A 72,089-nucleotide genomic window follows, 5' to 3' on the forward strand; every position below is an offset into this window, starting at 1 on the left:
GCCCCGGCCTGCCGCAGGGATGTGCGCGTGGCCTCACGGCGTGGCTGCGCGGCCTCTACTCCGCCGTGACGCAGTGAGGCCCACTGGCGGCTGCTGCTCCGCCGCGACGCTGTCGGCCCGAGACCACCGCCACGAGCTCCAGGGCCGCCGAGAGGGAGGCCACCGCGGAGGGAGGGAGTCGTGAAGGGAGGCCGCTGTGGCGGGAGGGAACTGCGGAGGGAGGCCGCTGGGGAGGGAGGAAGAGCTCCACCGCGCGCAGGGGAGGTGGGAGAGAGCAGGGGAGGGGCCGTGCACGGGTGGGAGATGGGAGAGAGATAGAGGAGAGAGAGGGGGGAATAGTGTATGGCGTATGGACCCCACTGGGTGGTAGTTGATATAGAGAATAAGATGTAGAGTATGACGGGTGCGGAAGAACTGAATATAGAGGAGTGACTAGGCAGGAATATTCCTTATAGAGGATAATTGTTTAGTATCACCAGTGCGAGCAGCCTTAGTGCCTTCTTCTCTTCTGCCTTGAGCCCATCCACCGCAGTTGAACATTGTTTGTGTGTCTGCCTTCTGGTTCTGTTTCTGAAGAAAACGATGTCCGTCAATCAAACGCATTTCTCAGAAAATCTCCTCAGCCATGTGAGACTGAAATCAAACCTATAAACTCACAGCAGATGGTTGATTATATTGAACGCACTGGGAGGTGTGGTAGAGCAAAGTGGAGTTGGGAAACTTCGACAATTGCTATGTAAGGCCGCACCAGTGATTCAGTGATTTGACATCTTGAATTCCTGATTGTACATGGAGCAATAGTCGTTGGTGTTGGCTAAAGGACTGCCTGCTGCCATCAGAGACTGGAAACCAACGACAAAAGATTGCCTCGGATATCCGGGGCTCATTTTGTTATTATTAAAAACAATAAATACTATTTTGATGCTCAGAAAAAGAAATTATTCAGAGTTATCTCCAAGACACAGTGTCAGACCCGGGGCAGCGGGACTGCTCATAGGCATAGAATGTTCTAAAGTAAGGGATAGCTCATGGATGTACATTACTTCTATTGTAACTACCCAGATAGGCGTAGAACTAGCCGCAGTACAAAGGAAACTACCCGATCGTGATGTAGTAGGACTCCAACTGTATTCGGCTAGGACTTTCCATGAAAACATGTCCCCCGGATATATAAGAGCGGGCAGGTACCCTCTCGAAACACATCAACACCTAAGGCAATACAAACAACCACACAGGACGTAGGGTATTACGCAACTCGCGGCCCGAACCTGTTTAAATCTTTGTGTTCCTTGTACCATCGAGTTCCAGAGCAGTCGATCCCTACCTACAAAACTTACTTTCAGCACCATGGCAATAAACACCGACAGCTGGCGCACCAGGTAGGGGACTCGGCGAGTTCGATGGCCACCTTTGCTTTCAGCACCATGGCGCCTCCTCAAGGCGACACCTTCATCTTCGGCTCGTGGGTCTGCGTCACCAATGGTTCGAGCGGCTTTGACAGCCACCTAACCAACTCTCCCACACTGAAGATCACCACATCGGAAGACTCCAACAAACTCGCCGGATCAGACGATCACAACATCATGTTGCTTCCCGACCTCACCAAGGAGATCGAGGCGAAACTCGAAGACAACTCGAGTTTCACTCGGACTCAGATCAATCTCAAACCGAAACTTACTCAGGTTGGGACTTCTCTTGCTCAACCCGTCTTCGGATTGCGCAATTCGTCATCTGCTTACAAACAGATGATCAGATCCATCTATCAAAATAGTTTGGATCATCTTCTTTGCGTCGAAAACCACTCAGTCGCCGCTAGCCGAGAGGCACTCGTTTTCGATGTATACCCAGATCCAGTCGAATCATCTCAAGGCAGCCTGGATTTCATCACCAATGCCTTGGCAAAACTCCAATTCGAGTCATGCCAAAGCCATACTCTTGCAGAACTACTCGATAACCTCCGGGAAGTTGCCAGCATTGACGATTTTCCGTTTCAACACGGTACTCCCCTCGTAACCGAGAGGGAAACCGGGTCTGGAGAAACTGTCCTTGCTGATTACGACTCAGACCAGGAAAGTTTCTCCGCCGAACGTTTGGTTCCGGTGATCATCCAACAACCTGAAGCTAGTCAGCATGATCCAAACGAAGCCTTGGATTAGATTTCAGCAGACAATCTGACCCAAGACGCTCCACAAGATGAAGATGAAGCTACTCGCATAGCTCGCTGGGCAAGAAATCAACGTAAAGGGGAGCGCAGGGCTCAAGCTGTCGAATGCGCCATTCTTCCTCCGCGCAACCTCAACAACGAATTCAACAATGTCGCGGACCCTGTCTTCATAACACCAATCGCCGCGATGATAGAAGCAACACTGCAACTCAAGCAAATGCCTCGAAACCCAGAGATAGAGCGAGTCATAAATCTTACCAAGAACGCTGTTGATCAACTCGAGAGACAAAACCCGTTGTCCTCACTTTATGGTACACGGTCAAGGGCCACCGCAACAGTCATACCTCAGGCAAGCCGTACTCCTGGAGGCCACCATCGTCAACAACAGCCGGAGCAGCAAAATCAAAAGAATCAAGAGGATCAGAAAGCCGCGAGAAGCCATCGCCTCAGGGGTGGCCAACAGCCAGCAAACCAAGCTCCGGGGCCCCAGCCAAATCGCAACAACAACTATCGCGGGAACAACAGAGAAGAGGTAGCCGATTCCATAATGGACGCACGGGACATTATCAACGCAAGACGCAGATCGCAGCTTGCAGACAATTCCGATCGCTTCCAAGCTCTCAGCAAGGTCTTCGACAACAACGAGTACCCAAAGGATTTCAAGCCCACGAACATCCAAAAGTACGACGGTAAGCAAGACCCCGCTCAATGGTTACGTTTATACTCAACCGTTGTTAGTGTTGCAGGGGGAGGGGAGACACCAACACCAAGGTCCTCTACTTCCCGATGGCTCTGGAGCCCGCACCACTCACATGGCTCGAAAGCCTGGCGCGCGAGTCCATACACTCGTGGGGTGACCTCAAGAAGGCCTTCATCCACAACTTCCAAGGGTCGCTACACCGAGTAGCTACTAGACACACCCTGTCCATGTGCCAGCAGGAGCAAGGCGAGTTGATCAGGTCCTACGTCAAGCGCTTCTTCGACACAAGAACCACCATCCCCAACGTCGCCGATGACGACATCATCGACTACTTCCAGAGCGGCATCACCGTCCAGTCTCTATACCGTGACTTTAGGCGTAATCGCCCCAAAACGGTAGTGGAGCTGCGAGATATGATGCAGCGCTAGGCGGATGAAGAAGAGCAAGAAAGCAGTCGCTCCCCACGCCGTAACAATGACAACAATGGGAAGCGTCACAACGATCGTGGAGGGCCCAACAACCAGCGGGATCGTGCACATAAACGCAAGCCTGATGACACTGTCGGCACTATGGATCACACCTCGCGTGGTAAGAAGGACGACAAGCCACATGACCAGTTTGACAAGATTCTTCACAATAAGGGATGTCCAATCCACCCCAAGAGCAACCACTCGATGTGGGAGTGCACGATCCTGCGCAAATCCTTCCAGTCGGCACCTGCAGATGCTCCTAAGAAAAAATAGGACAAAGATGATGAAGACGACAAGAAAGACCCTGATGGTTTCCAACAGCAACAAAATGTCATCAACGTCATATTTGGAGGAGATCCCAACTTCTCCAAGTGAGCCCAGAAGCTCCTACTCAAAGAGATCCTTTCAGTCGAGCCAGCCATTTAGAGGCCACTGAAATACAGCGAGATCCCCATTACCTTCTCCAGGGAAGATCAATGGACCAGCTTCTCTGAACCTGGAAAGTTCCCGCTAGTACTCGACCAGTCGTCCAAGGCTCCAAGCTCACTCGAGTACTCATCGACGGCGGAAGTGGGCTCAACCTGATCTTCGCAAGTACATTAGCCAAGATGGGCCTCAACTATATGAGTCTACTCACTCCGAGCAAGGCTCCATTCTACGTCATCGTCCCCGTGAATTCCTCTACACCAATTGGCTCGGTTACTCTTCTGGTCACATTCGGTACAGAACAGAACTTCCGGACAGAATACATCAAATTCGAAGTAGCCGACTTCGAATTTTCTTACCATGCTATCCTGGTACCTGCTCCTCAAGATGCCAGGCAACACAGGAGTACTTTCCTTATGTGGAGACCTCCTCAAATCCTTCGAGTACGGCAAGGAAGCAATAGATCATGCTGCCACAATCTGGGTCCCTAGCTCTGTCAGCGAAATACTTGCTGCTGCTATGGAACTTTCACTCAAGGAGTCAATGCCTTCCAAGAAGCTAAGCCAGTCATCGGTTAAACCAACTGGTGACGTGGGCACCAAGACTATCCAGCTACAAGAGGGAGACGACTCCAAAACCGCCATCATCGGAGCAGGCTTGGGCGACAAATAGGAACTCGAGCTCGTCAACTTCCTTAGGGCCAACCGAGACGTATTCGCGTGGAAACTAGCGGATATGCCAGGTGCCCAAGGAGTTGATCGAGCATGCCTTGAAGGTTGACCCTAAAGCCACACCGAAAAAGCAATGGTTACGGCATTTTTCACCAGACAAGCGAGAAGCCATCAAGAAAGAGCTGGCGAAACTACTCGCAGCAGGGTTCATCAAGGAAGTCTACCATCCCGAGTGGTTGGCTAACCCTGTACTCGTCCAGAAGAAGAACAACAACGAGTGGAGGATGCGCGTCGACTACACCGATCTAAACAAGCATTGCCCAAAGGATCCTTTCGGGCTACCACGAATTGATCAAGTAATCGACTCTACAGCAGGATGTGTCATGTTATCCTTCCTCGACTGCTATTCAGGGTATCATCAGATCGTCTTGAAAGAAGAAGACCAAATCAAGACGGCCTTCATCACCCCTTACGGGGCATACGCCTACAAGACCATGTCTTTCGGGTTGAAGAATGCTGGTGCCACCTACCAGCGTGCGATACAATTGTGCTTTGCCGACCAGTTACATCGCAATGTTGAAGCCTATGTAGGCAACATTGTCGTTAAGGCCAAGACCCAGGATCAATTCATTACTGACCTGGAAGAGACCTTCAACAGCCTCCAAAAATTTCGCTGGAACCTCAACCCAACCAGGTGCGTCTTTGGCGCACCCTCTGGAAAACTACTTGGATTCGTCATCAGCAACCGAGGAATCAAAGCCAATCCAGAAAAGATTAACGCCATCATGACCATGGACGCTCCAGCTACTATCAAGGACGTCCAAAAGCTTACAGGCTGCATGGCAGCTTTGAACCGGTTCTTGTCCAGGCTTGGCGAACGGGGCTTACCCTTCTTCAAGCTCCTAAAGCGACAAGACAAATTTGAGTAGACTACAGAAGCCGTGGAAGCACTCGAGAACCTCAAGCATCATCTCTAGTCACCGCCGACTCCAACAGCTCCACTACCTGGCGAGGAACTGCTCCTCTACATCACTGCGACTGCTCATGTAGTCAGTACGGCGATAGTAGTCGAACGCCCTGAGGAAGGCCACGCCTATGGCGTTCAGAGACCAGTTTACTTCATCAGGGAAGTACTCTCTGAATCAAAGATTAGATATCCATCAATTCAGAAACTTCTGTATGGAATTCTAATCACCTCCAGGATGCTTCGACATTACTTCGACGAGTACAAGATCTTAGTAATAACTGACTTCCCATTGGGGGATATACTCCACAATTGGGATGCCACTGGACGAATCTCAAAGTGGGCAGTTGAACTGGAAGCCTTGGAAATCAACTTCAAGCCAAGAACAGCAATCAAGTCATAGGCACTAGTCGACTTCTTAGCTGACTAGTAGGAAAATCAAATACCAGCACCTCATAACATTCCAGAGCATTGGGTAATGTACTTTTACGGCTCACTCAAGCTCGACGGAGGCGGCGCGGGAGTTCTGTTCATCTCTCCCAAAGGAGAGCAATTGAAGTATGTATTTCAAATCTTGTTCAAGGTCTCCAACAATGAAGCTGAATATGAGGCACTGCTACATGGTCTTCGACTAGCAGTTTCTCTCGGCATCAAGCGACTACTTGTTTACGGCGATTCTCTACTCGTCGTCCAGCAAGTGAATAAAGAATGTGACATCAACAAGGATATAATGGATGCATACGTCGAAGAAATCAGAAAGCTCAAAAATAAGTTCTCAGGATTGGAAATCCACCACATAGACCGCGACAACAATGTGGGAGCCGATGTCCTTTTCAAACTTGGATCTACTCGAGCAGTCGTTCCACCAAGAGTTTTTGTCCATGAACTTCCTCATCCATCAGTCAAGGTACAAAGCCAACAAGCCACTGACACGGAGGCCCCGGCCACAACCAGGGAAGTACTGATGATCGAAGAAGATTGGTGGTTCTAGTTTATCGACTTCATCAAGGAATTCAAGCTTCCACCACATATCGATCCTAAAAGCGCTGAAGCTGCCCGTATCATCAGGCGTAGCAAAGGTTTCGCCCTTGTTGGCGACAACCTATACAAGCGCTCTGCTTCTGGCATTCTCATGAAGTGTGTTACCCTTGAAGAAGGCAAATACATCCTTAGAGAGATACACGAAGGAGTTTGCGGCAACCACGCCGCGTCAAGGACACTAGTCGGCAAGGCTTACAGGTCAGGCTTCTTCTGGCCAACAGTTGTTTCAGACACAGAAGACCTTGTCAGATGGTGCCCTGGTTGCCAATTCTTCGGCAAAAAGACTCACGTCCCAGCACATAACCTGATAACAATCCCTCCATCATGGTCGTTCGCCTGTTGGAGTTTGGACATGATCGGACCATTAACCATAGCTCTAGGAGGATTCAATCATGAGCTGGTAGCAGTCGATAAGTTCACCAAGTGGATCGAGTACAAGCCCATTGTCAAGATCTCATCCGACAGAGCAGTGGATTTCATCGCTGACATCATTCAGTGGTTCGGATGTCCTCACACCATCATTACGGATCTTGGCTCTAACTTCACGTCATAATCTTTTTGGGATTTCTGTGACAATTCCTGCATTGAGGTCAAATATGCTTCAGTAGCTCGCCCTCGAGCAAATGGTCAAGTAGAGCACATCAATGGCTTAGTACTCGACGGATTGAAGAAAAGACTCTATGACGCTGACACCAAAAAAGGTGGCAAGTGGATTCAAGAACTACCCCATGTGGTCTGGGGGCTACGAACGCAGCCCAACAAAGCAATTGGACAGTCTCCTTTCTTCCTCACTTATGGGTCAGAGGCTATACTACCCGCTGATATCATGTGGAAATCTCCAAGAGTATAAGCCTATCAAGAAGGAGAAGCAGATGAAGATCGACAACTTGAGTTAGATTTAGTCGAAGAAGCCTGAATCAATGCTTTAACTCAATCGGCTAGATATCTTCAAGGAGTCAGACGCTATCATGATCGCAATGTCCAGCAAAGATCTTTCAATATTGGAGATATGGTATTATGAAGGATTCAAGATGAAATAGGATTGCACAAGTTAAATTCCAGATGGGAGGGTCCTTTCATCGTAACTAAGGTTACAAGACCCGGATCATACAGAATCTCTGATGTAGATGGCAACGAAGTACCCAATTCCTGGAATATTGAGCACTTGCGCAGATTTCATCCTTGATCAAAGTAACATGGTGATGTCAGTTGATCTCTTTAATAAAGAAAAGGTTTTCATTAGCTTTTCGACTACATTAAAGGCAGCTTTCAATCTGGTAGCATCATTACTACCCTACAAAAAGGTTCATCCAACCAGGGTAATCTCTATAGATTCATACTGACCTGGATAACCTATTCAGGATAGCTTACATAGTTTTCCATCAGGATAACTACACAAGCCACATCCTTGTCCTTGACATAAAGGCACAACCTACTCGCCTAGCTCGAGAAGATATATGGATACCTTTACTAGTTGTCCATCTTGGGTAACTCGACGGAGTTCATCCTAACAGGTCAACTATAAGGAACTCCAGCCTTGCTTTAAAGGCAAAACTACTCACCTGCTCAAGTATGTTATGGATACTACTACATTTTGTCCATCTTGGGTAACCCGACGGGGTTCACCCTAACCGGTCAATCATAGTAGTTACTCCAGTCTACAAGTTAGACACCCTATTCACAAGCTTGAATAGGTATTAGATATTTTTAAGATGGTTTCATCTTGGATAATTCGACGGGGCTCATCCTAACATATCTATCTTAGAAGTTACTCCAGTCCTTGGTCAGGACACCCTACTCACTTGCTCGAGTAGTTTATGGGTATCTTTGCAGTCTTTTTATCTAGGTAATCCGACGGGATTCACCCTAACTGATCAACTATAAAGATTACACCATGTAAGCATTCTACTCGACTACTCGAGTAGTTTGTACATATCCTACGCTATCAGATCATACTTCTGAAGACACACCAACAGGATAAGAGCAATGTTTACAAAGACAATGAGTTGTTTCAAGCAAGTTACTCTGCCAAGTTCTTAAGAATTTCCTCAGCGATCACTTCTGATTCCTTACAATAGTCCCGGAATTTCTCTTCAAAACAATCGGGAGCTATTCCTTTAGCTATGGGAGCTAAATTAAACTGAGGCAAGTAAGACTTGACAACTCCTATCATGTGGGTCAGATAATTCTTGGAGGTAGCCGTCATGACATCAAAGATATTCTTGGGAGCCTCTTCTAAACGCTCTACCAAGGAATTGCTATTCGACGACCCTTCTTCAGAATCGACCATGTCTACAATGACCTGAGCTGCTGCAACCAGTCGAGTATTGTCACCTGGAGAACGTGATGAAAGGAAAATTTAGTGATTATTATTGACAAAGCAATATCAGGACAAAAGATCGAATACTCACAAGCTTGAGCAATCTGCAACTATTCTTGAGGCTTTGAATTTTCTTCCTGGAGTTTTGATCTTTCTTCTTCAAGGCTCTTGATCTGCCGCTTCATGTCACAAACTTCTAGATGATGCTTTCGGTTTGCTTCATACAGCTTGTTACGAGCAGCAAGGGATTCATCTAGTCGTTTGGCAATCAAGGCATTTTGCTGCTCCAAGGTTTTTCGGTTGTCAACAGTCATATAAAGCATGAGACTTCAAGAAAGACCGATTGGCAACATCTTGTATCATACAAGGCAAGATTGGTTAGATGTCACCAAACTACTCGACGCATGCAAGTAGCAGCAGAGGAAGGCTCACCTTGGTATATTTTAAACACCATTGCATGGAATCTGCGAGCTTCTTCATATTTTCCATAGATAACAATGGATCATCAAAGAGATCATTTCCCAATTCTTCCTGGATAGATTGTGGCATAGACTGAAAGGGTACTAGTTGCACAGTTGGGTTCTTTGACCCTTCAGCTTTGTCACTGCCACATCCAGCAGCGTTTGAAGTACCTTCACCAGCAGCAGCAGGAGTAGATGCGGGTACCTCAAGAGGTGGCTACATTGGCGGCATGTCCACACTCGGGGAGGGAGTAATCAAGTTCTCGATTAACCCAATTACTGGAGAATTAGGGGTGGATCGAGTACTTGCTTCTGGACTACTCTCCATCCAGTTACGGAAGTCCTGGATCTGGTTTTTCTCTTGTGCTGGAAGATATTGGATCCTAGCCAACAGGATACAATTAAAGAATATTAGATTCTTACTGGCCAGCATCAACACGAGGTATTTTTCTCCGTAGTAAAGCTCTAGGAGCGGCTTTCCGTTTCTTGCTATCATCGGAAGCAGCATCTACTGAAGTTGGAGGCATACAAAGCCATGTCTTATAATTTTTCTACAAAAGAAGCAAGGGTCCGTCAGAAGATAAAAACTTTAATTACAAGTACTCGGCGGTGTTTTTCAACACTTACCCATGCATTTTCGGGAGGATTCCTGGCCCAGAAGAGTGTTGGAAGCTTCAAAGATTTGTCAAAATTATCAAGTACTTTACAACATCTTCTGATTACATCAGAATGCGCCATTGGTTCTGGAGACATTCTGGTAGCATCTTCTATCCCTTCATATCTAAAGGATGGATGTTGTCGATGTTGTAGAGGCTGGATCCGACGGCTCACAAAGGAGAAAACCACGTGATCTCTGGTAACTCCCTTGTTTTTCACCTGTGCAATGACTCTAAGGAGGCACTCGACTTGTTGGCCACCAGGTCCTATACTTGTCCAGTTTTCTTGGATTTGGGGGGCACCAGGAACTCTTTCTGGAAGAGGAGATTCAAAGTTCCCAACATGAAACCAGAATTTCTTCCACTCGAGTCCTTTACCCGCTGGATCATATGCTAAGTACTCATCCCGAGTTTCACGGTGGAGTATTAGTTCAGATCCGCCAACAACGGCAGGTTTGCTAGCATTTGGGATGGGAACAAGGATGAAGAAAAGTTGAAAAAGGTGAAAATGGGGAAGAATGCCAAGGAATGCTTCGCAGAAATGAGTGAAAATAGAAAGATGCAAAATGCATTGGGGAGTCAGATGATGCAATTGGATTCCCCAGAATTGCAGAAGAGCATAGAAAAATTCCGACACGGGAAGTGCAAGGCCACGTTCCACGAAATCACGGAACACAATGGTTTCAAGGGTATCTTCCATAGGGTAATCTTCTCCTTCCCCTGCACGCCATTGATCACGCCCTGAGTTTGGAGGAGACCCAAATTCTCCAGTTCTTGCACCGCTGATTCAGACATTTTGCTTTTCTGCCAACCCGTTGAAAGATTGACAAATGCTTCCTCTTCAACCTTGAATTTGTCCTTCTTGGGGGCCATCTCAATGTCACGAGTTTAGGCTTGGGGGCTACGAGAGGGGCTATGGATGACACTGGGAACGGGCAAGTGTGGATCTAAATTTGACGGCGGCTAGGAGTTCAAAGGGTAAAACCCTCACAAGTTATCAGACGGATTTATATGGTTTCTGGTGGCAATTTTGTGAATATTTGGGAGATCAACGGATTCTTTTCTTTTTAGGGAAGTTTTCATTACTTATTCTACCACGAGTTTTCTTTGATTCTTAAATCTAAATGGAGAGATTTAAATTCAAGACTCGGGGGTTGCGGGATATATGTATCAGAGATTTATTTTACAAATTTCTTGAAAAATAAGGAAGCAAAAAAACTAAAGTGACCCTCAGCCTGATTCTGCGATTCAACCTAAGGCTCGGGAGCTACTCCATATGGAGCGCGAGTACTTCGCGCACCATATATTATCAAGATTTCGGGGCTTGAGCACCTCACAGCCTCGAAGCAACCAGAAGTACTTGGAGGACTACTCGATGTATCTGAAGGAAGGACCAGAAGCAACTAGAAAGATGTCCTGGCTACTTGAAGTACTCGAAGACACCCGGCCAAGTACTCGACGCCTGCAGGACTCGGCTACGAAGGGCTCGGGGGCTTGTCAGACCCGGGGCAGCGAGACTGCTCATAGGCATAGAATGTTCTAGAGTAAGAGATAGCTCATGGATGTACCTTGCTTCTCTTGTAACTACCCAGATAGACGTAGAACTAGCCACAGTACAAAGAAAACTACCCGATCATGATGTAGTAGGACTCCAACTGTATTCGGTTAGGACTTTCCATGTAAATCTGTCCCCCCAGATATATAAGGGCGGGCAGGTACCCCCTCGAAACACATCAACACCTAAGACAATACAAACAACCACACAGGACGTAGGGTATTACGCAACTCGCGGCCCGAACATGTCTAAATTTTTGTGTTCCTTGTACCATCGAGTTCCAGAGCAGTCGATCCCTACCTACAAATCTTACTGCTAAAGATATTTCTGAGCAGGCTTGGCGGTAAACACCGACACAAAGGACATCCAAATGAAATGAATGTCTATAAGCAACTAATGATGTGCCTACGTAATGCATATCTCATATTAGATGTAGTATCTGCTAGGTGCTTTTCCTAACCAAGATCAAACACGCTCGAGCTGTGGAAGACCATTATATGTCTTGTGTTTGGTTAATGCAGGAGTGCGGGCCGAATTTTACTAAATCAAGTTAAGCGCGTGTGATTTGGCTCAGTATATGCCAAAGTGCAGCACAAGGCTAGTCGAACTTGATTGCCTGCTGTCTCGATGCTTCAACTCAGTGCCTTAAAACCTTTGAACCACTGGCTACAATGATCCATCCTTTTTTTTCTTTTTTTTTCCTGAACAATTTGTATTGTATTAAAAAAATTAGACCGTGCACTATGCCTACTTGGTGCATGCAGCAGTCTCTGTGGCTACAATGATTAGCAAGAACTAGACTAAGTATGGAGATTAACAAATATCAGCAACAACAAAAGCTAATAAATTAAGACATGAATTAAGTGCTCGTGAGAAAAACAAAACAAAGACAAAAAGAACAGCATGCTCATCTTGGGCTCGAGGGGCACGCAGGTTCCTTGGGCTTGAGTGGCGCGCAGGCTGCTCCACCTGGTGCTGGGCTGCCTCGCTTGCGTCCCTGCAAGCCCCTTGCGAGCTGGACCAGGTGCCCCAGCTTGGGCCGCTCGAGCCAGACCGCGCGTGGGCCGTGGGCGCTGAATCAGCCCACCAGCCTTCCCACGTGCCACGTCTGCTGCACATCGGGATCGGTCGGGATAAAACATTTTCACTTTTATATTTTAATATGAAAACAATATCAAAAATAAAATAGTCGAACACGAAAATAAATACAAACTTACGGGATATCGAAAACGAACCAATTCGAACGGATATGTGTCAAAAACGAACAGTCTACGGAAAACAAAACAGAAACACACCGACTCGTACGATACCCAATCAAACCGGATATTAGTACATGAAGACATAGACCTAGTAATTGTATTATAATAATTCACAACCTCACAAACAAATTCGTAGCCACACACATAGTAATGCAATATATAGTCGCAACTCACAAACATGCACTCAGATAGAAGATTTAACAAATTCATAGCGACATACATAGTAGTAAAAAGGTATATACCGAATTAGTAAAAACATGATATTCCGATAAAATATAAGAAATATGAAAATAATTGGGTACAAGCCATATCGTTTCCATCCCGTTTTCAAATTTAACATCCCGTATTTCGTAATTCTGTGTTTGTCCGAAAATATGAAAATGAGCAGGTAAAATATAGAAATCGTGATGAAATGGAACGAGATTTATCCAGACCATTTTCCATCTTAGCTGCTTACACTCGAGCCTGGGCACGGACGCGCGCCGCCGCTCGCCTGATGCGCCGCTGCTTCGCAGGCTCGCTGCCGGGGCTGCGCGCATGCACAACTCGCAGCGCTGCGGCGCCGCAAAGGAACTGCACTCCGCCCTGCGCACGCACAGAAACAAACAGGACCGAGCCCAAAGAACAAAGCCACTAACAGAGGAACCAAAATGGCAAGAACAAAGAGTATCCGAGATTTCAAACTCGAAGAACTCACTCAAATCACAACGGATTGAAACGAAACAGAGCCATAGGTCCGCAACTCCAAGGACTAACAGATCCATCAAGAATTTCGCGAAGCTATGGAGTAAAACTTGCGAATCGAAAATCAGAAAATACCCCCAACAATACGTGGAGGACACAAGAAAGTTAGGATCTCCATTCCAATCAGAATCTTCACAATCCCTAATCCGAAAATCTCAAAGAAAATAGAGAGAGAAAAAAAGAGAGTAGTGTTGGTTTTACAATCGCCCGCTCGGAAGCCATCTCGCGGTCGACCGACCGACCGTCCACCACATGCGGCTTGTTTCCATTTTCCCGTGTTTGTTTCATTTCTCATTTTCTTTTCCTCCTCTCTCGCGTTCTCCATTCCCATTCCTTCCCTCCTCCCGATCTAGAGCAGTGCAGCCGGAAGGTCGCTCGGGGCTGCGCCGACGGCGCGCGCCACCGGATCTCGGCCGACGCGTTCGAGCGGCTGCGGGCCGGCGCGCTCGAGCAGCTCATCCACACAGTAGTAGCAGCAGGCTACCCACGCGTCCGATCCGCCGCTCCCTCGCCGTCCGGAGGTGGCTTCCGCCGCCTTCGCCCTCACCTCGCCGGCGGCCTCCGCCGTCGCCGCCCGGTCCAAGGCACGACCTGCCCCTAACCCTCAGTCCCTACCAATTTGCTGCTCTACTGGTCCAGGGTCTGAATGTCTTCTGTGATGGCTTGTTGATGGGCGCAGGTGCTTGGAGGGGGAAAGAATCAGGGGAGAAATTAAATGGCTGCCGCGTGGGGATCACGAGGAAGGTGACCGCCTGCTGGCTTTTCTAATTGCTCATACTCGTAGCCTCGTACTGCTTATTTGGATCATGGAGTTGATTTGGCGAATTACTTGGGTGCTGTAGCATGAGTTCTTTACCCAGAAAAAAAGAACCACTTAGAATAGCCAAACAGATTATATTTGTTGAGAAATGTAAAATGCTATGGAGATGATCGGTTATCGTCGTGTATGGTCTGTTAATTGTTAGCCAGCAGTTCCTTAATTAGCAATTCATGAATTGAGACAACTTATAGCTTTTTTGCCGAATTCTAGTCTATGTGATCTGCTATGTTATCAGTTACTGCAGGTTTCTAGGACATTATCTGCCTTCCCATATAAGCATGTAGGTTACTGTTGAGTAAGCAGCAGGATTGTCCTGCTAACCATTGATCTATAAGCATGTCACAGGATCATCAACTTTGAATGGAGGACTACTTGCATTAATTACTTCTGCAAGAAAAGATATGCTCCATATTATGTTTCTGCATGCAGAAAATGTCATAAGTTCACTTATGAACACATCTGTTGGAGCTTAAGTGCTTTCAGAGCATAAGCAAATAATTGTCTTAGAGTTCTGAATTGAACCGAGAACCTCATTTCATGATAAATAAAATGACGCACCAAGTGCAGTATAGGAATGATTATTATTTTGATTGGTACACACTTTAAATTTCCTATGCTGAAGCTAAGACACATCACTATTGACAGGCTAGCTAGTTATGAGAATTTTCTTCTTCATTGAGGGTGATGTTTTGTATTTTTGTTGCCTTTTATTTATTGTGCACTCCTGTGTGAAGCTTTGACATCTCTTTGTGCAATGATGTGATTTATGCTTTGAGTTATGATTGCTCCTTTCTTGAACGCAGAACTTTGGCCATGTTATGATGGCCCTTGCAGTGGATGTTGCTCGTTTTGTGGGAGTGCCAATGGCTCCACCAGACCCAATTCTTTCAGAAGCCTTTTAAAGCAGATAAAAATGACCTGAAGCTCAATCTTGGTGTTGGTACCTATAGAACGGAAGAGTTGTAGCCCTATGTCCTCAATGTAGTCAAGAAGGTGAGCCTAATGAGCATCAGCATTCTGTTAATAATAGAGGTTCCTGTCTTCATGTTCTCTTTTGCTTGCTGTAGGCTGAAAATCTTATGTTGGAGAAAGGAGAAAACAAAGAGGTACGGTGGAAGTTCGGAATTCAAGTTGCATGGTCATAAGAATTCATTTCTCCTTAGTTTATTTTTGTTTTATGTATCTGAAACTGAAGGAAAGTTCTGGATTGTGGTGCAGTATCTTCCTATTGAAGGCTTAACAGCATTTACCAAAGCAACTGCAGAGCTACTCCTTGGAGCTGACAGCCCCGTCATCAAGCAAGGACTGGTATGTACTATGCTGCACTTGCTGCCGGTATTATACCTGTAGTGTTTCATGTAATGCAGATAGTGTTTCACAAGCTGGGCTTGAGTCTACTTGAGCTTTGACTGACAAGTTCTAGCTCTTAATCAACTTATGCTTGTCTCGGGTTGAAATTCATATTAATGACTGAGCCATCACCATCGAAACATTATTTTCTATGGCTCATTGTTGACTAAGTTGGAACACCCTGCATTAGTTAACTATAGCTACCTAATGCAAAAGGAGGTAGGGGATAGTTATCAATTCTTTGTAGGCCACTGAACCATTTCATTTATGGCATATCAACAGACCTTTTACAGAAATGCATTTCAAGTGGGAAAATATTGTTAACAAAAGCTTTGTGGTGTGCCCCTGTATACAGCTACTTAATCTGGCTCTTTTCTTTGTTATTTCAGTTTCAGTAGCAAGTCATCAACAATATGGAGTAGAGGAAGAGGACATGGATCTGGAGTTCTAGACAGTTTATAAATCAAATGTCACAAGTATGTGCTCAACTGACTACCGTTGCTGTCTTGATGCTCGGTTTTACACTTTTATACCAAGTAGTATGTATTGTATAATATTTTTTCTAAGGAAAGTTATACAAATGATTTTTTTCCTAAGCAAAGTTATGTATAAAAAGTCTTAAAAGTTTATACAAAACAGATATTGATGAAGTTTTGGTACAAAAGTTATATAGAAAAATATACAAATAAGGTATACGGTAAAATATTTATATGAAATCATATAAAAAAGTTTAAACCAAAATTTCACAATAAATTGTTAGGAGAGTTTGCTAGAAAAAGTTCTACCCTTGAATGACCTTCATATTTTTAGTTGAAAAAGTTTTCCTACAAGAAATTTCCAAAAATATTCCAAAGGAATAAGTTTTTGGTTTTTTAGTTGGGCCTGGTATGAATAACTTATTAATAAATTTCCATGAAAAAACTTATTCCTCCAGAATTTTGGTTTTTTAGTTGATAAAAGATATTTGCAAATATCTTTTATGTAAGTTTAGTTAAAAGTTATTAACAAAAGTTTGGTTGGTAAGTCATTTTTCAAAGTTCTTCCGGTCAATCATTTTCAACCAGCCATACTCATTCCTACTGATTAGGGCTAGTCACGTCATCCAACCATACTCGGCCCAACCAGTTAGGGTTGTCTGGGTTTTTAGGGTTCAACTCCGTCACCATATGTCTGGATTTTAGTATATATCAAGGTTGACTTGCCATACTTTTTCTAACTGATTAGGGTCAGTCACGTCCACCTGCCATACTCGGTCCAATTGATTAGGGCCAGTCACATCAACTTACCATACTTGTCCCAACTAAATAGGGCCAGTCACGCCAATCTGCCATACTTGGCCCAACTGATTAGAGCCAGTCACGTCATCCTGTCATACTCGGCCCAACTGATTAGGGCCAGTCACGTCATCCTGTCATACTCGGCCCAACTGATTAGGGCACTCATGTCATCCTGCCATACTCAACCCAACTAGTTATGGTGATCTGGGTTTTAGTGTTCGACTCCATTACCATATGTTTGAAATTTTAGTATATATCAAGATTGACTTGTCATACCAGGCCCAACTGATTAGGGTCAATCACGTCCACCTACCATACTCGGCTCAATTGATTAGGGTCGGTCACGTCATCCTGCCATACTTGAACTAACTGATTAGGGCCATCCATTATTTTTTTTGTCTCTAATTACGTGTAGTTTTCCTTGAACTTTTTTCTCTTCATCTTTGCATCAAAACTTTAAGCTTCATATTTTGTATTATTTTATACAAAAATTATACAAAAATAATTTTGGTTCAAAAATTTGCGCAATCAATTTTTTAAAAAATTTGCACATTATTTTTTGTTTCTTTTTTTCTCTTCGGTATTTGTTTGAGAGATTGTTTTTTCAGTCAAAATTTGCTTCTAACATAATTCTAACATATTTTTAGCAAAAATTTTCTTTCTAATTTGCTCAAAATTTTATCATCATTTTTTCTACTAAATTACTTTTTGTTTGATAAGATATGTATGTTTAAAAGTGTATCTTCGAAATTACTTTTTCTCATAAAAAATTTTCCTGCAAAGTTTTCCACAAATTTTATAACTTGTTTTTTTTCACCCATATTTTTCTCATTACTTTATTTTTGCAACTATGTACATTTTTTAAATCTTATATGACTACAAATTTGTTATCTGAAGTTATATAATGTATCTACAGTAGTTCTCTACAAAACGTTTTGCACAAAAAGTTTGGATATGTCATCAATTAACTTCTAAAAAAGTTTTTTCAACATAGCATTTTATAGAAAAGTTTTCTGGATAAATCATCTAAAAAGATCACTTGAAATATTTTCAGGAAATGTAGGCTTTTTTATATAAGTTTTCGCAATTAAATTTTTGTCTACATAAGTTTTCTGGATGAAATAAAATGCTTTTTGCTACAAATTATTTCAAAACAATTAATTTTTTCTATAAAATTTTTTTTCTTATATTCCTCATGCCTTGTTCGGCATCAATTGATCCCCCCACCTCTGAGATCACTTGAAATATTTTCAGGAAATGTAGGCTTTTTTATATAAGTTTTCGCAATTAAATTTTTGTCTACATAAGTTTTCTGGATGAAATAAAATGCTTTTTGCTACAAATTATTTCAAAACAATTAATTTTTTCTATAAAAAAGTTTTTCTCATATCCCTCCTGCCTTGTTCGGCATCAATTGATCCCCCCCCCCCCCACCTCTGAGATCACTTGAAATATTTTCAGGAAATGTAGGCTTTTTTATATAAGTTTTCGCAATTAAATTTTTGTCTACATAAGTTTTTTGGATGAAATAAAATGCTTTTTGCTACAAATTATTTCAAAACAATTAATTTTTTCTATAAAATTTTTTCTCATATCCCTCCTGCCTTGTTCGGCATCAATTGATCCCCCCCCCACCTCTGTTTTGTGTTTTTTTTTCAGGAACAAATCTACAACTATAGTGTTAAAGCAGCAGTGTACATCCTTTTAGACAGTGAAAAAGGTACGCCACCGTAACATCATGTTTTTACATTGTATACTTAGGAAAATAGGAAATAAAAATGATGTAGTATCCATCTTTTTTGTAGCTGCTGTTGTACTTTAGTATCATAATCCCCCTAGGATAGAACCCCCCCCCCCCCCCCCCCCCCCCCCCACACACACACACAACGTACTGTCCGCAGTCTTTGTATCATGTTCTTATGTTTGCACCACGGGCAAAATTTCATATTTATTTTAATATTCGAAACTTTTTGTACAAGTGTACAGATGTGTGTGGTGCTTTCAGGCCATGTTGCAAACATGATGATGATGATCCTTTCAGGAGATGGATGGTATAAGTAGAACTGAAACTCTACATTGTATAAGTAGTTAATCTTAGCTATGTATTTGACAGTATGGAGATGCCCACGCCAAGAGAAACATGCACTGCATGAAGACCTCTTCCTTATCCATTGCTAAAAGTAAGCCATCAACTTCACTATTTCTTACCATAATCTTGCAGTAGGTTGTGCACCAGAATTTTGTGGAAATTAGCTGAAACATGGCTTCCAGGAGGTAATGTCAGGATACTTAACTTATACAATGGAAACATATACTATTGTGGTTGTTTGCGTTTGTATGTCTGAAATGCACCCGTAGCATTAGCGCGGGCACTCTAATATGTTGGATAGGATAATAAGGATGTTGATGTTTATGAGTGTTTTATGTTTTCCTATGGGCATGATGTATGTCATGAAGTAATTTCTGAATGTGATTCTGTAGCCATAGTTTGGTCTGGAACCATATGATGGCTTTCTATGCCTGAAATTTATCTATAGCATTAGCACTTAAATTTTTTAAAAAAGGTTTCACATGTTTTGAAGCAGCTAGGAAGCATTGGCAATATTCATGCTGTATATTGGGGAGGTGTACGAGTTGAGATTGATTTCTTCTCTTTTCTTTCGTATATGAAACTATATTTACTTCGATGGATTTTCTTAATAGGAATAAACTTTGGGACATGCTCTGGTCATGCTTTGGAATTACACTTTGCATCCGTAAAGGGATCCTTGTGTTTGCGGTTTTGCCGTCCGGTTCAAAAGTAAATGGAACAAAAAGTAAGTTTCAACTCTGGTTAATATTCTCTCTTTGTTGCAGGCTTACCTCAAATACCACTAGAGGCCTCAAAAGAAATGCTACAACGGGCGCTGGATTTGCTGCAACAGATGAGTACTCAATCTGTGTGTTGTTATATACATTTAGCTGAAATGTGGCTAAACCAAAAGGTGGTTACATTACCTTTTTACGATAGACTGATATTGTCTATCTATAATACACTGATGATTGTAAATTAGAGATGGTATACTTTCCATAAGTCACTGCATATTTTGAAGACAATAATTAATAATAGCTTTCATTTAGCCCAATTTTCAACCAGTCTATGCAATGATCTACAGGTGGATCAGTCAACTTTAGGACATATGTATCCCACTGTGCTCCGCAATGGTCCATAGTTGTACTTATTAGCAAGAGTGATTCCCTGCTGACTAACCGTCTAATATAAACTGATGTTTTGAGATATCTCCAAAGATTACAAATCTTTAAAAACTCATTGGTATTTCTCTATTGTATAAAAATTATGATATAGATTTTATATTATTGCAGCTGAAGGAATTGCACTATGAAATTGATGATTAAAAAGCACGGGCAATCAAGTATTGACTAGATATGCTAATTACTTCACTTCTTGATAGGATCAAGTTGTTATTTTATTTGTTCGGGCAAACCAGCACACACATGCTGTATCTGAAAAAAATTTGAAAAACAGCACAGAAGGGAGAAGGTACAGTACCCCAGCACACACACTGTATCTGAAAAAACATTTGTTTAAGATTTTTTAATGTTGTACAACTTTTTCTCATAACATTATCTAGTAATTCATTTTTCCCCAGCATTTGCCTGACACACTTTTTTCTATTTTTTTTCTCTCGCAGCCATTGGTAGAAAGGCAAAAACAAGGTCAAGCAGAATTCAAGGAAAACAAATCCTTTTTTATTTGGTAAAAAAATATTGTACTGTATCATGAGTTAAAACAAAAAAGTTAATCACTACCCCTGTAAAGTTTTGTTCGATAGTTTTTATTTTGTGACAGTAATCTTTTTTCCCTCTTTTATGTTTAATTGTTAGTTTTACTTTTTTATTATCTATCTTCAAAGTTTTCTGTCTAAAAATTTTTCACCGCCTCTTTTTAAGCTCGAAATATTTTTTTACTCAATATATTTTTTACTCAAAATAAAATATTTTTCTAGCACACATTTTTCTTAAATAATTGTTTTCTCAAAAAATTTCGATATATATGTTTCCATTTATAATTTTTTCGTTAAAACATTTTCCAACAAAAACTTTTAATAATATGCTTTTTCTAAGCGCTAATGTCAAAAGTTTTTACAAGTAATTAAATTTTCCAATAAATTTATATTATTCTTTCTAATTTTTTCAATATAATATTTTGTTAAAAGTTACTTTTACTTTCACTCCCCCCACCCATATTTTACACCCAATTATCCCACATCCCTAAAAAAAATGGCTTCTGAAAAAGGTTCTCCGTTCACGTTGGTTCCACAACTAATTTTTGTTTTCGCGTGCGCTCAGGATTTGCAGGAAAGCCAAACGTGAAAAGGGAAAGGGAATTAATATGGCATCCACACATATGCCAAAAATGGAAAGGTGGGCATGTCGGAGATCTACCGGACGTTGGGAATCTAGCGGGCGCCCACAAATTAGAATTGGCCAAGCAAGAGCACTCCTCGAACTAGCCATGCCTATCTATATATATATATATAAGGTCTCCGACAAATGACTAAACTGCTTGTAAACTACTGTGAGCATTGGACGGACACACTGCATTCACGTCTTTGCTTCACTTCGACGCAAAGCTTTTCGATGGCACCACATGCCCTCCGCTCGAACCTTGACTGCGCCAAATCCGTCCTCAGTTTTGCGGCCCAAACCGGGAAACCAGCCCACTGGTGATGGTTTTGAGGACCAAACCATCGAAACCGTCCGCCTCCGCTTGACCGCCACGTGACATCTCTGATGCCGGCACGTGTCGGACCTCCCGTCGTGCCTTGACGCTTTCGAGTCATTCACGCACGCCCGCCGCACGGACTGCCTACTTGACTCGACATCGTCCTCGCCGACTCGGCCCATGTCGCCGCATCCTTCCTTCATGCTTTCTTATCGATCCGTGCACAATGTGGGCCGCCGCGACTCCGTCCGGCATCTTCGGATCCCACGGTCTAAGTCTACTCGCGTTCATCCCCGAACTTTTCACTTGGTCTTCTCCTCGCGCCATTGACCGCCACGTCGCACCCTTCACCTGCTTTTCACAACCAAGGCAAACATCAGCACACAACGGTTGTCAATCACTCATCACACAGCACACAACGGTTGTAAAAATATGAGAATAATAGGCTACTGTGGTCCTCACATTTTTTGAAGTAGGGAGCTTTATTCACTTTAAGTAAGGTCATAACAAATTATTACTTATAATAATTACCCAAAAACTCGTACTTGTGTTCTTTTTATCTCTTTCATGAAAATATAAAAATTCCAAATTACTCTAGTCAAATATGATTAAAGCATGGATAACACCTTAATCTATTTTTCAGATTAATTTACTCCAACAACTATGTCAATAAGTAAATTGGACCAATATTTGTGAGAGTAAATTTTCTTAATGGGGTAAATTGGGCAAATGTTTATTTGAGTGAACTGAATAGTAAATGATTTATTGGGTTAACCAAACTTTGGTCATATTTCAAGAAGTAATTCAGACTATTTCTAGAAAAATATGATCCTCCAATAAAAAGAGCCATAATTTACACTTTGTATAGAAGAAGTGATTTTAGGCCACAAAGCCCACAAACTCTAACTGGTGGCCTACTTTGGAAAACCCTATGCAGCCCAACTAGTTTCTGACGCTTATGAGGCTAGCCTCGTGGACATACCACTTTTTTTTTTGCTTGCTATGGTTAGCAACATATTTCAAAATAAGGTTCTTGCAATACCACTGAGCCCATCTTGCAAGATCATGATGTGCAGCAGAAGGCACAGAGGCTCCACCGAACTAACAGCAAAGATGTGGTGCCATGCCAAAGATACAGGTGCTAGATTGAAAAACAGAGAGGGATGGACGGTGGGTTCAAAATTACAAGAGTTCAGGGGCTAAAACGAAAGAAATAGGGCCTTTCTGTAAATAGTTTTGAATAGAACAGGACGGTAGATTGATTTCCATAAAATACAGGGGCTCTTTGGCAAAAGCACTACTGTTGACCGGTATTGACCCTGGCTGAAATGGATCTGGTCCGTTGGATCGAAATCGGACGGTTTAGAGCGGTTTGGGCGGCTCGGCTCGGCGGCGATGCGGCAGCTCGGCTGCACGGCACTGGCGGTGAGCCTACCGCGGTAGCGGTTCGCCGGAGTGGACCGTAATCGACGCTCCGGACTTGATTCACGGCGCAGAAGGGCCGGGGAGGTAGAGGAGGCGTTGGAGAGCTCAATGGAGGGCTCGGGGCAGCGATTTGGAGCGGCGGAGGATCTCCACGCCGGCGAGGGGCGGACGGGGTCGCCGGAGCTCGCCGATTCTGGTCGTCCAGTGCACAGATTTGTGTGCGGAGAAGTTGAGGATCGAGAGGAGTCGTCGGCGAACGCGAAGGCGAGGTCGGCGAGGCAGTGCAGTGGTCAGAGAGGTGCGCTCTACGCAGGGGCGGGCCCAATGTAATTCAAGGGTATTCAAGTGAATACCCATGATTTTTAGCAAACAAATTTGTACGTGTAGTATATCATATATATATAGTTTAAAAAACAAAAATTTCACTGTATATAGCCTATCATTTCTCCTTCTCTCACCCGATCCAATAAAAATAGCAAGTCCACCTCCCCCATCCCTCTCACAATCAGATGACTTATATAGCCCTCACGGCCAACAACTGAAACTTTACTTAACCGAGCTAAGAGCAACTCCAATAGCTTGATTTTTCCCTTTCCCCTCTCTCATCATATAGGGAAATCCCCTTTTCTATTTTCAACTTATAGGAGAGAAGTGCTCCAGCAGCTAGATTTTTTCCTTTCCCCTTTCTCTCCTCCTGTCACATGGGGTCAACCTGTCATTCACATCTTCTCTTTCTTTCCCCTCCCCCGATCCCTCCCCTCCTCTCCCCCACCCCGAGCTCACCCCCGCAGCCGGCGATGACCTCGGCGGTGCTCCCCCTTTGTTTCCGCGCGCTGCTGGCAAAGGCAAAGCGGTGGTTCTTGATTGCTTGGTCGCTCCCTCCGCTCCGCGTGTTGCGCCTGCTAGTGGAGGCTTCATGGCGGATGCTCGGAGGCCTCCGCCGCCGCGTCGGCATGCTCCGAGATCTCCCCCGCCACCTCGTCGGCATGCTCCGAGATCTTCCCCGCCACCCGGTTAGCCTGCTGTGAGATCCCCGACGGCCGTCGGCGATGGCGGGAGGCAACGGCAGGCAGGGAGGCGACGGGCAACGGCGGGCAGGGAGGCGACGGCGGGACGAGGAAACAACGAGGAAAGGGAGACGCGGCTGTCTCCCCTTTCTATTGGGGATTGGGGAAATGTTATTGGGGATTGAGAAAAAATATAGGGGAGAGGGAGATAAAAAATTAATCTGTTGGAGCAAGTTTTTTCACCATCAATCCCTTATATTGAGAAAAGGTGGAAAAAGAAAAGGGGAAAATCAATTTGTTGAAGTTGCTCTAAGTGGCCAGACTTCTCACCTCCAAACCTCCCATCTCCATAGCTGAGCCCGAGTCTGAGCGGCTACCAAGGAACCCTAGACTGCCAGGCACAGGTAGGCGACAACGGACTCCGGCCAGCCACGGACATAGGATGGACACCGACGGGCCACTAACGAGTTGCGTGTAGACCAGGCTGAGCTCTGTGCAGCAGTTGGCGGCCCAGTGCAGGCGTGGCGGTTGGCAGTGCCACGCCCACGCGCTAAGACCATGCACGGCCTAGGGCAGTCTCCACAGGTCGCGGGTGCACTCGCACTCAGCTAGGGACCAAGGCGGCAACACTGTAGCAGGCCGCAGTACAATAAAAGTGAAGAATTTTTTCATATTTTGTGAATTGATTCTTGCAATCTTGCAATTGTTAAATACTCCTGAATTTTTGATAAATAGATAGTAATGTAGTGATCAAATATTTAAAAAACTTTAGCCTTTAAAATTTTGAATACCCATACCTCATATCGTGGGCCCGCCCCTGGCTCTACGACGGCGTGCAGTTTGGCGTAGCGGAGCTCACTCCAGCGTGCAATCGCCGGGGCTAGAGGGCGAGAAGGAAGGGAAAACAGGGGGGGCTACCTTGCTCACCTAAAGACGGAGCTCCGGAGGCGACTGGAGGCGAGCAGGGAGCAATGAGGCGGCGAAATGACGGTGGCGGCGCCGTGCAGAGCTTGCGCGGCGGCGTTGCGGTAGTGCAGAGAGGTGAGGAGTGGGGGAAAGGAGCGGGGGCGGGGCTGAGAGCACTCTTTTATAGGCCAAGGGAGGGAACAGGAAGGGCGGCAGAGGAGAGGGCGAGCGGAGCTCAAGCGGCCGGCAATAATGGCCATGACCGGTGGTGGCCGTTACCGGCGGAGGAAAGAGGGGAGGCGAGGGGGTGGAGGAATGGTTCCACTGAGCCTGGAGTGGCGCAGTGAAGAGGGAGGGAAGGAAGAGCGCGTGGGGGAGGGAGATGGCCGGCGGCGCTCGGCATGGTGGGGAGAGGAGGCGGCGGGAGGAAGGAGGAGGTGCTGACAGGCGGGGCCCGCTTGGCGTTGGGAGAGAGAGAGAGAGAGAGAGAGAGAGAGAGAGGAGGAGGTTGGGTGGACTGGGCCGGCTCTGTTGGGCTGACTGGGCCGCGTAGGAAAGAAAAGAGAGAGGGAGGAGGTGGGCTGAGCTGGAAGGAGAAAGAGAGAAAAGAAGAAAAAAGTTTTTTTCAAACACAAACACCATTTGAATGATTTATTTTGAATTCAAAAAAATTTAAATTTTCGGTGTTACATGTAAGGTCAGCATTGTGGTAAGAGAATCGTTGCAAAATGTGGCATCTAAAAAGATTGTTAGCTTAACTGCAAATAAATAATAAAATATTTAATAAACACAAATTATAGTATGTCGAACAAAAGAACATACATAGTTAACAAGTTCAATAAGCTAAATTGTTGAAAATTGAAAATACTTGGAATGAACTTTTATTAGAAAGTTAAAGTTTGGCCGAAACACAAAAAGCTGGGACCGGACAATAGAAATGTAAATAAAGAAATGTTGCGAGACGGCAAGCAAAAATGCTGAAGAAAGGAAAATAGTTGGAATGAATCTTCAATAGTGAAAAATATATATTGCATTACTCAAATAATGTTGGTAGTAAAATGTTGAAGATATTGTAGAATGAAAATATTGAGTTTGAAAATTTGTTGAAAAAGGAAAATGCATGGAATTAACTTTTTATAAAAAAAATGAGTGACGGAGGTAGATCTATGTACCTCCCTACCGAGTAGGGTTCCCGTATCCAGGTGACTACCCTGCTCGGTGACTCGGCTACAGCTACCCGGCATACAGGGACTCGGCTGCATGAAGGACGGATCCCCTAAGACGAATCAGGATGAAGGCTCCAGCTAGATGCCCGGAAATTTAGGGATCTTACCCGACCTTCTTCCTTGTAACAATCCGAGCATATCTCGCCATACTTGTACCCCACGACTCATGGTCTATATAAATGAGGCATGGGTAGACCCATAGACACATCATTCAATAGTTCAACTCCTCGTCATTCCACAAACTCTAATACTACACCGAACACAGGACGTAGGGTGTTATGCTCATTGCGGCCCGAACCTGTCTAAATCCCTGTGTCTTCGTGTTACCATCGAGCTCTTGGTCCTGAGATCCCCGTCCTGAAACTCTACCGCCAGGTACCCCTGGTGGACTAGCCGGAATAGCAATCCGACATTGAGGTTGTGGTGTACCATGAAAAGTTGGGACAAGACAATAGAAATGTTTGAGTAAGGAAATGTTGCGGGTTGGTAAAATAAATGGTGAAGAGAAGAAAATAGTTGGAATGAACCTGTTGTTGTGAAAAAAATGTTGCATCACTTAAATAATTGTTGATTGAACCATAAAAAAATCTAGGATTAGGATCGTACAAAAGGCTTGATAAAGATGCGGTGGTTGACCACCTTATAGCAATTCGGCCAATTTTCACACAAGACACTGATTTCATCCATCCTTAGTATTTTTTCTCTTATTCAACACTTATCTTTTTGAATTATATTAGGAATAACATTGGTAAGATCTTGATGATTAGGTCACATCGCATCACAAAAAAATCAGAATGATAAAATTTTGAGGTAGATCGTTGAAATAAAAGGCCATCCTAATGAAACCAAAGCAACTAAAAAAATTAAATGGTGAAAATTATTGAGGCGGTTTTTTTAATTTACATGGTAAATTTTATTGCACACCTATGGACTGCGTCTAACATAGGCAGCCTGGGCCTCCCTTTCATGTCGTCACCCCTATAAACGAAACAAAATATTTCATTATCTACAAAATTTAAAGCTAAAAGCACATTTCTATAACAAAGATACATGTCAATGTTGTTTTTATTAACAAGAATGTTGATACTAGGCTATGCTATGGTGTATAATAAGAACTAGTTGTGCTCATTTATAAACTGTCATAACCACATTTCTCTCATTCACATCATGGAAAACAACAATGGTTCACAAACCCACTCATGAATCTAAGGATGGGCCAGGTGGGCCACAACACAACATAACATCTGGCCCAAGAAGCCCCATTCGATACATTTGCAAGGCACCCGATTCCGTGACTAACCAAACCAGCAATCATAGCTGAAGATGAGGGAGACTAAGCACTAGGGTTTGGGTAAAGCGATTTGAGTGGCTGCACTAGGCGGCTTACCCTCTGTTGACGGCAAGATCTTGTGACGGCGACTCGGCGAGAAACTCAGGCGAGAGTTGCGACAACGCGACTCCGCAAGGAAGGGAGATAGGGAGGTGCAGGGTGGCTAGAGTAGATCCACACATAAACACAACAGTGGTACAACAATCGACACTCGGCGACCGGCTGGATCTGGCAATAGCGACGGTGAATCTTCAAGAAACAAAAGCACGAGTTGAAGTGGCGCGACTTCACAAGGAGGGAGCTAGGAAAGAGCAGGGCGGTGGAGGTATATCTGCTGGCGACAATAGGTGGGCAGCGTGGTGGCGCACAACGACCAACCGAATTTGGTTAGGCGATTTTAATTCAGCTAGGAAAATAGACGCGATTTGTGACATCACAACTCTGCAAGGAAGGTATCCTGGTAAACACAGACAGTGGGAATCGAACTCATGGCGACACCCTTGACTGGGGATCGATCCAGGCTAGCAAGCAACAACAAGGTATTCTCTAATTTTTGGTTTGCAACTTGTTATTGTAGCTTGTATATAGGAAGCTTTGGTAGGATTGTATCAAATATGTACTTGTTAAGTGAAATTGTACTACTGTATTAAAGAACTATTGGAAAGATCATTATTTCTACAGAGAATTTAGTCAAGAGCAAGTTGAGAAATAGGATGGGTGATACACTTTTGGGCAACTGTTTAGTCACATTCGGTGAGTGACATATTTTATTCTTACTGAAAGTCTAAAACAAACATTGGGAAGTAATAGAATAACTTATTAAATGTACTGTTTTTGGCTACATAATGTAGAAAGTACATAAAAACTATGTTGGATTCTGGATTCAAGCTAGCAAGAAACAACACATGGACTTTTGTTACCTACTAATTAAAATTGCTATGAAACTAACTAATGTTATTATTCTCAGAATGGCTATGAAAGCATCAAGATTGATGGTCAATGAAGACATACCAGAAGAGGTCATATGCTGCAATATATTTCCACGCCTACCTTTCAAGTTGGTCACATGTTTGAAGACCATGTCTAAGTATTATTGCACACAGCTCACATGCAACACCAAGTTTGCTTCTATACAAGCGACACTCTGCCCATCAAACCCTGCACTTATCCACATCGGTCGCCTTGATGAAGAATCTTCTAGGTACTCCCTTGATGTTCTTTCATCAACACCAAATATAGTTGGTGTTCCCTCATCAGGACTTGAGTTCCTTGGTTGCCCCATTGATAAAGGTCATTTCCATCTCCTTGCCTCATCCAATGGCCTTCTCTGCATCTGCTACACTTCATTCCATATAGGCCTTCTCACTCCACCACCTATCATCTTTATCGCAAATCCAGCAACACAACAAGCCCAACCAATCCCAGGAGCACCTCAACATCTAGTGAAGAATGGAGTTAGAATTGGAGTTGTAGGACTTGTGTTTGATCCATTAGATGATCCTCTAGCCAAAAAGAAGTTCATGATAGTCCAGGCACAACCATTTGCATCCTCCAATGATACATTAACCAAGTTTTGCTTTGTCACATTCTCCTCGGACACCGGTCGATGGGTAATGTCAGATACATTCATTAATAAAAATATCAAACAAGTAAGACCCAGTAAGGTGGTCTATGCAAGTGGTATCCTATATTGGGACTGGCAGGAGGATTTACTGTGGTATGATGTTACTAGAGGTGTAACGGGAAGCACTAAGATGCCTTGGAAGGTACAAGAGACCAACTTTGAGGAATGGGAACGCCACACCATTGATGCCTCTAACAATGGTATGCTCATGTGCACAACCATTGATAAGAATGGTTTGGCAATGCACCAGCTTGTGACAATTGGTGATCACTATTGGGAGCTCAAGCACCAGAAAGGATGGAAGGATATTGTAGAGATGGGTGGTGGTGCATTCCAATTCTGCCACTCAATGAAGCTATGCAATGGGTGGCAGGCAAAGTTCTGCGAGAGGTGGTTTGTGCAACCACTTGGTTTAGAGAGTGAGCGTTGGATTTATCTTGGAGTGTGACCGAAATTGAATATAGGAGCAAGCAAGATACTACGCTATGACATAGCCACTGGCAAGGTGGACAATATTGGAAAGGAATGGGGCAATCCGTGGGGCATGTCCTGTGTGTTTGGATACCGCAATAGCATGGCTGCTCTTCCACCAATTAATGTGCCAATATTACAAGATTGAATCTGTGATGGTAAATCCCGTGCTTGCATATGTGCAATTGAAGATAATTAAGAATAGTTTTTATGACTTCGTATCTTTCTATAGTTTGCAAATTGATTTGGAGATTATTGGAATAATGTAGTTTCCTTTTGATGGGAACATATGTGATGCTTTCCATTATGTACCATTGTGATTCCGGAGAATGTAAGAAAATTGCTTGGCTACTTTCAACTATGAGATTTAATGTATTCTGAGTATGATTAACTACAATAGAGAAGAGATCACATAATGGTGGTGTATTTTTACCATTTTGATAGTTAAATACTAAAAAAATTGGGAATAATATTTATATATACCAGGATGATCTGAGCCTAAGCAAATGCCCTTAAATATGGACCTTCTATCAATGATAGTGCTTTGGTGTTCATGACTTTGTGGTGTACCAAATCTTGCCTTGGCCAACTTCGTTTTTCAACGATCTCGTATCATGCATCCAAAGGGGAACTTCCATGACCTAGACTCATGTGTAAAGGTATCAATCTTATTCAAGTGTTCATCATGGGGCACTGTGACTGGCAAGGACATGCTTAAACTAGTCACATGGCACTGTGAGATATTCGGTGAAGCCGCGGGTACAATACTACACCGTAGTAAGCCAGTTAGGAGAGGTAGGCATAATACATGCGAAGCTACAACTTGATGCTGATTTACACTTTCACTGCGTTAAATTTCAAATCCTTCGATTCTCGCATGTTCACTACCTAAAGACACTCATCCACCCTCCTATCTAGCTCAAGTGATATTAAACAACATGGATACCCTAGTGACTATCCACGCATGCTTATATTACAAGCTAGCACTGATAATAAGTGTACGTGCCAACTAGTAATACTAGCCATTATGGCTACCATTTTAGTTATTCGTGCAAGTACTTTCATGTGTATGTAGTTTGAATTTCAGCTTGTTTGTGAAAGTTTGTAACATCCTCATAAAATTGTGTGTTATGTAATATGTTGGCAAAATTCTTACGAACGAGCATTGGGACTTGTACTAGTAGAGAACGGACGATGGGACCTTTTGGGCGTAACCCCCCCCCCCCATGCAGAATTACAGAATTCTAATACGCGGGCCGTGCAATGTGATTCAGTCCGGGACCAGCCAAGGAGGATGTGGGCTGCCCGCTTGTTACCATTGCGCGGTGGCCGCCCCTCAAATGGACGGATGATGTAGGTAAAGGCTAAAGTTTAGAGTTTTGTATTAAAATTTCTTTTATTAATGACATCAACATTTATAAATTTGATGTAAAAGGTACAAAAAAAGTTTTTGACATATGAGTTAAAAGTTTTGTAAAATCAATTATAAAGTTTTGTACATATATATTGAAAGTTAGTAATACTAGTGTTCTAAAGTTTTGGAAAATCAATTATGAAGTTTTGTACACATATCTTGAAAGTTGGTAATACTTATGTTCAAAAGTTGTCTTCTAAAAAAAAGAAGCTAGATACGAGAACTGAGGAATAGTGGTGAAGCATCAATTAGTTAAGAGAGGGGAGGAGAGGAGAGGAGAGAAGAGAAGAGAGAAGAGGGGTGATGGGTGGGTCCAACCATCGTGTGATGTCAACGTCATCAAAACCACCACCACGTGGCATCCACGTCACCCAAACCACCTAGCAAAACCGTCCAATGGCTAAATATAAACGGTTTTGATAGTTTGATGGTTAAGAATATCCAATTTGGAGTTTTGATGACCAAAATCAAACTCAGGTGATAGTTGGATGGTCAAAAATAAAATTTACCCAAAAATAAATGTATTTGATAGATTCGTTTGGGTTGGACCCTCAATTGGTCGTGCCCTTTATATATATTTATTAGATGGGGTAGGTCTTGCCCCATTAGGAATCCAAGAATATACAAATCCCGCGCAAAATACAAATTCTAACTCGGATTGCCCAGCATAGACCGGTCTAACTGGTTTGACGTACCTGCTTAACATGTTTCCTCGGGGTGCAGTTCTTCCGAGACCATAACTCTCTCATCCGAACTCCGAATTGGATGTTTTATATATGTATTTCAATCGTCATGATGAGAGCTATGTAATGGTGGAATCCAATTTGCAATTTGAAGAAGTTGAACCTACCGATCTGACCGGTTTGTAAGACTAAACTGACCGCCCACTATTACAGAACTGACTGAGACCAAAGGGAGCTTTTGTCTCAAGTCCAATGGCTAGGGGCTGCACGCAGGGGCCAGGGGGTTTTGTCCCAGTTGGTCGGCCTTTTGTCCTGGTTGGAGCCACCAACTGGGACAAATGAGTGCCCTTGGTACCGGTTAGTGCCTCCAACCAGTACAAAACTCCTTGACCCCTTATCACATTTCCCTTCCCCCGCCCGAGCCATTCAACTTACTCGCTCTTACTATTTTTGGCTCGGATGGGAGTTCTTGCTCATTCCTCAACGATTTGTGGGGCTCTTGATTCTCCCGTCCATCTAACAGCTCTAAAGGTTAGGAGCTTGTTACTCTCATCTTTCATTGCTTGTGTAGCTCATTTCTTGCTTTATAAATAGAGAAATGTGAAGTTTTTAGATTGGAAAAATGTTGGAGTTTTTTTTTATAACCATTTGAGCTCAAATATAGTACTTAAGATTTGCATATGTAGATGTGATTTACTTATTTTAGTTGATTTAAGTGAGTATAGAGAGTTGTTGTGATTTACTTGTATATATGGCCATATAATTGAGTGTAGCCCAACAGCTGGTTCTGCTTTGCAATTTGTTTGCTTCACATGATTAGCTACTAGCTGATTTCCGGTTTAAATTATTTTTCACACTGTTTTCTCTAGTGCTCTAGTAGTGGTACTTGATTACTTGTTTAGACAAGCAGTACTTTAGTTGAGCTTATTTTTTCTAGTCACGGTTAAGCTTTTACTTGCTTGTTCAATTGAAGCTTTGGCGCTAGTTCTTGCTCAGTTTGTTTATATCTCGGTTGATTCCGCTTTGTGTTAAAGATTCCTAATCGTTCCTAGGATAAGCGTGTCATCGGTTGACTCGTGTTATCTTGGCGATTAGAAGAGAGGGCTTCGGGGCTGTGAATTGAACGCTGAATTTTTGAATGCTCCCATTCAACCCCCTGGTTGCCCGTTCCGGTCCCACAGTATTCAGCAAAGCAGGCATACTCAACACAGCAAGAAACAAATCAAGAAGATAAAAGCTCGACATCTACTCGCGAATCAGAGAAATAAAGAGGATACGACAGTAGAGCTACTGGCAACGAGCAGGAAGCATCTACTCCTTCCAAAACTTGGGATCGGAAAAGCAGACAGGGACCTACAAAGAAGGAAAACAAAGAAACAAATAAGAGCAAGTATTACAGCAGGCTGTAAGCAGGCTAAATGATGAGGTGGAGGAGAGAGACGAGTAAAGAGAGGGGAAGCGGGCTGTAAACTTACAGCCGGCTTTGACACTGGAATCAAGAAAACTTGTGAGAGAGATATGTTGATCATATATTAATAATGAACAAACTAACTACTATACATGTTGCAGTAAGCAGCCGGCTAAATTATTATCCTTGGTCTAAGATGAGTGTAAGGAGTGAGTGCTTACAAAAGAATAAATAAACAAAGAAGATTAGTACAAGGAGCGGTTGCAAACACGACCAGTCGCATGTAACCTGCACAGTGGCGAAAGGAAGAGGAGCAAAGGGAGCATCAAATCTCTCGAAGACAACAAAAAAAGAAAGTGACGGAAGAACAGGAAGCGGGCGCGGAGCAAACCAAAACTTTGCCTTCAAGCCAAACGAGGGAGGACCTTGAATACGTAAACAGAGAACTTCTCCAAGGTAGCCCGCGGCTAGGGAAGAAGAGCAATGATACAGAAGAGCCAGCGTATCGACATGTGATGACATGCGAAACACGTGGCATGCCTTATTAGTACAGGTAACGCAGCACAAGACAGTCAACGTGAAACTCGCCAGCAGAAGCGTAAAAATCTAACCGACCATCCTCGCCAGGCGCCGCGAGCCGAAGGATCACCATCGCACGAGCCCAAAATTTTGTGATGATGTGTACCGGCTGCTCGGCCGCCAAGCCCGCCCAATTTGTTACTATAGGTTTCGGTTTGTGCCTCATGTAAAACAAGTGCCCATACAACCTTTTAGGCTATCCACAGTGGGAGCCGCCGATCGACCTCGCCGTTGGGGCCACCGCCGGTGGAGGGGCGCGGCGAGAATGGGCACCCGAGGGAGAGAGGAGGGAGGGCGCATAGACCATGGCCGCCGTGGATGCGCGCCGCCACCACTTGCCGCCACGGACGCGTGGCCGCGTGCTGCCGCCGGGGCCCTGCGCGCCTAGTCATGGCCGACCTCCGCGCGCGCCGTCCTCTGCCGGCAGGAGGAGGACCGCCGTGCGCAGGCCCACCCCGGGCCGAGGAGGCCCGCCGCTCCGGCCGCGCCCCGGGCCATGGCCATGGCTGGCCTCCGCGTCGCCGCTTCGTCCAATGCTGCTGCTCCACCTCGCGCCGCAGGGAGAAGGGAAGGAGATGCGAGCGCAAGGGAGGTGGCTGTGGGGAGAAGGGAAGGAGATGCGTGGCCGTCCGCCAGCGAGGGAGGGTCGGAAGGCCAGCCGCCGGCGAGGGAGGGAGGGACGAAAGGCTGGCGCACGAGGAGAGTGGTGGGCCGGCGAGGAAGGGAGAGCCGGCCGCCGGTGCGCAAGGATAGTGGAGGGCCCATGAGGGAGGGACGGATCGGGAGAGAGGGTCCGAAGATAGAGAGATAGAATGGGAGGAGGGAGAGAATGGAAGGGAGAGAGGGCTCGGTGGGAAAAAATGGGGGGAAAATGACGCACGGGCACCACAAGATGATAGTTAATATAGTGGGAGGTATAGATAATGAATGGGTGCGGCCAAACTGGAGATAGAGGAGAGAATTTTGATGATTAGGACATAATATTTCTTTTAGAAGATAAATTTATTAGAGTATAACGATTGCATATAGCTTTAATGATGGTCCCACGGCCCACGGGCAGCCACCATACTCGTAACACGCGGGCCCACCAAGGCCCAAACCCAAACCAGCGAGGGTCGCTACCCGAGAGCCGCCGCCGTCGCCGCCGCCAACGCCAACGCTAATACGCGCGGAGCAGCAGGAGGAGGAAGAACAGGCGGACCGACTAGCAGCGATGGCGGGCGGGGGCCTGCTCGGGGGCGCGTTCTGGGCGACGCGGGCGCTGGAGGTGGTGAAGAGGAACGACGGGCCGGGCCTGCTGTGGAAGCGCATCAAGCTCACCACCACCCGGAAGAACAACGCCAAGAAGCGCCTCAAGAGGCTCTGGCAGGTCCGCTCGCTTCCTCCCCTACTCTCCCCTCCCATTCCGTTCCGTTCGCTCTCCGATGCTATGGGGGATGATAGATTCGCCATACCCACCATCCATGCGCGGTTCGTGTATTAGGTCCAAGAAGTTGGTTCAATTGGTGATGCTTGAATCTTATGCGCGGTGCTGGTTTGCCTGTGGACATGGGTGATTAGTTATTACGACGCGCAGCGCCATGTATTCGATTGTTTTAGACCAACTAAAAATTCGATTTTGGAGTGCAGGTCTGTGATTGAAGAGAAAATGTGGTTCTGGGAGGGGATGAGCAGTTTGGCCAAAAGTCAGAAAATATTGTTCTTAGCCCTACCGAATCGTTATGGGGATTCTTTCCTAGTGCCTGTGAGCATAAATCAGATACCTACAAGGCTACAATTGCTACAACTTCTAGGAAATGGTCTAATTCGGGGGAATTTTCCCTAGTGGCAGTGAGGGGGTTGCTCTATTTTTGTGTGATCGAAATTGGGTTTGCACAAGGGGCTATTTGTTTGATTGCTGTTTCCCTTTAGTGGTAACAAACTATCTCCAGTTGGAATTTTTTTTGAAGGATAACATAAATCAGTCAGGTACCTAAAAATGAAAATGCAGTTACTTCTACAAAAATAAACTTGCACAAAATGTCCTGATGTAGATTCACTAGCATGGGAACAGTTAAGTGCTTCCAGATTCGGTAATAATAGTTCTTTTTTAGGAAATGGATTACTGCATCTAAATAATATTTGCAGGTGTCATTTAGGGATGTTAAGGATTTTTTTCTTTTTGCATCTTATCCTTGCATTTGCCAATTTTGTAAACAACAATATGCTAAAGTAGAATGAGTTCGTTGATCTGTATGTGGGTAGAGATCATCCAGGTATACGACAGGTGCATCCAGGGCAAAATTTCTTGTCCCGGGATGGGATGAGGATTGGTTACCAGATTGGTTCAAGTCAAAGTTATCTTTTTTTAGCTCTTGAGAAAATTTATAAACATCTAAGAACATATAACAACAAATGTGGGGGGTTCAAAAGAGTTAAAGAAAGCAAAAAGGTTTTAGCTTGATTCATATCTGAATATCCTCCATCTTCGCATGATTTTCTTCACCTTCCTAAGCATTCTCAATAAGTAAACTAAAGAGGGTCGTGGAGATCCTTAGGGGCAGTCTGGCAGCAATTGGGACTCCTAATATTAGGCGCGTATGTGCTCTCACACAACTTCTTGAAAACCTCCACTCCTGGTGTTTAAGCCAACTCTGATTCTAGTGCCCATTAATTCAATGCTGGCACTCTGATCCTATTATTGACCATTTGTGCAAGACTAGTAGTCTATATCAGTAAATATCTTATATTAACACATAACAAGTGACCAGGATTTAAGATTCATTTTAGAGTTCTGAAACAAGTCTAGATAACTAGAAGTCTAGTTATTACCACTGCTTTGATCACCCAAATTGTCATTTCCAAGACCCACACAATAGATGCAACCGGGTATGAATTAAAGGGATTTGCCATGTTAAGGTTAGGTGCTCATATCTAAAAATATCTCCATCCATTGATAAAAAAATCACCAGGATGATTTTCTTTGGTTAACAAGATATTCATGATTGCAAAATATACTGTTTACTTTTGATCGAGTGAAAATAATGTATGTGCGTTCATGAGGCATCAGAGTCCCACAATCACTTGCTTTCCCTCATTATCCTTGACCTAGATCACACGTACACAATCTATGTTTTTCACTGAGTGAAAGGTTCAGGATTTTAATTATAAATCATTGAGTGAAATAGAGAAATACAGCTTAACCATAAAATCTGAGTGATAAGCTGAATATGAAAGATGAGGTTGGTAGCAAACGATTTGTCAGCTGGCTGCAGGGATTTTTGCATTGTAAAGGTTAATGAGATTCAAGAAGTACAACATGGTGATAGAGATATAGCTAAGGCCAGTGGAGTAGGTGGGAAATGGTTTCTCACTAGTAAAATGTGAATTCATGGAGAACCGAGCATAGCTAATCTTTTAAATTTTGATCTGATGAAATATGAACATACTGATAGGAAACTAACAAGGGTCGTGACACACACATGTTGATGGCTAAACTTAAAGAAAAATTTTGCCTTGAGCAGAGTGCTGATCTACAGCTGAGCACTGTCTCCGTAGAGTAACGAAGAACAATCTTTGCTTAGCAATCTACCATCATGGTCACCAAACACTAGGGAAGGACCTAGTTAGTTGCTTCACTAGGACTATGTTGGGATTACCATCACCTGAAAAATTGCAAACTAGGAATGCCCTCCAAATTCTCTAAAGATACTTTAGCTACTTGTGATGCATTCCCGGGGATTTTATGCTACCAATTTTTCAATTGTATAGCTTATAAAAAATATTTTGTCCATTTTATTTGACTATGTACTTCACTTCTCTGAAGTGTTGGTCCTACAAGCATTCAGAATCATTTGCTGCAGATAGCATCCTTAGTACATTGCTCTGCTTTGCTGTATGTTTTCTGCATTAACACTTGGTTTAGCAATGGCTAGTTGCTCCAGATTCCAGAATTTCCTCAATTAATCCATTGAAGTCTTGGACCTTTTTTCGAAAATTTATATGATCCTTGAGTCTAGGTTGTTACAGGTCAAGTTTGTCTAGAAACCTTGATAAGGTTGCTTACATTGCTGCGTGTAACATATCAATATATGGGCCTGGATAATTGTTGCTGGACACCTGATACAGCCATTACTAGTACTGTATAATTCTTTATTTGGACCATTAGTACTGTTGTGCAGCTCGGGATAATTCACCAGAGCCTTTTCTAGGGCCTGCTGAGTGTTGGTCGTCATTAACTATTTTGAGTATGACACACCTCTTATAGATAGTCTGTAGAGGTCGTGTGGTGTGTTTTGGGTGTGTTGCGTGTGTGGTGTTGTACTGTTACAATTCTTATTGAGAAATGATGTGCAGCTCTCCTGCATGTTCAAGAATTGTTACTAGTTGTTCACTCAGCTTCTGGTATATGTATAACAGGAGATTCTTTGTTTTGAAGACCTGGATTTTGGCCCATTTTGCATTGGTCTAAAAAAGAATCTCCAGTTGCCCAAGTCTCTTTGTTTTATTATTTACTCTTGTAAAGAAAATTCAAATCCCCATCCTTTTGATTTATTTCAGTTTAGGATGATACATTTCTTTTCCCAGAACCACTACCTCTCATTTTGTGCAGTTTTTACTGCACAAAAGTACTGAATCAACCCATGCTTTGTTTGATTTAGATTTATGGAGCTTAATGCACTATGGTTTTAAGTCATGTTCATCAGTCATTACATATATTTTATGTGGATAAAGACGGTGAGAAAAATATATTAAAAGGGCATTATTTTGCCATTCTCAAGTTGATCCCAAGATCCTTGTTAACTGGAACATAGCTCATATTTGAAAACAGAGGTGTGTTCATGATTCAAAATGTCAGTAAAGTCTATATTAGTACTAGTGATCCTGTTATGTGGGTACAGTAGGTGGCATTCCTGAGGCATTGATTACTCATTTGGTATCAAACGGGTCCTTCAATCCAATTGATTGAAGTCAAACAATGCTCAACAGATGGATCTCATGCCTGTTGCTTCCTATTCAAAATTTATGTTTGTGAATACTGTGACTTAGTTGATGTACTACTATACTAGCAAGTAATAAGCAGTAGTATTTCCTTTTTGCACATTTTGGAATTCATTAGTCTCCTGTAGTTTGTGTCTGTCACTTGGATCTTCTCACATTTTGCATTTTTTTCTTTCAGAATGAGGCGGTTATAAGGGCCTGTGCGCAATCAGAATCGCCATCAGCATCAGACACCGCTTCCGCAGCTGCGAAACAGCAGTAGCAGCTTGAAAAGTCAATTAGTGACTCGAGGAAGAGCTCATACGCAACCTGAAAAGGTCAATGAAATGCCGAGGCCAGAGTTACTTCACCCCAATATTTTGAGTTTTCTGTCCACAAAATGAAAACAATGTGCATGTAGAAATCAACTTCCGTGATCCAAGCGGACATCATTGCTTGCTACCAGGTGCCACCCTGCCCCCTCCTGCTCACATCAGTTCATAGCATCTTTGTCCCCCTCCAGAACTCCGTCTTCCCCGGCTTCGCCGTTACCATGTTACTTCTCCGAAAACCGGTGCTTATGAATATGGTTTGCTTTCCTCCATTCCCCGTCATGTTTAGGTCACTCTTCAACTGCTGTTCCGATATGGTATTGTATGCGGTATTTGTGATGTCCTGCGACGCCAGTTCCTGTCGCGTTGACATCAGCTTGCCGTGATTTTCTAGACTTGCAAGTTTGGTTAAGCCATTGTTTTAAGAATCTGGCGCCACCAGAGAGGACAGACGTTGTCGTGTGGTTGTTGGCAATTTGGTGATGGCGCGAGGGCGCACGCAACGAGATATCAGGCTGCGTGTGCCTTTTCACCGGCGGCTCGGCTGTCCAGTGGCGGTGGTAGATTAAGCCAAGACCTGCAAGAATGCACGCACGATTGGATCAAAGTTGATGGACAGGTTCAGAAACTTGTATACGGCCATGTAGTTTATTCTGTACACGCTAGTATGTCTTTATAGACTTATAGTTGAGTGAATAGAATTTATACTCTAGGGTGTTTAGTAGGGAACTGATCGAACCGAGCACTTGAAAAAATGGTGGAAAATTTTGTTCGAGAAGTTTACGTTGTTGCCGGCATGTGCTTCTGAATGGGGGTGTGTTTCGAGTTGTACTACTGACTTATACACTGAGAGATGGGCCAAAACGAGAAGCGGCCATCGTATTCAGCGTAGCGGTGACTCGATGAGAAACAGTGTATGAACCGGCCGGCGCATTTTGGCACGTGCCCGTCACCAACCAACCAGCGATACATGGAGCGGCGGCGCGGCTCCCCGCCGGCCCCGGGCCCGGCCGCGTCCCTGGGATTCTAGTACGGTCCAAGAGGCCAAGGGGAAGCTGACACGGAGAGCTAGCTAGCTCAATCATGAGCCAGGGGGAGGCGAGCCCCGGCCGGCCGAGCGCGCGCCCAGCCCAGCACGCAACCGCCTCCAGGTCGAGCCCGTCCTGTCCTCGGCAGCCGCAACGCAACGGCGGCCGCCCAGATCCGGAACTGGAAGGCTCCTTCCGTTCTTCCCGTTGCGTCCGGCGCACGGCGGCCGGCCCGAGCCGTGACGTCGTCGTCGGCGTCGCGGGTTGCGTACGCTCGAGGGGAATCCGGGCTCAAGTCCGGCCGACTGGTTCCTGCCGGTCGCCGCTGAAATGATGGGCCCCGGTGGGGATTGGCGTGCGGGTTCTTCCTCGTTTCGTTCGCGTGCCTGCCGAGGCGCGTTCAGTTCAGGGCACTCAGGTAGCCGTCAACAGATGGTGTGCCTGTCATGTGGGTGTGTTTAGTTGGTGATTGCACATCGAATGTTTGACTAGATGTCGGGATGAATTTTCAGACACTAATTAAAAAAATAATTTCAGAACTCATTTGGAAATCGAGAGACGAATCTTTTGAGGCCTCTAACCGCATCATGCACTAATTAGGCTCAAAAGATTTATCTCGTCGTGTACATCCAAATTGAGCAATTAGTTTTGTTTTTTAACTATATTGAATGCTTGATGCATGTGTCTAAAAAGAGAGGTAAAAATTTTTGGATGAAAATTTTTGGTAACTAAACGGTCCACGGCTCGTGCTTGCCTTAACTGTCTGACTGTCCGAGTGAGGAATGTAAGACTTGTTAGAAAAAAGATTCATGTTTACATAAAGCTTCAGGGATTTCCAATTTGAAGAGATGTTTCTTACTGAGCTTCATTCAAGGGGCGTTTAGTTTTCAAAAAAGTTTGCGCAGTACTCGTCACATCGAATTTTTGGATACATGTATAGAACATTAAATACAGTTAAAAAATAACTAATTATATAGTCTAACTGATTCCAACGAGATGAATCTAATGATACTAATTAATTTATAATTAGATATTAATTATCAAATAACAATAAAATGTGCTATAGTAACCAAATTCAAACTTTTTCAGCAACTAAATACCCCGTCAAGTAGTCCGTCCGTTCTGTCCACACACTCCTGCCCCCGCCATGATCCCGGCAGGGCAGATTCCCCCTGCTCCCTCCGGGTCCGAAACGGAAAAGGACAGCCCCATGCCCGAGCCGAGCGCGCCGTCGCACGTCCACACACACACGCGCGCGCGAGCTGAGAACCGGAACCGGAGCCGGAGCTGGCCGGGCGGTCAAATCGGGGCGCGCAGACAGGTTCGCTTTCGTTGAAACCTTGAAGCGGCGGCCCGGTCCACGTCCACCAGGAGAGCGAGAGCGACCTTTGCGTGCCGCTCCCGCCCAGCCCTGCCGTGCCGTGCCGTGCCGTGCGCTGCGGCGCTGCGCAGGCCCCCCAGGCAACAACCCACACCACGGCCATGCCACGGGCCCCGCCGGCCGGCCGGCCAGGTCCGATCCTATTCGCTGGCTCGGTCGTCCCTGCCCGCCGTCGGCCTCTCGAGCTCGAGCTCGGCCGGGCGGCGAGCCCAGCAGGGCCGCAAGCAACCGGGCGCCGGGAGGGCGCGCACCCTGGGCGGCCGACCTGGTCTCCGCGCGCCGTTGGCTGGTGTGCGCAGGCATGTGGCCGCGGGCGCTTGCCATGCGCGGCAAGTAACCCCGGCCCGCCCGTAGCTTTCGCTCGCGCATGATGCCGCGTCGGCTCGGCCGGCGCGGGGCCAGCCATGCCGCGCGGGGCTTCGCTTTTAGTATTTCTTGGTCGCGCTACGGACCTGCGGTGCTCGTGCTGGTAGACTGGTAGTGGTAGTTTGCCTTGCCTCGCTCGCTCGTCCCACCGGCGATGGTAGTGGTGGTACGTAGCTGTCAGGAGGGCCGGTACTCTCTCTAGGTAGTGCTCTTCTGCCGGCTCTCGCTCCATCAGGAGGTGGCTGTGGCTGCCGTACACACATGGGCTGGGCAGCCCTCAGCCCCGGGCTGGGCAGCCCCTTGTTTGGAATGTGTACGTGATCCACGAGGGCGGGCGCTGCTGCCAGGGGGTTAGGATCGGATGGCCGGATGAGGGCCAACTTGCTCACTCGCTCTCCCGCTGCAAATGATGAGGCTGACTACTGGCTCGTCGTCGTAGCTAGCTAGCCAAGAGAAGGGAAACGTAGGAGCTCGACCAAGCTAAAAGGAGATCCGATCCAGGGAAAAGCCCGGCCGTACAAGCTAAGAAAATACGTGCAACTTGGTTCTCATCATTGGGAGATGAGAAACACGAGTGGAATAGCCGCCTAATAATAGGATATTTTTTTACAAAGGTGGCGTTTGATGATAAATTAACAAGATAAATCACAATAGCGTTTTGCGTGGACAAGTCAAGTAAAATTATCGTAATTAACTAGCTGACTCAGGAGATATCATTAAGTGTCTTAAGACAAACTGCGCAACAGTGCGCTACCTAGCACACTGTAGCAAAGTAACGTGCTGGTCAGTAGTAAAACCCTAGACATACCTTTTCTTCACTCATGACCTGGCCCGGTCAATCTGTCATGTGCATCCGCGTTTCGTCAAAACGCTAGTCAGCTATTATTTACGCCAGAGATCGAGCGGCGGTCCGGGTCGCCGTCGCCGTCGCCAGGCCGCCCGGCCGGCCTCCGCCCCTTTCCGGTCCGTCGCCGACGTTGCGTGTGCCGTGGAAGCTTTGACAAATCGCCCGGCCGCTAGCTACCTAGGAGTAGCTTGCTAGCTTGTCTCCGCATGAAGATGAAGCTTTGCATGACGTACACGTCGATGCGCCCGGACGACGGAGCGAGGGGACCCAGCCGGGCGCGCGGGTCCACCGTACCCACTCCGCTTCACTGTTGCGCTGACGGCCGGGCCGGCGGCGGGGAGACGCCGGCGGCGTTGGGAATGTACGCACCGTACGTGCAGGGTGCTGGCAACCATGTCCACAAGGCATATGCATGCTCGCCGGACCACCCACTCTGTCCTTGTGCGTAAAAGAGAAGTTGTAAAGTATTGTAACATTTTTGTTTGTATTTAGTAATTATTATTCGATTATGGATTAACTAGATTTAAAAGATTCATCTCGTAAATTATAGACAAACTACATAATTAGTTATTTTGTTTAGCTATATTTAATACTTCATGCATGCGTTCAAAGATTCGATATGATGAAAAATCTTATAAAATTTTAGAATTTTGAAGACAACGGGGTCCGCTCCACTCGTAGTCTAGTAGGTGAGAATTGTCACCGGTCTGTGGGGGTGCATGCTGTGGGCTTTGGCAACCATGTCCACACGTCAGGCATGCATGCTGCATGCACATACATGACCGGCCAGCCTGTTCGTTCTCCTCCATCTGCTTTCTTTTCAACTTTTTATAGAACGGCTGAACAGCCCAATTATCTATATTCATATCCGCTTAAAACACCAGTATATATATATATATTTGTATTTGTATTCGATTTTATAATAAATATCATATGGATGTATTCGAATCTGATTTTAAAATTTTTCTCTATTCGATTTCATATCTATATTCGAAATAAATATGAAATATCCGATTATATTCATATCCACAAAGAAAAAGTAACTAGTAAAACCATTTTAAACTTATCTCTATAGTTATTTACATAATAATGTACACCATTTAAATTATTTAAAAGCTAGATGACTAATAATGGGAATTCTAATATTATTAATGATGTAAAAAATTAAGTTTAATTGTTTTAATATATTTATTTATTAACAAAATTATTTATATGAGTCAAATTACTTATTTATTTAGTGGTAAATATTTTTTATATATCCTAATTATTAAGTATTTACATATTTATTGAATATTTTTTACTTTACATTTAAAATTAGTTTGATATATTTAATTATGAAAGCTATACACAGATAAATGTGTCATTTTTTGTTAGCTATCTTGTAATCTTTTACTCTATATTTGTATAATAATTCGAATCTACTACAAAATAATTGACAAAATAAATTGATACTCGTGATAACACTGTATTTCTAATCGATAAGGTACCGAATCCGGATCTAAATCCAAATTTGAACTATTCGTTTTGTATTTGCATCTGATAAGATTCGTATTTGTATTTATACTTAAATTAAAATATAGTAAAAAATAATATTCAAATCTATTTTCATTTATATCCGATCCGAATCCATCCTTACTTTTTTTTTTCATGATATTACCTCAGCCGTCGAGATGCCGTCGGCGACGACGTGTGCGAGAGGTCCTTGCGACCTTGCGTGCGCCTCACGCTAGCTGCAGCTAGCCGTATTACTACTATTGAAAGAGAAAAATGTTTGCTTGCTTCGGGTTGCTTTCGGCTTTGACCACTGGCGAGCTACGACCATCAGCGCGCGGGGGTTGTCCTTGCTTGTTTTGTGGGCAGGGTCTCTGCCCATTATTCCTCTGCCGACGCGCGCACGACGACGACTTGTACGCACGCAACGCGATGCAACGGGGCCGGGTGTTTACGACTGACAGGGACGACACGTCATGGCGACGGATGGTGTTGATTACCCGCGTCGCACGGCAGATTAACTGAAAACCGGCCGCCCGACCGACCCTGCCAACGGCACCGCACGCATCAATGTATACTGTATATGCTACCGAAGCATTATACTATCATTAGCTGTTTTCTTCATGTGGAAAAAAAACTTGTCTGTATATAAAAGGACTCGCGTTATATATATCAAGTAGTTGTGTTTTTTCAGTAGGAAAAATCGGTATCCGGCAATGTCACCGTGATTTTGCAGTGGTTATCACTACTGAAAAAACACACATTCGTCCGCGGCCGTTACTACCGGTCACGGCTTTGCCCGGTACTAACGTGCAAATTTAGTACCGGGCCAAAGGAACAGTGGCCCTGGGAGCCTATTAGTACCGGCTGGTGGCTCCAGCCGGTACTAAAGTCCGCCACCGACAGGCCGCCACCGACAGCCAGTGACAGTTTAGCCAGCCGGTACTAAACTGCCGCAAGGAAATTTAGTACCGGCTGGTGGCTCCAGCCGGTACTAATGCGCTCACTATAAATTGTGACCCTTCTTCCTCCCCGAGCCCGAGCCAGTGCCATTTCACCAGAGAAGCTCGAGCTCGGGGTTGTTCTTCCCTTAGAGAGTTGCCGCCATGCATTTGTTCTAATTTTAGTGAGTGTTCTAGTTATCCAAGTACGCTAAAGGTTTGCAATTTCATCCTCTCTTCATTGATAGTCTTTATTCTTCGTTTTATGCTCTATAGTTAGAGAAATTTGTGACTTTTAGAAATAGTGAGGATGAGTATAATTTCTTTGATTTATGCAATGATTTGAGATATATAGAACCGATGACTTGAATGTGGGAGTAGGTTTATTGGCTAGGATGAATATGAAAAATTTATAGACATATTTTTCAATCATTTTCTATATATTACAAATGACCGTAGCACATTTTTTATTTTTAGATTCAGATGAGCATGTGGATAGTAGAAATTCTTAGAATGAGTGTAGACAAAACATGTGATTGTAGTAGATATAACCATAATGTGGATAGTTAATTTTTTTATAATGAACTAATGAAAGAATTATAATAGATTTTTTTATTATGAATTGATTATTTTGACACTTTAGTGATGTATTTATTCAGGCTCACATTGAAACTATCTATAAGCTAAAAAATCTTTATTTCGAAACAAGTATACGTCGTTAATCTCCATCCAATAGTGACGACACTACCTTTCGGGGAAACACTATGCGCTATATGGACGTCGCGAATCGGTTGGTCGCATCACCAGCACTTCTGATTGATACGAAGACAGCATTTGAAGCAGTCAGCGTGGCCGTTGTTGCACTGAGAGCATATCAACGAGCACGTTGTCTGTGCCTAGTGCTGTGTTCCTATTAACTGGAAATGTTGGTGCTGCGACTGGCTGATTGGTGACACCCTTGTACCGCACCGTGTCACCCCGAAAGGCATTGTCATCACCGCAGGGTCGAGGTTACCGACATATACATTTTCCGAAATAAAGTTTTTTTTCTTCTAGATGGTTTCTGGATATTGAAAAGAGTGTTCTCCTGGAACTGAAGGATGTCAAAATAATTAGGAGTCATCATCCTCTCTTATTTGATGATATTTATTATTTGTTTCATGCTCTGTAGTTTGAAATATTTGTGATTTTTAGAAATATATAGAATGAGCACGATTTCTTTGATTTATGCATGGATTTGAGATGTATAGAATCCATTACTTGAATTTGGAGAAGGTGTATTGGATAGTTTCAATGTGGATAATTTATAGGGATTTGTTTAATTTTTTCAAGTGGCATGGTTAATTAGTTTGGTATTTGTTATGTATTTAGTTGCATTATTTTGGCACTCTAATGATGTATTTATTCGGGCTCATATGGAAACCATCGAGAAGTTTAAAAAATATATGTTTCAGATCATGAATATGTCGTTAACCTTGATCCTGCAGTGAAAACACTGCTATTCGGGGCTAGCATCGATATCCACAATACGGTGCGGTATATATGAGGACGTGATGAAGGAGTACGGTCTTGGTCTCAATTATGAAATCCACACCTTTTGAGCCAGTTAAGAATGAAATTATGAAATCCACGAAATGCCTTTTGTATTTCATTATGTTATGTGCCAATTTAAATGATATGAATACAAGTAAAATAATGTTGTTACTTAATTAAAAATTGTAGATCGATGGACCGACAATGGATGTACGGCGACTGGTGCACCATGGCGTGGATTAATGGTATAAAGTTTTTTCTCGATGCGGCAGAGGCCCATAAGTCATCGAAAGGTTTTATGTGTTGTCCGTGCCGCGTTTGCCAAAATAAAAAGGAATACTCTAAGAGGAGCACTCTACACGCCCACATTTATGAAAAGGGTTTCATGGATAACTATACTCTTTGGACCAAGCACGGTGAACTTGGAGTTGTGATGCAAGATGGTGAAGAAGATGATGATCATAATATTGCAGACTGGGCTCATCTATATGAAGCGGGAGCCTTTGAAGATGAACCCATGGACGATGCTGAAGAAATGGACGAGGCTGGAGAAAATGCAGCAGAAGACCAACCACTTGATGAATTAGGTCAGGTTCTAGTGGATTCATAAAGAGACTGTGAAACTTTAAAGGAGTCAAAGAAGTTTGAGAAGATGTTGAAGGATCACAAAAAATTATTGTATCCAGATTGCAAGCAGGGGCTTAAAAAGTTGGGTACCACACTTGAAATGCTGCAGTGGAAGGCAGCTAATGGTGTCACCGATAAGGGATTTGAGGAGCTACTTGGAATCGTAAAGAACATGCTTCCAGAGGGAAATGAACTACCCTCTACAACATACGAAGCAAAGAAGATTGTTGCCCTCTTGGATTGGAGGTACAGAAAATTCACGCATGTCCTAACGATTGTATTCTCTATCGAGGCGAAGAATATGAGAAACTGGATGCTTGTCTTGTCTGTGATGCAAAACGGTACAAGATCAGGCAAAATGATCCTGGTGAGGTCGACGGGGAGTCCGTCAAGAAAAAAGTGACCGCTAAGGTGATGTGGTATTTCCCAGTAATACCACGTTTGAAGCACTTTTTCAAAAATAAATCCAATGCTAAATTGATGTGGTGGCACAAAGAAGAGTGTAAGCAAGATCAGATGCTGAGACACCCTGCGGATGGGCCCCAGTGGAGAAACGTGGATAGAGATTTCCCAGATTTTGATAACGACCCAAGGAACATAAGGTTTGGTTTAAGTACTGACGGAATGAATCCATTCGGCGAGTGGGGCAGCAGTCACAGTACATTGCCTGTGACCCTCTGTATGTTCAATCTTCCTTCTTGGCTATGCATGAAGCGGAAGTACATGATGATGCCGGTGCTTATCCAAGGCCCAAAACAACCGGGCAATGATATTGACGTGTACCTAAGACCATTGGTTGATGAACTTTTGCTGCTGTGGAAGGAGGAAGATGTATGTGTTTGGGACGAGTACAAATAGGAGAATTTTGACCTGCGAGCATTGCTTTTTGTTACCATCAACGATTGGCCTGCACTTAGCAATCTGTCCGGACAGTCGAATAAGGGATATCAGGCATGCACTCATTGCCTAGAAGAAACCGACAGCTTGTGTCTAAAAAATTGTAGGAAGGTCGTGTACATGGGTCATCGTCGATTCCTTCCCCTCAACCACCCCTTAAGAAGAAAAGGAAAACATTTCAAAGGGGAACCAGAAACTCGTGCTAAGCCTATATTCCGAAACAGGAAGCGTGTTTTCTCGATGGTTAAGGATGTCCATGTCGTGTTTGGAAAGGGCCGTGGAAGCAAACAAGTTCCGAATGATGAAAACGGCCATGCTCCAATATGGAAGAAGAAGTCCATACTATGGGAGCTCCCATATTGGGATGTCCTGGAGGTCCGTAACGCAATCGATGTGATGCACTTGACGAAGAATCTTTGCATGAACCTGCTAGGATTCCTTGGTATGTATGGGCAGTCAAAAGATACACTAGAAGCAAGACGTGATTTGAAAGAAACAAAACAACGAGAAGACCTACGTCCTGAGAAGATAGAAAATGGACAGCACTACTTATGTCCTGCTAGCTACACTCTCAGCAAAGAGGAGAAGGAAAGCATGTTTGATTGCTTGAACAATATGAAGGTACCGTCCGGTTACTCCTCGAATATGCAGGGAAGAATTAATATGAAAGAGAAAAAGTTCACAAACCTAAAGTCTCATGATTGCCACGTTTTGATGACCCAATTGCTTCCAGTCGCGTTGAGGGGTATTCTAACAGAAAATGTAAGATTAGCAGTGGTGAAGCTATGTGCCTTTCTTAATGAAATTTCGCAGAAGGCAATCGATCTAAATAAGCTCACAAGGCTACAGAATGATGTGGTCCAATGTCTTGTCAGTTTTGAGATGGTCTTTCCACCTTCATTCTTTAATATTATGACCCACCTCCTGGTTTATATTGTGAAAGAGATAAACATTTTAGGCCCTGTATTCCTACACAATATGTTCCCTTTCGAGAGATACATGGCAGTCTTAAAGAAGTATGTTCGGAATCATTCTCGGCCAGAAGGATGTATCGCCAAGGGCTATGGAACAGAGGAGGTCATTGAGTTTTGTGTGGATTTCATTGATGAACTTAGTCCGATTGGGGTCTCCATGTCACGCTATGATGGGCGATTGGAAGGAAAGGGCACACTAGGTAAGAAATCTAATATGCACATCCCTGAAAGTGAAATCCGCAAAGAAAATTTCACCGTTCTACAGAATTCATCCCTCGTGGCCCCATATATGGTTGAGCACATCAATATTGTCCGATATGAAAACATAGGGAAGTCTGAGGCATGGATTACACGTCATCACATAGAAAGTTTTGCGGTTTGGCTGAGAAGAAAACTCATAGGTGACAGCACGATTGATGTACAACTACAATGGCATGCTGAGAAGAAAACTCATAGGTGACATCACGATTGATGTACAACTGCAATGGCTTGCTAGGGGACCATCGGCCACAATCATGCAATACCAAGGATACGAGATCAATGGATATACATTTTACACAAGAGCCCAAGATGAAAAGAGCACGAACCAAAATAGTGGTGTGCGTATTGATGCAATAGGACATGATGGAAATAAGGACAGCTACTTTGGTGTCATAGAGGAAATATGGGAGCTTGACTATGGCCCCTTGAAGATTCCTTTGTTTCGATGCCAATGGGTGAACCAAGCAGGTGGCGGTGTAACGATAGACCGGTATGGAATGACAATAGTGGACTTCAAAAAGATTAGATATAAAGACGAACCATTCGTCCTCGCCAAGAATGTGATGCAGGTTTTCTATGTGAAGGACATGGCAAGCAAACCTAAAAAAAATCAAGGCAAGTCCGACGACGAGCCAAAACACCACATAGTTCTTCCAGGAAAAAGAAAAATCGTTGGAGTTGAAGACATTTCGGACAAGTCAGAAGACTTTGATCAGTTTTACGACCGTCCTCCATTCTCTGTCGATGTTGACCCTAGCATCATGTTGTCCAAAGAGGATGCTCCTTACTTACTGTTGGCGCTCCTTAAGTACCCCTTTTATCCCTTGTTTATCCTTGATAATGGCATGAATTTAATATCAAAATCACTAACCGTCCTAACCTCGGCCTAATTATTGGTCATTTTCACACTTGCACATATATTTTGGAGGAACTTCATTTTTGCAGGTTTTTGGCCTATTTTGGAGTATGAAATGACGAGGCCTGTGATCGAGCGCTAACATGGAGAAAGACGAAGGCCAAAGCCCAAAGGAAGGACCAAAGCCCATGTTGATTCGAAGCTCATTCATGCACATCCATCCTCCAAGAGAGCCCAAAGGACCAAACTCATGAAGATGAGATCAAGATACTTCGGGATTAAGCAAAGCAAATGAAGATTTAAGGAAGGATTCTCTATCCTATCCTTTCCTCGAAGATATCTCCAAGATAACGACGTCCAAAGGGGTGCAATCGTGGAGGACATAAACTCTAGAAGATGCGAGGAGTCTACACGCGAAAGATGAGACCGAGGCGAGCCCGAAAGAGGGTAGGCCGCCCGTTTCCGAGGCGGTTCGGCCTCCCCTTCGACCAGTGGCTTCCTCGGATCATAAATAGCTCGCACCTTATTCAACTCACAGCATCCTTCCACCCAGAACTCAACGAAAACCTAGGGCCAAGACCGGAGGGAGACGACGGCCGCCGTAAGTCTTCGAAGTTGTCTAGGAGATGGCTTAGGCCGCCCCTAGCCGCCATGGCCTCCCTGCGTGGTTGTGCCATGGTGGAGTTCGTGAGCTAGTTGGAGTCGTCAATGGTATGTACTCGGTGGTGACGATCCAAACGAATCTATTATGTGAGTAATGATAATCATGTCTTCCGAATCTTTTAGCGACCATGTTCTCTCTTTCGATTTCGTTCTTTTCTTTGGGTTTGCTTCATCCTAGATCTATTATCGAGATAGATCGCTTAACATGATCTTGTAGTCATGGTGGCTAGAGGTTCATGGTGGAACTACCAAGGGGGTTCGACTTGCTTTAGGGTGCTTTCGTCCAAAGGGGGGCGTCGTGACAGGGCGTGGCCTAAGTAGATGAGGGTATCGAAGGATCGGATTGGAGATTTTGGGTTTAAAGATGCCATTGATTGAGATGCATGATTTATTTGCTCGTTAGCTTGAACTACAACTAGATGACAATAGTCCTAGTCATGTCTTTGGTTTTGCTATGGTTACGCCTATGTTCATGGATGAGATCAACCTTTACACAACACTCATATCTATTAAAGGTTACTCTATATGTGCAATTCATGCTTCATGTTAGGATAGATCCGTTAGATTAGATGGAAAACCCTGGGTAGTTCTTTGTCAATCCACGAATTGATAAAACTTGGGGGAATACTCTAAGGGAAAAGCTACACGATCACGTGCGCTTGCGGTATATAAATTGGGGCGCTAAGGAGCGTCAACACTTACGCCTCGATCATGATCAAGGGACATTCGTAAAAAGAAAGGTTGTCAACATTTCATTAAACAATGATGTGTAATCATTATGTTATACTTTCATGTTCATGTAACCAAGTGATTGATGTAATATATAGTGTATGAAATAACTTATATTTTAATTTTTATGCATTTATTATTTTTTATAGTTACAATAATATTTTTTTCTTACAAATTAAGTGCTTAAATCATTATTTTTCATTTTTTATAGTTACAATAGTTATAAATTTTGAACTCAATACGATAAATTAAGTGCTTAAATAGTAAATATATGCATATATATACATTTGTATAATACTATACACAGTAAAACACATTTGACACACTAATATAACAAATTTTGAACTCAATATGATAAATTAAGTGCTTAAATAGCAAATTTATCTATTTTATAGGCTTTTATTGAGTTTATTGCACATAAAACATATTTAAATGAATTGAAATACTTTGAATTTAGTGCAAAAACTAATATTTATTAAGATTAACGTATGTTTAACAATAATAATATAATTTTGCATGGTGAAAATAGTACATATATCTATTTTTTAATCATTTATTGAATTTTATTGCACATAAAACATATTTAGATGAATTACAAAATAATTACAAAACTAAAAAAGTAGAATCATTTTGGGCATTTAGTACCTGGCCATGGTTGCAGCCGGTACTAAATAGCCTCCCAAAATTTTCCCGCCTGTTGGGGACGTTTAGTACCGGCTGGGGCCACGACCCGGTACTAAACAGGGCAGCTTAGTACCGGGCTGTAGCACCAGCCGGTACTCAACTGCGCAGAAGGCAGTTTAGTACCGGGCGCAGTCATGGCCCGGTACTAAACTGCCCCTCTATATAATCGGGGGGACTTAGCGTTCGTCGCCATTCCCCCCCCCCCCCCGACGAGATCGATCGAAGCCGGCCGCCGCCAGTCGCCGACGCCGCCACCGCCGTCCGGCCCCCTTCGCACGCGTCGCCCGGGGCCCTCTGCACCGCCAGCCTCCTCTGCGCCGCCCTGCACCGCGGACGTCAGCCGCGCGCGCTGCCGCCGCCCGTCGTCGTCCCTTCCGGCGCCGGCCTCCTCCCCCATGCAATCACCTCATCCGGCCGCCACCCTCCATCCCGGCCGCCTCCGTCGACCGCGCTGTGCACCCCCTCCTCCACGCTCGCTGTGCCGCCGTCCTCCTCCGCGCTGCGCCGCCACCAGTGCCTCAGCAGCGCCGCCACCCGTGCCTCCTCCGGCGCCGAGCAGCCTCTTCCGCCCGCGCTTCCCTCCGTCCTGCCACGTCCCCGCCGCCGCACCGAACCGGCGCCGCCGCCTCGCGCCTCCCTGACGTGAGGCCTCTGGCTGACGTCAACACGACTATGTGCTGACGTCAGCCATTTTTTTAATTAGTTTAAAGCAGTATTCTATTTTGTAAAAAATTAAACAAAAGTTGTAGAAATTTTAGAAAATTTGTAGAAATTATAGATATTTTTTCAAATTATTGTAAATTTGTTGAAAATTTGTAAGAAATTGGTAGATATATACGTAGAAATAATGAAAATAGTAGGAAAATGCTAGGAATCGATACGCACTAGTGAAAATTGTAGAAATTTGTAGAAAATTATAGATATTTATTCAAAACATAGTAAATTTGTCTAAATTTGTAGAAAAAGTATGGAAAATTTTATTGAAAATGTAGAGGAATTATGAAAAATTATGGAAAATGTAGAGAAATTATGGAAAAAATTGGAAAATGTATGTAAAATTAGGAAAAATGTATGGAAAATTATGGAAAATGTAGATAAATTAAGGAAAATGTATGGAAAATTATTGCTTAGGTATATTGTACCGAAGTATGTCTTTATATCTTGTAGTAATTATGGATATTGTACAAAAATATTATATATTGTAGAAAACTGCATGTCTTTACGAGCTTCACATTTATTGTTTTATTTGGTATTTTTGAATTGTGTATGTTATGAAATGTATATGATGTAAATTTTGTCTTGTACAGTTTTATCTATTGAACTTCTAATTTTCTTTGTAAATTTTAGTTTGCTATACTATAAACAGGTGTAATTAGTAGAAAAACTTAGAAAATTAAGGGCACATTTTATAAAATTCTAGGGCACATTTTATAAAATTTCAGGGCACATTTTATAAAATTCCACCGTCACCGCCCGCAGCCCAGGACCCCAGCGTTAGTCCATCGCCGTCACCGGCCGCTTCCGGGGAGCCTAGTGTTAGTCCGCCTCTGCCATCTCCTCGCCCCGCAAAGAAGAAGAAATCTGCTTGGGTGCTGCCACCGCCACCTCCAAGATATAAGAAGACCCAAGAACGAAAGAAGAAAGAGAAGCCCGCGCCAGAGATGTTAGGTTACGAAATGACTCCAGAGGAATTGGATGCTTGGGTGCAAGAAGGCGTGCGCAAGCAGTTGAAGCCAAAGAAGCCTCCGCCAAAGGAACCAGTGGATCCGGGAGCGAAGAAATTCTATCTATCCATGATGTGCCAATCAAAGCCTCCATTGATGTCGAACTATGACCGATCGATTACAAAATCATGGGAGAAGAAGAGTAATCGGAGGTACAACCAAGTCCCCCAGCTCAGCGAACAACCCAAACAAAGCGTACCCCCTCTAGTGGTGCTTTCAAAAGAGGATGAAGCTACTGCTGAGTTTGTCAAGGAAACGAACCTCACAAAAGCTCAGCTCCTAGGTCAGGAAAAAATCTCGGTTCACCAAGGGACAGGAAGAAAGCCATTTGTACTGGGGGAACCTCTGATGTGGCCAGAGTTTATTGACACCCTACCAACAAGAATGCATGAGTTACATTAGTGGTACTTGAAAGCATGTGCAGAGGGGTATATAATGCTAGCTGCTCTAATTAAATATACCCATTTCTATCGGGGAATGGATGACATTTGGATTGATTTTGACCATTTTTTGTTTCTATTCCATCAAGACGCCCTAGACAAGTCCCTCGTCAGTGTATGGTCTATGTAAGTGTTTTCTGTCAATTGTATACTCTAGCTCTACTAAGTTGTTTAGATTTCTCATTCCCTCCTTTTATTTGTAATCGTGCAGGATGAAAATGCAAGAATGCCGGAAGAGCGGGATTTACAACGTTGGCTTCATAGATCCGAATGTTATACATGAGGAGTGTGTACGCCAATATCCTAATCGGACCGAGAATAATTTAGTCATGTCCTTGGAAGGGCAGCACGATCGCACATTCATTCTGTTGCCGTACAACTTCAAGTGAGTCCTTTCACTTTTTGAGTCACTTCAATTAGCCAATAAGTGTATATATCTAACATTTCTTGTATCCATATGTATGTATCAACAGTTTCCACTGGATCCTACTTGTGATCGAAATCGATCGATCCCGAGTTACTGTGTGGGACTCCTTGAATAAGCCACCAGAATTATATCAAAATCTCGTAGACATCATGCAAAGCGCATGGTCTCGGTTCCTCAAAACACAATTAGGAGTCGCGTCAACACCGACTGAGCTTGAATTCAACCATAACAAGCCGTTACGAATATCGCACATCTACTTTCATTTATTCAAACAGCATGAATATTTCATAATATGTATATAGTGTTTGAAACAGAAACAAGGAACCAACCTCTGCGGATACTACGTATGTGAGCACATGCACTTTTTTGCAGAGAGACCAAGAGGGTGACACAAGAAAACTTCGAAGTACGTATAACATTAGTAACAATTTCTTGTATCTAATTCCATGCAGGTACTAAATTAAACTATTGGTGTTTATTTGTTGTTGACAGATTTGGAGACTGAAAGAGAACCTCATCGAACCGGAAAGAATCCGGGCAATTCAAGAAGCACTCTGTGGATTCCTGTTGGATGAGGTGATAAATCCAAATGGTGAATTTCATTCCGATCCAAGGATAAGTGTGGCTTGAGCTGATAAACTCAACAAACGCCGCAAGAAGGATGCCGGCGCCGATGACGATGCAGATGATTAGAATTATTGAAGGATTTGTCGGAAAAAACTTATGGGAATTCATACTTGTAAATATTATTGTCTTTTATCCATGTATGTATATAATTTCTAACATTTCTTTTATCCATGTATGTATATAATTTTTTTTATTTGCTTTGCTCCATATACAAATACGAATTCTAGATACGAGTACGAATACACAAACCGCTGCGAGTACGACTACTAATACTAATTAATTGAAATTGAAAGGAAAAGAGAACAAATATAAAGCATCAAAAAGAAAAAAAATCGTTTAGTACCGGTTGGGCTCGGCCTAGCTGCTGGCGTGGCCAGCAGTTTAGTACCGGTTAGTGTTACCAACTGGTACTAAACAGTCCGTTTAGTACCGGGCCATCTGACCGGTACTAAGTGCGCGTGCACTTAGTACCGGAGGAGCGGTACCAGTCGGGAAACCGGTACAAACCGGCGATTCCCGACCGGTACTAATGAGAGATTTTCTAGCAGTGTATCTTGCTTGGGCTATCTGACTACGTGGACAGTCAGGAAAAAAAATGGTAGCGATATTTTTTGTGGCATGTAAAACAGAAAGTAATAAAGGGCATTGAATATATAATTGCAACTAACTCGTGTCGCGCCACCCAAATGTGTCTTTGAGCATGCATCCTGATGATATCATGCGCTGCGCCACCCTCTTCTGGTCTGGCATGCATGGTATCCGATGTGTCAGTGCCCCATGAGTTAGCTACCATTAACCCCACAAGACGGACTAATGACCTTATTTTCTATAACTGAATGAATTGTCTATATCTCCAGTAGCACTTAAGTTAAAAAAAAGTCTGGGTGTGGGTGGTACGGTGCATAAAAGTTCAGTACGTATGGTATTAGTATTCTTCACAGTGAAGGACGGCTGCGTTATGCTGCTGGAATTGAAGTAGGAGAGAGAGAGAGAGACAGAGGTGGGGTACCTTGATTGAGCCAGCTAAATACGCGGAGACACTAGTAGCTGCAGCGGATACTGGAAAATGGAAAGCGTAAAGAATTTCGCCACACACAACACAAACAGGGGCGGCGGGCCCAAGCCAAGCGCGCACGCAACCGCCCGAGTCGGCTCGTCGGGTCAGGCGATCCGGCCGGCCAATCAGCGCGGCCGGCCCATCGCTCCCCCCCGGCGCAGGCACACGGGACACGGCACACCCTCCGCTCCTCTGCGGTTGCTTTCGCCCCCGGTCAACACGAGATCCGCCCAAAATATTCTTGACCGGGACGAGCCAGCGGAGCGGAGCGGGGGCCGGGACCCGGACCGTCCCGAGCGGAGCCACACGCCAGTCCACCCGGGGCCCCATGACGTTTGACCCCACCCGCCCGCCCGCCCGCCGGCTGGGCTGGCTGACTTGAACCTGGGATTCCCTCCCCCCACGAAATCCAACCCAACCCAACCAACCTCGGTCGCCCAAGCAACCAAGCAATCTCCCGTCTCGGTTGGTTGGTTCCGTGCCCGACCAGGGTTCGACTTACCCACGGCAAGACGGTTCTCGGCTTTTGGCGGTATCGGTAAACCAATCAGCAAGCTCCGGTAACCGCAAAATACTGGACGAAATTCAAATTTAAATTCAAAAAATGGTAACCATTGCTTACCGACCGGAAACCGCTGTTTCCCGGTCGGTAACCTCTGATTTTTACCGGTAAACACCGTATGACATCGGAAAATAAAAAATTTTGGTAGCATTTTCCTGTAATTTTATAAATATCATTGCACATGGTATATATCAAACAATTTTATAACATTCACACATACATATAATAGAAGTTCATATACATATAAATAGAAATTCACATCCACAATCCATATAGATCATCACAACAATAGTCCATACAAATCATCACAACCATAGTCCTTACAAACCATCATCGCTAAAGTTCATAATACATAGTAGTTCACACGATACATACCACATGGAGTTTATTCTTCAGAATCATCCTGTTGATATGCGCCATAGCCATAGCCTCCATAGGCCCCATATGCGCCATATGCACCATATGCCGCATATCCTTCATCCTGCATAATGAAGGTGATGAAATTTCGATGAAACAATCAAATTAATACAAACTAGTTGCTAAACCGTCATTTACCTGCACATAGGAAGCATCTTGCATGTTGGGTAATCTATAGCCAACATATGGAGGTGGCAAATAGGGTAATGTTGCATGTGGATCAGGTCAAATATTTTTTTTGAACATTTGAACATGTTCCGCATTTTTTTAACGGGTTCTGCATTTTGTTTACATGTTCCGCATTTTTTTTAACGGGCCTTAACGGGTTCCGCATTTTTTTTATTTTTTTCCGTGCCCAAACGCTCAAATATTTGAACATGTTCTGTATCAGAATAATGTATGTCATCTCTACTTTCTTGCCATATTTTTTCCTAATTTATTTCAATTTTTTTTGAAAATTCTAAATTTCGGCGAATTTTTTTAAAATTTACCGCCGGTATGTTTTGCCGCCTAGTAGCGGTATCGGTAAATTTTTGCGGTAACCTGCGGTTACCGACCGGTAAGTCGAACCCAGGGTTCGACTTACCGATGGTAAGGCGGTTCCCGGCTTTTGGCGGTATCTGTAAACCGACCGGTAAGCTCCGGTAACCGCTAAATACCGGACGAAATTGAAATTTAAATTCAAAAAACGGTAACCGTTGCTTACTGACCGGAAACCGCTGTTTCCCGGTCGGTAACCTCTAATTTTTACCGGTAAACACCATATGACGTCGGAAAATAAAAAATTTTGGCAGAATTTCCCCGTAATTTTATAAATATCATTGCACATGGTATATATCAAACAATTTTATAACATTCACACATACATAGAATAGAAGTTCATATACATATAAATAGAAATTCACATCCACAATCCATATAGATCATCACAACAATAGTCCATACAAATAATCACAAACATAGTCCTTACAAACCATCATCGCTAAAGTTCATAATACATAGTAGTTCACACGATACATACCACATGGAGTTTATTCTTCAGAATCATCCTGTTGATATGAGCCATAGCCATAGCCTCCATAGGCCCCATATGCGCCATATGCACCATATGCCGCATATCCTTCATCCTGCATAATGAAGGTGATGAAATTTCGATGAAACAATCAAATTAATACAAATTAGTTGCTAAACCGCCATTTACCTGCACATTGGAAGCATCTTGCATGTTGGGTAATCTATAGCCAACATATGGAGGTGGCAAATAGGGTAATGTTACATGTGGATCAAGTCAAATATTTTTTTTGAACATTTGAACATGTTCCACATTTTTTTAACGGGTTCCGCATTTTTTTAACATGTTTCACATTTTTTTTAACGGGCCTTAACGGGTTCCGATTTTTTTTATTTTTTTCCGTGCCCAAATGCTCAAATATTTGAACATGTTCTTATATCAGAATGATGTATGTCATCTCTACTTTCTTACCATATTTTTTCCTAATTTATTTCAATTTTTTTGAAAATTCTAAATTTCGGTGAATTTTTTTTAAAATTTACCGCTGGTGCGGTACTCGTTACCGACCGATAAGTCGAACCCTGGACTGCACTCGCCCGCTCCAGGGAGCCTGCCTGCCAGCCTCCCATTCTCTCTCCTAATCTTGCTTTACTTACTCCTAAACTGACTCAACCGGACACCATTAGGCTCTGCGACGGTACAGTACAAAGCTTCCCTCCTCTCCCCGCTAGCTTCCGCTCGCCTGCTCGCCCCTGCCCGGCCGCTCGCTCGCTCCACGGCGGCAGCCTCCTCCCCTCACGCGCCGCGGCTGGTGGTCTCCTGCTCGCGCCCGTGCTGCTCGTGCGACGCGTCCGTCAGGCAGCTCGACGACACCACCGGCGACGACGCGCGCCGCTGCCCCTGCTCCTCGCGCCGCCCCGCCGCGTCCGCGTCCGCGCGCGCGAAGAAGTCGATGAACGTCCGCGCGCCGCCCGCGGCGCCGTCCTCCTCCTCCGCTTCCTCGGCCTCCTCCACGTCGCCGCTGCTCCCCTGCTCGGCCGCGGCGGCGGCGGCGTTGGCGGACGCGGACCCCTTCTTCCGGAACACGCGGCAGAGCACCCAGCCCTCGGCCGGCCGCGCCGCCGCGCCGCGGCACGGGCCGAGGCCGGCGCCCGCGAGGCGGTACTCGTGCATCACCCAGTCCGTCTTGCTCCCCGTCGGCGGCTTCCCGCGGTAGAACACCAGCGACCGCTTCATGCCCACCAGCACGGCCTGCGCCTGGCCGCCGCCGCCCCTCGCCGGGACCGCCACCGCCACGGGCATCTCCTTGCCCGTCGCCTTCCAGTACCCGGCCCCCGTGGCGCGGTTCGCGCGCCGCCCCTTGACGTACTTGGCCTCCTTGCACGTGAAGAAGTAGCGCTCCTGCTCGCTCCACCCTGCCACCGTACCCAACCAAATCAGCTCCGGCTCCGAGATCCGGCCGACGCGCCGGCGGCGAGCGGGCCGCACGCGCACTCACCTGGGGGCAGCAGGTCCGAGGGGTCGTGCGCCAGGATGCGCACGTCGGGGATGTCCACGGCCGCCGGGAGCGGGGACGCCAGCGCGCGCCGCCGGAGGTAGTGCACCACCAGCTCCTCGTCCGTCGGCCGGAACCGGAACCCCGGCGGCAGCCGCGGCTTTGCCACAGCAGGCTCCTTCGCCGCGTCCATCCGAACCCCACCGGGGTCAACCCCCCCCCCCCCCCCCCCCCCGCTGATCCCTGACGGCGACAACTACCGCCGCTGCCGCGCGCGCACGCGCACAAAAGGCCGAGTCGGTGGACTGGAGCGGAGCGGGCTAATCGAGGACGCGAGATTCCATTGGCGCGCGGTGCAGGAGTAGAAAGAAGGGCCGGAGGGAGAGTGGGGAGGGAGGAGGGAGACGACGGTGCTTGGATTTATAGGGGAGGAGACGAGTGTGGTGTGGAGTGTGGAATTGGGGAGGGGCAGTGGCGTGAGGGAGACTCAACCGGATGGACGGGTGATGGGGATCCCCGGTGGGGCCTCCCCGTCGCCGGTTGGTTTTGGTGGCTTGCACGCTTTCTTCTTGCTCGCTCCCCGTTTTTTTCCCCTTCCGGGAAGGTACACCACCGGACTGTACGTACAGGCCTTTCTTGTGTAGCCGTGCCCGCCTATGCAGACTCTGCTCTGCGTCTCTGCTGCGGATGCAGGCGAGACGATGCAAAGGGACAGGGCTACCACTAGGCCTGTTGCAAAGCCTGTGCCTAGGCTGCAGGGCTAGCTACCACCATTGATTCTCATTTTTTATTTAAAAAAATTATCATTTCTCTCTTACTCGAAAAAAAATAACCTGCAAGTACTTTTTTTTTAAAAAGGATAAAACAAGTTGCGTGTGCAATTATTCTGGAAAAAAAAAACAAAGAAGCTGCGTGTGTGGCAGGCAAAGCAGGCTTTGCTTGGGCCCGGATCCAGGGCTTTCCAAACGAAACGGTGCTTCGCCTGTTTTTCATCTTCCGTTTCCTGACAACGGAGAACGGACCGAACCGTTTCGTTAGGGGTGTTTAGAAATAGGGACTTCAAAAAAGTCCCAGGGACTTTTTAGTATTTAGAAATATTAAATAAATATTAATTATAAAACTAACTGCAGAATCCTGGGGCTAAACTGCGAGACGAATCTAATGATGTATCTTAATCTATGATTAGCGAATGGTTACTGTAGCATCACTGTAGCCAATCATCGATTAATTAGGCTCATTAGATTCGTCTCGCGAAAAAGCACTCAGCTGTAAAAAAACATTTATAAACAGATTTTATTTAATAATATAAAATAGTAAGATTCCTTTTGATGTGATAGGGACTTTTGGAAAAAGTCCTGGAGCCAAACAGGCCATGATAGCTCAAAGTTCCATTCAGGAACCTACCTCGAACTTTCGTTTTCATCGAGTACGGTGGCTTGAGCCAGCCTTGCGAGTGGTTTGAAGGCAAACACACTATTGGCAGTAATTAATCAGACATACCAAAGATAAGAAAAATTTGTGGTTTCTATCTATGTTTAAGAAATCAGCCGGCGCGGCCACATCAAACAAAAGGCAACAAGTGTAATAACCAGGAAATGAAGCTAAGTAATTTGTATGGTGCATCAAGTTTAAACACATTATCAATGATAACACACGGAGTTCGTCAATGTAAACAAATCATCATGAAATCGTGGGAGAAGAGGCAGAGGAAGAAGAAAAATAAAAAGCTCAAAGCTATAAGTAAGCAACATACCTAACGAGGAGAAGTTATACATACCTTGACCATGGGCCTTTGCGCCCTCACCACTTACACGGTGAAACTCCACATCGATGGATCGATGTTACCAACCACATCTCTCCATGTATTTCGAATGGTCGAACATCTCTGTAGATAGTCATCTCCAATCGTGGAGATGAGCTCTTGATGCCTCTAGTTGTGGTTGCCAAAGAAACCACACAATCATCGCCCAACACCGCGCTCTGCTAGGTCCGCAGTGCATCCGCACACCCCAAGCAGCTGAGAGCTTCCATTTGCTCCTCATAGCATGTATCAATTTGACATGGCACCTAACACTGTGCGGAAGCAACCAGGAACATTGCCGCCGCCGGCGCTACAACTCGGGGGGGGGGGGGGGGAGGGGGTGGGTGGGGAGGGTGAAAACCCTAATAGCCTCATTCCCGACTCCTTTATACGCCGCGTTCGCTTGGATCTAGCGGCCCAAAAAGCCTTAGCCTACGTGGCCCCTCGCGCTAACGCACACTTGCCCACATCCTATGGTGGATTGTAGTGCGCGGACTGGGCTTTAGTCTAGATTTGTTTACAGCGACAAACTTAGATTATTTTGCACAAAAACTTAGAATTTCAACAAATTACAAAATAGCCATGCTTCACAGTACTCTTTTATGTATCGGCCTACCGGTTAGAAGTGTGCATAGCCTAGAAGTTGTAGCCATTTATTACCATGGCAATGCATGAGCATTGTGCTAGTAGGTCAAAAGATGTAAAATGAACTATTTTTTTCTGAATGTCCGATGATGATTTGGTATAGTAAGATGGAAAACAAGGAGCTTTCATGGTCTTTCAATTTCAACTCCATAGCGGATACTGGTTCCCATGCATGTAGCCCACAATAATGCTCACATGATCAATTCACACCTTAGAGCAATAAAACACCAAATGAATTTCCTCCTAATTTCTCGTGGATGAAGCCTTTTCTTAATAAGAACAATCTTAGTCTACCAGATTTTTTTAATAACCATTCTCTAAAAGATCGATAACATTGAGGGTACAAAACTGTGTAGATGAAGCCTTTTTAATGTCACTGCAAACACCTATGGAAAATAGGTATGCTTGCCTTCCTAATATTTAGGCAAAATAGCCAAGCACATCCCATAACTTTGGTCTAGGGGTTGCTTTGGTCCCTAAAGTATTAAATAGTCCACCTAGATCCCTCAATTTTCCATGTTGGATCAAAATAGTCATTGGGATGATGTGGCAAGCCACATGTTCATACCATGTCTATTTTTGTTGTTTTTCAATGAGTCAACATGTTATAATTGTCTCATTTGCACCTTATTTCGTCTAATTATTAATAATTCCTTGTATGGATTTGGCATATTACAAGAAAAATTGAGTCATACCTAAGGTTCAATCAAAATTAAAGCTAGATGCTTGTACATAGGACAAGAGATGATACGATGCTCTTGTGCACCATTCTACTATTATACTGAATCATCTAAAGGGTGCCCACTACTGATATGGCAAGAACACATAGCATGCGCGAAAGCTTAGGGACCAATTTGATCCAAAAGAGACTTAAGTAGACTATTTGATAGTTCAGGGACTAAAGTGATTCTTGGAGCGAAGCTTAGGGATCTATTTGGCTATTTTGCAAACCCTGTGGCTCGGCTGCGTGTGTGGCCGGCAAAGCAGGCTTGCTTGGGCTCGGATCCTGAGCGTTCTTACGTAACGGTGTCATTACCAAAAAAATCAAAAACCGAAACCGTGTTTCGCCTGATTTTCAGGTGCTGTTTTCTTAGAACGGACCTGACAGTTTCCTAGCTTAACTGATACGTTTTTTTTTAGAACCTACCTGGAACTTTCCTTTCGATCGAGTGCGGTGGCTTGAGCTTGAGGGCAAGCACAGCGCTCCTTACATGGCAGTAATTATTCAGCCATACTCAAGGGAAATGGGTGGCTTCTACCGATGCTCAAGAAGCCAGCCAATGTGGCCACATCTAGCAAAGCATTTTCCACGCTGCCAAATCAGGCTACAAGTAAAACCAGGTTATGGAATTAATTAATTAATTAATATGGTATATCAACATTTAGGGGATATTCTGAGTACATCAAGTCCAAACAGGTTATCGACAAGCTCAAACCACAAAGTTCGTCAACTATCAAAGGAATTCGCCAAGAACCGAGGGAGAATAAGACGGGGAAGGAGAAGAACAAGAGATTCGCTAAGCTAAGCACCGAGGGAGAAGACGATAGAGGAAGAAGAAAAAACAAGAGACTCAAAGGCCACACCCCAATTTTTAGGATTACACTCTTTTATGGTATTATTTTTAAACACTAGCATTCCACTTTTCATGGGATGGAGGAGGTACATCCGCTAACCAACTTGTAGCAGGAGATCCATCAGCCCAATAGCCTAACCTTAGAGACTATGTTTCACCTTGTAGACAATGTTTTCTATTAAAGCATCTCCAGCAGTCCCCCAATCCACAATCCAACTATCATATTGGAAGAGTTGATAAGGAAATAGTGCTCCAGCAGTCTCCCTTAACCTTCCCTTTTCCCAATAGTTATTGGGACAACCCAATAATTCACCCCAACTCTCTCTAAACAAAGGGGGAATTGTGACTTTCTCAATAAGGTAGTTGGATTGGGATGAGATTATTGGGAGACTGCAAAAGCAACTCCTTCAATAATCTTAAAACTGCTATTGAGATATCTCCCAATACTAGTTATTGGGAAAGGATTATCGGGGAACTGCTGGAGATGCTCTTACTTAGAAAAATTAATGAGCAATGCTATTTCATTTGAGGAGAAAAATATGAGATTTACCGGTTTGTGCTATTACATAGAAAACAAAAAATATACCGCTGGGAAGGAAACAAATAACAAAAAATTTAAAACTCACCAAAGGACGTCTCAATGTGCTTAGGTTCCTATGTAGCTTCCACGTGATAGTTAATTATTATTGTTACAACTTGAAAGTCCACTAGGACCATGTACTCTAACCAATCTTCCACCACCCCACTTTTCTTACATTTGATACAACAATTTGCAAATTCTGTGTCAAAATTTCGGATAGATTAGTTCAATATTATATGGGAATCAGGTATGTATGTACGTCTTGCTCCCCCACCCCACTTTACCTAGCTATGATGCCTCCCATCATGGCATCGTACATGGTTCAACATTTCCTTACAACTAATTCAACATTCATTGATCTCTGGTAGTCTGGTTCAACATATCGGATAGGCTAGTTCCACATTTTGTGGAGATCAGATATATATGGTTGGGTCGAGGGGATGATGTTTGTATGTACAGTTGGCTCGTTCCTCTGTCTCATCTTAGGTACCTATTTAATGTAGCACGTATAATATCAAAAAAATATTTATTGTAGTACGGATCTCACACACCAAAAGTTTCATTAAAAAAAACTTCCGTAAACTATTATATAAGTTTTCCCTCGGACCAGGATATAGCGTGACTGGTCGCAGGGACGCAGAGCGCGCAACCCCACCTCCTTTCTGCTTTGCTTCCGGCCCCACGTACAGCTAGCCTGATCCTTTTTCGCATGAACTTTCTTCATAAAAATATTTTATCTTCTTCGTACCGCCTCCGTTACGAATAACGATTGTACCATTATGTTCTACTCAACGAGACGAATAAAACTACATCTCACTTGCATATATTTTTAAGATGTTTTTCACCGGTAGCAAGTTGCTATTTGTTATACACATAAATTGCTACAAAAACGGAAGGCTTCAAACACATGAGTTGCTACACATATAAGATAAAAGTTACCACAACAAATATTTTATTTATTGTCATAAAAATAAGGGTTAATTGGATCTATGCCATTATAATTATTCCATATTTGAAGCGCGCCACTACTTCTCGAGTAACTACACTCGTGCTATTACAATTTCACACTTCCTAGAGATATGCCATTACGTACCCTTTTCGATGTGTTTATGAAAAAATATGGACCAAAATGCCCTCGTCTTCAACCTCCTGCGCCGTCGGCCGCCCTACCCGCGCCGCACCTGCGCGCCGCCGCGTCGCCGGCCTGGGCGCTCGCCTCTGAGGACCCTTCCCTCCGTGCCGCCTTGGGCCCATGCCTGCACGCCACCGCGGCCCCGTCCCTCCACTCTGCCGCATGCGCCGCCTTGGGCTCGTGCCTGTGCGCCGGCACTGACCCATTCCTGCGCTCCGTGTAACATGGGAAGGGTGGAGGTGAGGGCCCCGCGTGCCGCCGCGGACCCATCCCCGCCCTCCGCCTGCACCGCTCCCCTCACCGTCCCTGCGCGCTGCCGCGGCAGGGGAGAGGCGGTGGGGGAAGCGACGGGAGCCGAGAGGTTGGGCGGCGTGGGAAACGAGATCGGTGTCGAGGAGCGTGAAGCCGGTGTTCAGGTAGAGCTGCAGTTCAAGCGCTGCAGGCGACGACAACCAGAAAGTCGGCGGCGGCCGCCGCCGTGAGGCCCGCATCCGTGGCCTCCTCGCCCTCGAGGGGCCTCTCGCGAACGTCACCTTCATTCACACGCCGGACCGGATCCGAGAACCTCACACGGGCGCGCATCGCCCAGGCTGGCGGCACAGAGGCCACAGGCCCCCTGACTGCTGGGCGCCGGAGCCAGCGGCGGCGTGCAGGCGTGATGCGGGTAGGGCGGCCGACGGCGCAAGAGATTGAAGACGAGGGCATTTTGGTTCAAATTTTTTCATAAACACATCGAAAGGGTACGTAATGGCATATGTCCAGGAAGTGTGACATTGTAATGGCACAGGCGTAGTTACTCGAGAAGTAGTGGCGCGCTTCAAATACGAAAGAATTATAATGGCACAGATCCAATTAATCCTAAAAATAAAGTTGCCACAAAAAGCATGATCTGTTATAAATCTAAATTATCACAAACAAAATCTATCATATACATAAACTGCCAAAAAAGATAAGATGTCATATACATAAGTAGTAAGTTGTCATACGCATAAATTTATATAAAAAATTATTCATAAAATAAAACTTGTCACATATGTATAACAAAAAGTTGCCATAAAATAAAATATATTAAACACATGAGTTGTCACAAATATAAAATATAAGTTGACACACATATAAGATAAATATTGCCACAAAATATAATTATAAGTTGTCACAAACAAACTTACCATAAAATATAATTTGTTATAAACATAAGTTGTCATAATTATCAAAAGCACAAGATGTCATACACATGAGTAGTAAAAAAGATATAAGTTGTCGTACACGCTAGTTATATAAATTGTCTTTAAAATAAAAGTTATCGCACATATAAAACAAAAGTTGTTAAAAAAGAATCTATTATACACATAAGTTGCTACACATATAAAATATAAGTTACTATAAACAAAATCTATCATACACTTATACACATGAGTTGACACAAAACGAAAGTTGCTATACACATAAGTTGTTACCAAAGTAAGCCGATATGTACATAAGTTGTTACAGAAAGAGAGCAAGTCATCACATAAGTTGCTACTAGCGCAGAACATCGTCAAAATATGCACGTGGGGTCTAGTTTTGTTCGTCTCGTTGTGTAGAACACAATGGTATAATCGGTTCTCTAAACGGAGATAATATGAATTAGATAAAATCTTTTTGGTAGTCATTTGACTCAGGAATCCCTGAGCCCAGCTTTTAGTCCGCGCCTGGCAGTTTCAGTCGTGGTCCAGTCCAGCACCCTCTTTTCGATCGAGTCGCATGAGAAGAAAGCTTCCGGTTAGCTTCAGTTAGTGTTAGTTAAATAGAACGGGAACCTCGTAACTATGCCAAGCCCGATCTTGGTTTCAATGCTGCAGAGAAAGGTTATAGGTAAAAAAAAAGGTCTTTATCCTGGTGCTTAGCTTCATACTAACGGGCTGTTTGGTTCCAAATTTTTTTCAGAAGTCCCTATCACATCAAAAAGAATCTTATTATTTTATATTATTAAATAAAATCTGTTTATAAATATTTTTTGACAGCTGAGTGCTTTTTCGGGAGACGAATCTAATGAGCATAATTAATTCATAATTTGCTAAAGTGATGCTACAGTAACTATTCGCTAATCATAGATTAGGATACATCATTAGATTCGTCTCGCAATTTAGCCCCAGGGTTTTGCAGTTAGTTTTATAATTAACTTTTATTTAATACTTCTAAATACTAAAAAATCCCTGGGATTTTTTTTAAATCCCTGTTCCAAAACACCCTCTAAGCATCTATTTCCTCCTCGTACGCGCTGCCCACGTGAGGTTATTGATCCGTGGAGACAAGAAATGCCAAATGCGGGCCGGGGCACGCGCGCACGACTGGTCGTCAAACAATTTTTCCTTTTCCCTCGCATGTGCTCTCTCGTTATTCAGCTGTATAAGCCTGTAATGCTCCACTTAACCATAGAAAAAAGTAGCCCATGTGTAATGGTGACTGCATGGATTACTACCTCCGTCCCAAAATGGAAGTATTTGTTGACTTCTGCTTATCATATTTGGCCATTCGTTTTATTTAAAAAATTTGTGAAAATATTATTTATTTTGTTGTGACATGTTTTATCATCGTATATATTTGAAGTATATCTTAATTGTTTTTATTTCTTCTCAAATTTTTTGAATAAGACGAATGGTCAAACATAATCAGCAGAAGTCAACAAATAATTATGTTTTGAGACGGAGGTAGTATATTGGAGTGCTTGTTAGGAAATGGCCCGTAACTCAGTTGTGGCCCAGATGAGTGGGGCACACTATTTTTTTCCTAGTGGGGGCGCCAATGGGTTTAACTAGGCAAGGCCCAGACTTGAGTAAGGGCTTGGGCCCTCTCTGGGCTGAATGTAGGTCCGCCATGGCCCATTTTTGTCACTGAAAAAGTATAAAGGGACATCAAATTTACGCGGCTGCATCAACTCTCAGGCCACCAGAACCAAATTCAAAATTCAAAGGACTCCCGAAGTTCAAAGGGTTCAAGCTTATCCCTGTTTCTATTAAGCAAACGGAAATGCAACGGAGTTTGAGCACTACCAGGAACAAGCAGAGAGGGAGAGGCGACCAACATGGCAATTAGCAACCCCACCAGACACGCACAGCGTGCTGGACCAGACCAAGTACTGGACCTCCCAGAGACTCGGACTCCTACCCTGATTCAGGCTAAGACTCTGCTAAAAACCGAACAGGTAACAACAAGCAAACTGCCTTATTGCAAGTTCAGACACGAACTGGTTCGGGGGCATCGCCGGGAGCAGCTGCGTAGCAGCTTGCATCATTATTCTCACTATCCCCTACATCTCCTCGCGGTATAGACCTATCCAACATTTTATCAAAGTATTAGCCCACAGCCAGGGCATATCATCTCAGCATGATCCTTGCATTGATCAGTTTATTATCATTGAAGCAAGCATAGTTTCTTACTTTTTTTCTTTCCAAATGGCCATGGAAATTGCTACAACCCCAACCAGATGAACTTTCTCACCATTAGGCAACCAATGTTTAATCCATACCAAAGAGCAAGACTATTTGGTCTATTGTTTGCACCCAGGGAAAAACTTTCCGACGGTATACCGCCGGAAAACCGGAAAAATTTCTATTTCCGCTAGTAGTCGGGAAATGGAATTTCGGAAATTTTCGGTATTTTCCGTTTTGAATTTGGAAAATTCAAAAAAATTTGTAAACAATTGGGAAAAAATATGATAAAAAACTAGGTGTTTTTCTAAGCAAATAGGACTAGAACAGAATCAAATCTAAAATCATTTGCTAGGCTAAAATTGCATTTTAGTTGAAAAACAAAGTTATTTGTAGTCTAATGAGGTAGGATTTATAGCTTTTTAATATCCGTACTATCAATGTGTTAAAAGAATATACCTTTTGAATGGAAGGAGAGGTCTCCTTTATTTATCCTTGCACTTTCATCATATCTTCATTACTTATTAAGTACTACGTGATATACATAAACATTGTTTATTGGATTGAACTTGGGCTTTTATATGGACTATGCAATTTATGTATTGTAAACTTATATTATGGTCTATGGATTGTAACTATGTACTTAAGTTATTGTGATAAATTTAGTTTTCATGCATTTTATTTGTGATTTCATGTGACAATATGCTTTTGTTATGAATAATTTGTGTGTAATATATTTAATATGCATTGTACATTGCAATATACAATAGATACAAAAAATATTCTATCAAATTATTTAATTCTTCATATGTTTGGAGCATTTGTAGTAAAAAATGACATTTTCCACTAGAAAGTCCGGAATTCCGCCGGAAAGTAGCGGAATTCCGCCCGGAATTTCCGGAATTCCGTTTTTTAAATTTGAATTCACCTTCCGTTCGGAAAATGCGGTTTTCGGCGGAATTTCATCCGGAATTCCGTTTCCGGTGATCGCCGGGATTTGTAAAAAAAAACGAAAAGGTGAACCCTGTTTGCACCAAAGCAGTTTGCCACAATATCCCCAAGTGACCCAAGAAATTGGAAATCAAATAATAATTGAGAAGCAATTTCATTCTATTCACAAAAATTACATTTGGGGTTCCGTACCCATTTCCTTTTAATCATATTTCCTCAATTCCAAATTGTATGTCGTTTTGACAAATCTAGATACATTGTTAGACATAGCGTATATTTAGGTGCATAGCAAAAATTATGCATCTACATTTGCTAAAATGATCTACAATTTGGAACGGAGGGAGTATTATATTTTACCAGCAATGAACAGAAACATCGAATATGTCTATTATACTTTTTCAATGAATGATTATTCAGTGCGGTTTTGTGGTGCGTTTGTACTATATCATATTTTTCCATCAAGAAAACATTGTAGGACATTACAATTGATTTATATTTAGGAAAAAACATTTGCTGCCCACCCTAAAATTAAAAAGAGTCCAAATTACACTAGATAGACCCAAACATGAATTAGCTCACTATCAGACCTGATAGCTATAGGTGCTATCGCACGGGGATGCTCACCCAATGGTAGTCATCGGGTCCAATAGCCGTTAGGACCTCATGGTGACAAGGTCGGGGTTTCTGCTGTAAAATCTTCGCAGTAGGAATTGTATTGATTTACTATATATAGTAATAAATGAGTGATATAAGTTAATCAGTAAATCAATACATGAGTGACCTAGTAAGCTTTTATCATAACACATTGGTATCAAGATGGTGAAAGTTGGTTGTTTACCTTGGTGGTTGAACACTTCGTGATTCTCGGGGCCGGCCATCTACATTTCTGGTACCGTGTATCTATTTCTAAACAAAAAATTAAAAATAAAATTCAACAAATCAGTAATATTAGAAACAAGATTACCACAATAAGAGGTTGTTTACTTTGACTTAATTTTGAAAACTTTTTATAGTTACATCATGCAAATGTCACTAATACTATATTTTTCATTAAGTGTTATTCCATCTTATCATTTCCAATAATACATATAAGTTAAATCTAGCTAGATGATCGCAGGAGTCGTGGTCTATCTTATACATTGGATATGTTGAGCCTGATTGGTTGGCTGCCAAATTCTTGGCATGCTAACATTTTGGCTATGCAAAAGTTGCCAATTTTTTTGGCCAGCACTTGGTTTGCTACCAAGAGCTGCCAATATCTCACATTTAGCTTACCAAAATGTTGGCAAGTTTTTTCCCTATATTTTGGCTTGCCAAAACTTTGGCATGCCAAAATCTAGGTAGCAAACCAATCAGGCTCGTTATGTCAGTGCCCACAATGACACTGCAAAATAATAGATGTAGCATTTATTTATACAGATAACAATTCAGGGATTCTTTTTGATTCAAAAGTCAGGAACGAGCATAAGTTGTCCGCCACAAAATTCAATCATTACCATAATCATTTCATTTGAAACAACTAGTTGCAGACACAAGCAAATCACACATTTTTCATGGAGAAAATTGCTAAAGCACCTCCATAATAATATTAATATAAAAAATAAATTATCTACAAGTCCCCTCCTTAGTTGAGTGAAACTACAATTTAAGAGATCATGTTGTTGGATCGTGGGTGTTTTTATTGCTGATATGTGTATTACGAATAAAACAACTTACATTAATTCTAATTAAGTTTGCGCATATATATGCTTGTTAACAAAAAGAATTAACTTTCACGCATAATAATGTAGAAAAGGATATATATATATATATGCCTGCATGTTTTTCTTATTGTGTCAGTATAGTAGGTGGTAGTACCTTTTGGGGCGGAGGGTGCTGTTGACAAGAACTGCAATTATAGCATTGACGTGGGCCACCAATTGATCCAACAACGTGTGTAGCAGTTTGGATAGCTTGCAAGGCGGGCTGCAAACGAACGTGGTGATCATG

The 72,089-nt window shown here is 43.8% G+C and overlaps 2 protein-coding genes and 1 long non-coding RNA gene across 12 annotated transcripts; 2 read left to right on the forward strand and 1 right to left on the reverse strand.

Annotated features, from left to right (window-relative positions):
• The first annotated feature begins 14,108 nt into the window (after positions 1 to 14,108).
• On the forward strand, positions 14,109 to 21,530 carry LOC120666163. Of its 9 annotated transcripts, XR_005671599.1 has the most exons (10): positions 14,109 to 14,175; positions 15,055 to 15,244; positions 15,319 to 15,357; positions 15,470 to 15,559; positions 15,991 to 16,077; positions 18,538 to 18,598; positions 18,992 to 19,058; positions 19,735 to 20,419; positions 20,571 to 20,635; positions 21,229 to 21,530. It is a non-coding gene; the product is annotated as an uncharacterized LOC120666163 (long non-coding RNA). The 9 variants fall into 9 exon arrangements; XR_005671598.1 differs by having other exon boundaries at positions 19,735 to 20,635; XR_005671597.1 differs by lacking the exon at positions 21,229 to 21,530 and having other exon boundaries at positions 20,571 to 20,774.
• Positions 21,531 to 34,743: 13,213 nt separating this feature from the next.
• Positions 34,744 to 39,393, forward strand: LOC120666164. Its single transcript, XM_039945952.1, has 2 exons — positions 34,744 to 35,046; positions 38,836 to 39,393. The coding sequence occupies exons 1-2, from the start codon at positions 34,891 to 34,893 to the stop codon at positions 38,917 to 38,919; spliced, it is 240 nt and encodes a 79-aa protein (XP_039801886.1). The 5' UTR covers positions 34,744 to 34,890; the 3' UTR covers positions 38,920 to 39,393.
• Positions 39,394 to 57,300: 17,907 nt separating this feature from the next.
• On the reverse strand, positions 57,301 to 60,460 carry LOC120666165 (NAC domain-containing protein 83-like). 2 transcript variants are annotated; one of them, XM_039945954.1, is made up of 4 exons: positions 60,011 to 60,460; positions 58,702 to 59,927; positions 58,522 to 58,627; positions 57,301 to 57,564 (listed from the first exon to the last, which is right to left on the reverse strand). In XM_039945954.1, the coding sequence occupies exons 1-2, from the start codon at positions 60,198 to 60,200 to the stop codon at positions 59,308 to 59,310; spliced, it is 810 nt and encodes a 269-aa protein (XP_039801888.1). In that variant the 5' UTR covers positions 60,201 to 60,460; the 3' UTR covers positions 57,301 to 57,564; positions 58,522 to 58,627; positions 58,702 to 59,307. The 2 variants fall into 2 exon arrangements, with proteins under 2 accessions (XP_039801888.1, XP_039801887.1); XM_039945953.1 differs by having other exon boundaries at positions 57,316 to 57,564; positions 57,639 to 58,627.
• Between the last annotated feature and the right edge of the window lie 11,629 nt (positions 60,461 to 72,089).

This window comes from Panicum virgatum, chromosome 3N, assembly GCF_016808335.1.
Source record: "Panicum virgatum strain AP13 chromosome 3N, P.virgatum_v5, whole genome shotgun sequence".
NCBI lineage: Eukaryota > Viridiplantae > Streptophyta > Magnoliopsida > Poales > Poaceae > Panicum > Panicum virgatum.

Excerpts from the sequence above, each read along its gene's own strand:
- LOC120666165 (XM_039945954.1), bottom strand. The coding sequence starts at position 60,200 with ATGGACGCGGCGAAGGAGCCTGCTGTGGCAAAGCCGCGGCTGCCGCCG. Across the intron at positions 59,928-60,010 it reads CTCGGACCTGCTGCCCCCAG|GGTGGAGCGAGCAGGAGCGC; the intron begins GTGAGTGCGCGT and ends GTACGGTGGCAG.
- LOC120666164 (XM_039945952.1), top strand. The coding sequence starts at position 34,891 with ATGGCGGGCGGGGGCCTGCTCGGGGGCGCGTTCTGGGCGACGCGGGCG. Across the intron at positions 35,047-38,835 it reads GCCTCAAGAGGCTCTGGCAG|AATGAGGCGGTTATAAGGGC; the intron begins GTCCGCTCGCTT and ends TTTTTCTTTCAG.